The sequence below is a fragment of the Pseudorasbora parva genome, chromosome 20 (assembly GCF_024679245.1).
Source record: "Pseudorasbora parva isolate DD20220531a chromosome 20, ASM2467924v1, whole genome shotgun sequence".
NCBI lineage: Eukaryota > Metazoa > Chordata > Actinopteri > Cypriniformes > Gobionidae > Pseudorasbora > Pseudorasbora parva.
In genome coordinates, this window is record NC_090191.1 from 1,961,910 (window position 1) to 2,033,998 (window position 72,089).

Here is a 72,089-nt window from a genome sequence, read left to right on the forward strand (position 1 = left end):
TAAAACCATGCGTATGCCATAACCTGTGCAAAAATCCCTTTATATATAACAGCCAGCAGCAGATTGTGCGTAGGTGCCTCTCCACCGTCTCCTCCCCCAAATCACCATATATGGAGCTTACAATGGCTAGTTTTACCATGCATGACCTCATCTGCATATCATTTGCATGCATATTCCCATCCACGTGACACCATGTTTAACACTGTCAAAGGTTTCAAAGACATTGAAAAATATTAGATATGGACTGTAGCGATTGTGCTTCATGACTGTATTTGCAGACTTTGGCATTTTATGATATATGTAGGCTACATTAAGGTAAATATTTTGTTTTTACACTGTTCTGCAGTTCTCTAATAAAAGGGTATTTCATGCTATTCTGTCTCACATCGCCCCATCTCCTGCGCTCCCGTTGTGGATGATGTGACTGTAAGCCAGTGCTGATTATATTTTTTTTAATACATTTTGAATTACATTTGGATTTTACTAGATGCATATAACAAAAACAATCAACACAAATAACACTGTTGGATTTAATCTTCATGATAATGTGGATATAACATATGAAATGGAGTGAAAATTAAATGTCATTAATTCTTATAATCGTTCTTCTCACATTTATTTTTTACAATCTAACTTCAGTTCACGACCTCACCATCTGTGTCGCCAATTCCCTTTGTCTCAAAGTTTGCTTAAAGGGGGGGTCTCATGTCAATCTTGAGTACCTATAGAGTAGTATTGCATCCTTCATATCTCCGAAAAGTCTTTAGTTTTATCATATTTATAAAAGAAATATGGGCTGTACCGAGTCTTTCCGGAAAAAAACGAGCGCCTGGAGGCGTATCGAGTGGGCGGAGCTAAAGAATGACGAATGTGCACAAAGCGGTGACGTCCTCAAGCGTGGAGAAACCCATCTATCTCAACTAATACAGATAATGATCCAGAATCAGATCTGAGGCTGAAATAAATTGAACAGGAGAAGCAGCAGCAGCAGGACGTCCGTCTCTGTGGTATGTACTGTATTTAGGGGCCTTTGTGTGTCTTTACGCGCAGTTTATGAGGACATGATTTGGTTTATGGACTATTGTATGTGACTAACGTTAGACCTTAGAGGTAGCAAGCAAAACGGTTTTGCACGTCAGAGTCAGAATAGTGTAACGTTATACAGAACAACAATGGAGTAACCGTTAGCGCATTTGAATGACGAAGCACGCGATCGTATCGTTTACTGATGTTTACTCATGCGACGGTAGCCAATAGCACAGACATTTGAAGTTGATCTACTCACCGGCTGCTTCCAAGGACCGAACCTTTATCGCTGGGATCGCTCTGTCAAAAACACACTTCTTTGGTATGATTTGGTGAAGTCCTGTGACAGCAGTGACCGTGGAAATCCACTTTGGGACGCGACTGAAGCGATGCCTTGAAGCTTCCCGTCATTTCTGCGTTCAAATCGGTTCAAATGCAGCGCTGCCTTCCCGGAGTGCTGTGCTGAAGCGTTGAAGTCGCTCGACGTCACCCATAGGAATAAAGAGAAGTGCGGCGCGTCATAAGTGTTCACAGACGACTGGATCTGCACCTGAGAGACTGTTTACGCCGTGCATTTCCTCTCTCTCCCTCTAGTTACGCGCGCACACACCCTACCGGGAGAAGAGCCCGTACGGCCCATACAAGGACCTTCCGATCTATTTAACGTCAAGTTGACCCATACTCGAAAAAAACTCGCTGAAACTTGTGAGAAACCGGAAGGAGTATTTTTAACACAGAAATACTCCATCAAACGTCCAACATTAGTTTTTGAAACTTTGTCTATGTTTAGGATGGGAATCCAAATCTTTAAAGGTGTAAAAAGCTCAGTATGCATGAAACAGCATTTCACCCCCCCTTTAAAGGTGCGCACATTCTCCCGTCAAGTTTGTTTTTTATAGATCACAACCCTTGCGTGGGAACTGGCGAACGTACGTTTTCAGCCCCGTTTTGTGCATAGACACGCTTTATAAATGAGACCCCAGATGTGTAAACTGCCCATGCCACACACACACTCATGCAACCCCATACCATCAGAGATGCAGGCTTCTGAACTGAGCGCTAATAACAACTTGGGTTGTCCTTGTCCTCTTTTTGTACCCAATAATGTTGCCAATTGACCTAATAAGTTGCAAATTGGTCCTCCAGCTGTTCCTTATATTTACATTTAACTTATTGCTACCTGTGTAGCTCTCATGAAATCTAAAATGAGCCAATATTTGGCATGACATTTCAAAATGTCTCACTTTCAACATTTGATGTTATCTATATTCTATTGTCGATTTGTAAATTATTGCATTCCTTTTTTATTGAAAATTTGTACAGTGTGTCACGTCGCAGACAAGGGAAAATGGTGCGAGGACTCATGTGCAGGAGAATGATAATTTATTTACAAAAACAAAACATAAACTCAAAACATCAACCCGAGAGGGGAAAAAACACATAATAGAATATTAAAAATACAAACTTAAACAAACCAACAGAATCACGGGGAGGACAGAAGACGCAGACATTACACAAGGATCCAACCCAGACTGACAAACACAAGGCGCTTATAAGGGGAAGAAATCAAGAGGGAACAGGTGGGAGAAATCAACACTAATCAGATAACAAGGGGGAGGGATCAGACAATGACAGGAGCACATGCAAGACATGACAAAACCCACATGTGCACACAAGACAGGACAGGCATGTGACATTACCCCCTCCTTAAGGAGCGGCTACCAGACGCTCCACTAGGGACGGGAGGGACAGACCAGGGGGGGACGGGAGGGACAGACCAGGGGGGCACGGGAGGGACAGACCAGGGGGGCACGGGAGGGACAGACCAGGGGGGCACGGGAGGGAAAGGGGAAACAGACAAGGAAGGAACAGACAAGGGAGGGGTAAACAAGGGAGGGACAAGGAAAACAAAAAGTTCAGGAGGCCATGGTGGCCCACAAAGTTCGAATGGCCAGGGCGGCCCACCGAGTTCGGGAGGCCCACCGAGTTCAGGTGGCCGGGGAGGCCCGGGTAGAGCAGGGCGCCAGGGTGGCGCAGTCAGTGCAGGGCGCCAGGGAGGTGCGGTGAGAGCAGGACGCCTCGGCGGCGCAGGGAGAGCAGGGCGCCTCGGCGGCGCGTTGAGAGCTGGACGCCTGGGAGGCGCAGTGAGAGCTGGACGCCTGGGAGGCGCGGTGAGAGCTGGACGCCTGGGAGGCGCGGTGAGAGCTGGACGCCTGGGAGGCGCGGTGAGAGCTGGACGCCTGGGAGGCGCGGTGAGAGCTGGACGCCTGGGAAGCGCGGTGAGAGCTGGACGCCTGGGAGGCATCTCCGGCCCAGCGGTGTCCACCGGAACAGAGTCCACCGGCATAGGGACAACCAGAACTGGGACCACCGGAACACGGTCCACCAGCACAGGGACCACCGGAACACGATCCACCGGCACAGGGACCACCAGAACACGATCCACCGGCACAGGGACCACCGGAACACGATCCACCGGCACAGGGACCACCGGAACACGATCCACCGGCAAAGGGACCACCGGAACACGATCCACCGGCACAGGGACCACCGGAACACGATCCACCGGCACAGGGACCACCGGAATACGATCCACCGGTATCGGGACCACCGGAATAGGCACAGAGGGAGCCTTCCTTCTCCTCCTCCGTTTCCAGACCACCGGAACAGGGTCCACCGGCACACCATCCACCGGCACTGGGACTACCGGAACACGATTCAACGGCACTGGGACCACCGGCATCGGGACCACCGGAATACGATCCACCGGTACTGGGACCACCGGCACAGGGACCACTGGAACACTATCCACCGGCACTGAGACCACCGGTACAGAGTCCACTGGAACAATGACCACCGGAACAGGGATCCTCTCCCTGGCAGCTCGTTCCTGCTCTCGAGCGAGACCCTCCACCATTGACTCAAATGTCCCCCCATCATACATGCTCCTAAAAAGCCAGTCCATGGGCCCATCGAGCGCATAAAAGAAAAGGTCCTTAAGAGGGCCCTCATTCAGCTTCAATCCCTCTGCTGCTTCAAGAAACTCGACCGCAAAACTCCTCAGATCGGTCCCATGTTGGCGGAGGGATGCTAAGGTCTGGAACCTCAGGATGCGCTCATAGTGGGGGCACAAGACAGTAGGAGCAGGTAGATGGGGCGAAATCCTCTTCCGCTGAGTCCTCGACATTGGTTGGATCCTTCTGTCACGTCACAGACAAGGGAAAATGGTGCGAGGACTCATGTGCAGGAGAATGATAATTTATTTACAAAAACAAAACATAAACTCAAAACAACAACCCACGAGGGGAAAAACACATAATAGAATAATAAAAATACAAACTTAAACAAACCAACAGAATCACGGGGAGGACAGAAGACGCAGACATTACACAAGGATCCAACCCAGACTGACAAACACAAGGAGCTTATAAGGGGAAGAAATCAAGAGGGAACAGGTGGGAGAAATCAACACTAATCAGATAACAAGGGGGAGGGATCAGACAATGACAGGAGCACATGCAAGACATGACAAAACCCACATGTGCACACAAGACAGGACAGGCATGTGACACAGTGTCCCAACTTTTTTGGAATTGGGTTTGCATTTTCCTACTATTAAATGAAATGTGAATGTATTATTGCAAGTGTATGACATTCAGGGTTGCCAAGTTTTAAGTTCAGGTTGGAGTGAGTTTTTTTTTTTTCAAACTTAATTTAGTATCAATTAATATGTAGTATATAGCTTATTGTACATAATAAGGAAAAAATTGTTTGCCTCAGCACTATTTTAGCACCATTTTAACGTTTCTTGGGTCAAAATTTCACATTTAAAGAAATCTATGTTGTAGTAGTTCGTGTAAAGGAAGGATGAGGACACAGGGGTCGGCTGGACTGCTGACGGATTTATTTATACTCAAAACTCAAATTATCCACACACAACAACGTGGGACTCTTATTATGAACAACTCGTCGTAAACACGTCCAGGGTACTGGCTTCCGGTTTCCTCTCGCGCTTCTCTCTTGTCAGCAGTCCGTAGGTGTTTCTCAATTTCAAGGATGCTTCCTTAGAAGGACTGATCCTTCCAAGTCACTTCCTTCAGAGGCTAGGCGAGGCTCCTCTTTAGCATTCGGAGAACACGTAAATGGAAATGGCTAGCGTCATTGCGTCATTACATCATTGAAAAGGTCCGTTGGCCATCAATTACGTTATGTGTAACATTATTTGTATTTTTTTATATATCAATACAGTAGAAATTTGTACCGGCATTTAAACGTTAAACTTTACTTATATTTACTATGGTTATAACAAACGTTTGGTAACGTAAATAAAAGCATTGTGGCAAGCAGCGAGGTGTGGGACCGTGAGAGCGCGCCGGTGGAGTGATAATGAGCGGCAGCTGATCGCCACACCAGTCTCGGCTCACGGCAGTGATGGGAGTATAATTGGAGGAGTGTGGAAGACGAGAGAGGACCAGGCCTGGACTTTATGTTATGGTTTGTTTATGTTTCATTATGAACAGTCCTTGGTTGAAATTCCAAGGATTCTCGACATTGGAACATTCCTTCGTCGGATGTCGATGACGTAGCATCTTTGGAATTCTGGCTTCCGAGGATCCTTCCTTGACATTGAGAAACGCCTCGTTTCTCTCGTCAGCAGTCCGTCTCTCTCTCTCTCTCTCTCTCTCTCTCTCTCGCGCGCGCGCTTCCGTCTTCTCCTGGCGTTTTATACTCTCTCCGCGCCAATTACTGAAATGAGAAACAGGTGTTGGTAGTTTGTGTCCAACCCACTCACTTACCGTTCGTCTCCCGCCACTCTCTCCCGCTGCAGACCTCGCTAATCCACGCCCCCCCTGCCACGTATGTGTTTGATCATATCTAAATGTTTATTAAAATGCAAGACTGTTTTTTAACAACGCGATTAGATACATAATAATAATAATAATAATAGATTTTATTTATAATGCACTTTTCATTCCGAAGAATCTCAAAGTGCAACAAAGGGAACAAATAACAACAACAAAAAAGGAATAACAAGTAAATATATAGAATAATGCAAAAAAAAATCAACCAACACAGACAACTGAACAGAAACAGAGCTGATGGTGAACAGAAACAGAGCTGATGGTGAACAGAAAAACAGAGCTGATGGTGAACAGAAACAGAGCTGATGGTGAACAGAAAACAGAGCTGATGGTGAACAGAAACAGAACTGATGGTGAACAGAAACAGAGCTGATGGTGAACAGAAAACAGAGCTGATGGTGAACAGAAACAGAGCTGATGGTGAACAGAAACAGAGCTGATGGTGGACAGAAACAGAGCTGATGGTGAACAGAAACAGAGCTGATGGTGGACAGAAACAGAGCTGATGGTGAACAGAAACAGAGCTGATGGTGAACAGAAACAGAGCTGATGGTGGACAGAAACAGAGCTGATGGTGAACTGAAACAGAGCTGATGGTGAACAGAAAACAGAGCTGATGGTGAACAGAAACAGAGCTGATGGTGAACTGAAACAGAGCTGATGGTAAACAGAAAACAGAGCTGATGGTGGACAGAAACAGAGCTGATGGTGAACTGAAACAGAGCTGATGGTGAACAGAAACAGAGCTGATGGTGAACAGAAACAGAGCTGATGGTGAACAGAAACAGAGCTGATGGAGAACAGAAACAGAGCTGATTGTGAACATAAACAGAGCTGATGGTGAACAGAAAACAGAGCTGATGGTGAACAGAAAACAGAGCTGATGGTGAACAGAAAAACAGAGCTGATGGTGAACAGAAAACAGAGCTGATGGTGAACAGAAAACAGAGGTGATGGTGAACAGAAACAGAGCTGATGGTGAACAGAAACAGAGCTGATGGTGAACAGAAAACAGCTGATGGTGAACAGAAAGCAGAGCTAATGGTGGACAGAAACAGAGCTGATGGTGAACAGAAACAGAACTGATGGTGAACAGAAACAGAGCTGATGGTGAACAGAAACAGAGCTGATGGTGAACAGAAAACAGAGCTGATGGTGAACAGAAACAGAGCTGATGGTGAACAGAAAACAGAGCTGATGGTGAACAGAAACAGAGCTGATGGTGAACAGAAACAGAGCTGATGGTGGACAGAAACAGAGCTGATGGTGAACTGAAACAGAGCTGATGGTGAACAGAAAACAGAGCTGATGGTGAACTGAAACAGAGCTGATGGTGAACAGAAAACAGAGCTGATGGTGAACAGAAACAGAGCTGATGGTGAACTGAAACAGAGCTGATGGTGAACAGAAAACAGAGCTGAAGGTGGACAGAAACAGAGCTGATGGTGAACAGAAACAGAGCTGATGGTGAACAGAAACAGAGCTGATGGTGAACAGAAACAGAGCTGATGGTGAACAGAAACAGAGCTGATGGAGAACAGAAACAGAGCTGATTGTGAACAGAAACAGAGCTGATGGTGAACAGAAAACAGAGCTGATGGTGAACAGAAAACAGAGCTGATGGTGAACAGAAAAACAGAGCTGATGGTGAACAGAAAAACAGAGCTGATGGTGAACAGAAAACAGAGCTGATGGTGAACAGAAACAGAGCTGATGGTGAACAGAAACAGAGCTGATGGTGAACAGAAAACAGCTGATGGTGAACAGAAAGCAGAGCTAATGGTGAACAGAAACAGAGCTGATGGTGAACAGAAACAGAGCTGATGGTGAACAGAAAACAGAGCTGATGGTGAACAGAAAACAGAGCTGATGGTGAACAGAAAACAGAGCTGATGGTGAACAGAAAACAGCTGATGGTGAACAGAAAGCAGAGCTAATGGTGAACAGAAACAGAGCTGATGGTGAACAGAAACAGAGCTGATGGTGAACAGAAGCAGAGCTGATGGTGAACAGAAACAGAGCTGATGGTGAACAGAAACAGAGCTGATGGTGAACAGAAGCAGAGCTGATGGTGGACAGAAACAGAGCTGATGGTGAACAGAAACAGAGCTGATGGTGGACAGAAACAGAGCTGATGGTGAACAGAAACAGAGCTGATGGTGAACAGAAAACAGAGCTGATGGTGGACAGAAACAGAGCTGATGGTGAACAGAAACAGAGCTGATGGTGAACAGAAACAGAGCTGATGGTGAACAGAAACAGAGCTGATGGTGGACAGAAACAGAGCTGATGGTGAACTGAAACAGAGCTGATGGTGAACAGAAAACAGAGCTGATGGTGAACAGAAACAGAGCTGATGGTGAACTGAAACAGAGCTGATGGTGAACAGAAAACAGAGCTGATGGTGGACAGAAACAGAGCTGATGGTGAACAGAAACAGAGCTGATGGTGAACAGAAACAGAGCTGATGGTGAACAGAAACAGAGCTGATGGTGAACAGAAACAGAGCTGATGGAGAACAGAAACAGAGCTGATTGTGAACAGAAACAGAGCTGATGGTGAACAGAAAACAGAGCTGATGGTGAACAGAAAACAGAGCTGATGGTGAACAGAAACAGAGCTGATGGTGAACAGAAAACAGAGCTGATGGTGAACAGAAAACAGAACTGATGGTGAACAGAAACAGAGCTGATGGTGAACAGAAACAGAGCTGATGGTGGACAGAAACAGAGCTGATGGTGAACAGAAACAGAGCTGATGGTGAACAGAAAACAGAGCTGATGGTGAAAAGAAACAGAGCTGATGGTGAACAGAAAACAGAGCTGATGGTGAACAGAAACAGAGCTGATGGTGAACAGAAACAGAGCTGATGGTGAACAGAAACAGAGCTGATGGTGAACAGAAAACAAAGCTGATGGTGGACAGAAACAGAGCTGATGGTGAACAGAAAACAGAGCTGATGGTGGACAGAAACAGAGCTGATGGTGGACAGAAACAGAGCTGATGGTGAACAGAAACAGAGCTGATGGTGAACAGAAACAGAGCTGATGGTGAACAGAAACAGAGCTGATGGTGAACAGAAAACAGAGCTGATGGTGAACAGAAACAGAGCTGATGGTGAACAGAAACAGAGCTGATGGTGAACAGAAACAGAGCTGATGGTGAACAGAAAACAGAGCTGATGGTGAACAGAAACAGAGCTGATGGTGGACAGAAACAGAGCTGATGTTGAACAGAAACAGAGCTGATGGTGAACAGAAACAGAGCAGATGGTGAACAGAAAACAGAGCTGATGGTGAACAGAAACAGAGCTGATGGTGAACAGAAACAGAGCTGATGGTGAACAGAAACAGAGCTGATGGTGAACAGAAAACAGAGCTGATGGTGGAAGTCTCTGTAAGCTCCAGTACACTGTGGTCCACTCCATGTATTACATTTCTCCCAGTGCTAGAGGCTTTATTACATATTCCCAATTCGGCAGTGTCCTGATGACGTCATCGAGGCATGACAGCTGAAGACCAGATGATGGGTCTTCATGATGGTTCAGACGATGGGGATCGCCGCAGCACCATGCAGGAGGCAAACAAAATTTACCGGGCACTTCTGTGGACACACCGGGGTCGGCGCAGAAGTCCAAGCGAGTGGCTGCCAGCAATCAGCAACAGTCCCAATTGTAGCTCTGACTGTTAGACTAGTCACAAAGAAAATAAAATATAAATCTGACTGTACAGTTAACATGATTTGTGGGTGGAGAAGCGGGAAACAGACAACGCCAGCATCCTCTCCCCCACGTTGTCTAGCAACGTCCATAACTATATACATGTATATTTATTAAAGAGCCATAAGGCACCTACTGGGTAATGGCATTACAAATTAACATTTTAATTTTTTTGCCACAAAATGACTCTAATTTAAAAGAGATTAATAGTTTGAAAAGTAGTTATGGTGTATGGTCAAATTTGACCATCAATGAGTATGAGTGTGACCAATTAGTAAGGAATACCTGAGGGCTAAATAAAAGAATAACATTAATGTTACAATGTTGCATCTCTATCACTCTTCATAATAAAACTATCCTGTAAATACGGCTGACTTAATAATGCACACTAAGCTGTACTGTTTATCAAAACTTGCTGCAAACATCTGTATAGAGAAAAACTGTTGTGTATCCGCTTAAGCTAATCAAATGCATTGACATAGCGCTAGAAGTATTGAGCGCTCCGTGAGCCACATGTCCGTGCACCACCAGGAGATGAGAGCATGACACAACTCGCTTTTCAACGCCTCTGGCTTTAACATTAGCGTCAAAACGCTATTTATTGTTTGAATTTCACATTAAGGGCCCTATATTAACGATCTGAAACGCAAGTGTCAAAGCGCAGAGCGCAAGTAAATTTGTGGGCGGGTCTCGGCGCTGTTGCTATTTTCCCGGCGGGATAAATGGCTCTTGCGCCCGGCGCAAATCTAAAATGTGTTGGTCTGAAGTAGCTTCATTATTCATAGGTGTGGTTTGGGCGTGACGTGAATAAACCAATCAGAGCGGCATCCAACATTCCCTTTAAAAGCAGCTGCGCAAGGTCCATTATGGATTGCTATTATTATGGCGGATTTACCAGGCGCACGTTCTTGTAAGAGCAGCCCTTACGAAACAAAAATATATTGCAGTATATTGGAAAATTTCATGCAATACATTAGGAAATATATTAACATATATGGGAATTAATATTTATATCTTTCAATACATTGCAAAATATTGAAAGCGGCAATCATTTGTATATTTTGCAATATATTACATGAATATATAATATATTTTATAATACCATCAATATATTATTCCATATATTTACAATATATTAAAATATATTTCAACTAATATATTGGTAAATATATTTTCCTTTCGTAAGGGAGTGAAAGACAGAGAAGTTGTGTTGTATGGGGATGGGAGAAACCCACCGAAAATAGCGTCGGTTAAACAGTTTTTTATTTTTTCAGTCGATTTTTTTTCCTGGTTCTTGACGGACAAACCAATTTGTCAGATGTCCTTATATATATATATATATATATATATATATATATATATATATATATATATATATATATATATATATATATATATGTCTTGCCACTATTGGGCAAACAGGTCTGCAATAAGCCTGAATAATTTGTAAGCTAGATTTATGCCTATTTTTTCACATCTTCGTGGCACACCACAATGTGTTAATTTTTTTTTTTTAGTGTAACAATTTATGATTTGCAAAAATAACTGTTGCATCTGTGTAGATTTCATGAGCAAAGTGTATGCTCGTTGTGCACGCTGTACATTATGGTCAAGCATGCGCCCTTAAAATAGCATAATGAACAACGCGCAACGCGCCACTGACTTTAGACTAGGTTTTTTCTGGTCAGTGGCGCAACTGTTTAATGGAACAGCAAAATAGCACCAGGGATTGTTTGCGCCGGAACACGCCTACTTCCGAACAGCCTCCCACACCTCCACGCTGAACCGCCCAGGGAGCGCAAGTTCATTCACTAGTTTAGCGACGTGCTTCTGTGGAGGGAAAAGCACGCTTTGCGCGGGTGCAAAATAGGAATGACACATGCGTCGGTGTACAAAGTCAATTGCGCTGGGTGCAAGATAGGGCCCAAAAACTTAATGGTAATTAAAAATAAGCTATAGGCATAGCTTTGTTTAATATCAAAAGCAGGTTTGGCAATTTGGCGTGAGATTAAGTTGGGCAGCGTGTGAGCGTGACACAGAGCCTGAAAGCGCGTCTCACACCAAATGTGTGAGAGTTGGCAACCCTGTGACATTTGATTTACAGCAGACAATCATTTGTTACAATCGTTTTATTACAGACGTCCACATGAGAAACACTCACCGTCAGAATAAGGCTATTGTTGAAGAGACGTACAGCTGCTGATATCTTACACTAAATCTATTTCCTTTATGTCTTGTGTTCATATCTTATGTTTCCCAGGAGCCATACGGTAAGTCCAGCACAGTCTGCTGTAAAGTTACATTTGGTCAATCACTCAAAGCACACAATGCTCATTCCCTCTCTGTGTCTTTTCATGTCTTCAATTATTTCCTCAAAGTCCTTTTCTGGAACTGGAAGACCATTCCGGATATAAACAAAAGTAAAACTATTATATAATCTCAAGAACCCAAATATATTTATATATAAGCATAAAGATAACTTATCTGTTTGTGTTTATAAATTATCACTTTTACTCATGTTTTATTGGAGTATATTTATTGTGATCTGAACACTCTCTTGTAGTATTAGGGTTAAATCTCAATGAAGGAGACATCATGAAGGTAAGTCTGTACATATAAATGGAGGAAAGTCTATATACAGTATATAAGATCAGGAGATGTGATGAATGATCTGCTTTAAAGCCTAGGCAAGGGAGCGTCATTCCAGCGAATCTGTGGGATATTCCCGTCCCCTATGAGCTGAGTGCCAATCTCAGTAAGATTTCTGATTTCTCACTTACACTTCCATCAACTTTTAAACACTTAATGTAACTTTCATATTGTTTTCCACTCAGTTTAGTTTGTGTTTCTAGGTCTGAACAGTAGAGGAGTCATTCTGAGAGCCTTTGAGCAGTTCAGACTGAAATCATGTATTGACTTTAAGCCCAGAGCCGCAGAAGAGTTTTACATCTCCGTGGAGAGTCGTGACGGGTACTGTATGATTATAGTTACTCATCAACAATATTAGTGATATATTATTATAGACTGATCTGATGGAGCCTGTGCTGTACTGAACGTGTAGAGTCAAATATCTGACTTAATTATTGACCAGTCAAAAGATTAAGATATAAGATATTTAAGCACATATTGTTTCTGGAAATTAAATGGAAATTAAATAAAATGCAGTTTTAATTGCTGTTGTTATGAGATGTAGATGATATCATTTGACTGGTAGTTTTATATGAATGTGCTGGTATCTCTGACTGGATTGGCAGGTGTTGGTCATCTATCGGACGCACGTCTTCTGGAGGTCAGACTCTTTCCATTGGAAAGGACTGTGGAATAAAAGGCATTGTTGAGCACGAGTTTCTCCATGCACTGGGATTCTCCCACCAGCACACAAGATATGACAGAGATGATTATGTGACCATACACTATGGAAGCATCATGAAAGGTTGCCATATCACTTTATTATTAATTTGCTTTACATAGCGAGTGTCATTATTACTAAAGAGCGCTTAGAGAAAATAAGCCATTCCTTATGAAGCATCACATTAATAACTGCTATAGTCTTTATTTTCAGGGTATGAGAGTTATCTCAGTAAATCCAGTGGGAACGTGTCCATCACCCAAGGCACCTCATATGATTATTACTCTGTGATGCATTTTGATAAAAACACCTTCAGCAACGGTAACGGACCCACGATCATTACCAAGAGTCCTGAGTTCCAGGATGTGATCGGACAACTAATGGAAATGAGTGAATCTGATGTGACTGAGCTCAACAAACTCTATAAATGCAGTGAGTATTTGACCGCTTTCATTTGAGGCTTTCATGTTTTGTGTCTTTTTCATTTGTGGACTCTTTGTAAGACCGATATGAAGTTGCGGTTGCCGCTGGTGGTTTTTGAATTACGGTGAGCGGGGAGGGGACATGTTCGGTTCGTGGGAACATGATAATATGTCATGAGCTCGAGATCATATGTTGAGGGAACGCTATATTGAATGTATATGTTAGATATCTCCTTTGTCTCAATATATCTCAATATTTGATGCCAGGAAGAGCAAGCACCATTTATGACAACCATTTTGACTTTTAATCATTCACTGGATATTAATTATTGGTAACACTTTACAATAAGGTTGTGTTATGTTTGGGTAAGGATTACACTGACACAGAGAATTGCATCAACTTAGCGTGTCTTTTATTTACTTTCTGACATGTTCTTGACCCGAGTAAACAAACCCCTACATTCCTCAGGCATAACAGAATGCTTCAGCACAATCAAACTTTGTGCATCACTGAACACTAACTCAATGCGTTATCTGACAACACTTGAGAGAACACAACATTTCCCCCTCTCCTACGGGGTTTCAAACATGAAATGTTGACACAAAGTCCTGTAAGTGCCCTGGGCGATAACGAGTGCGAGGTGTCCTGCCAATCTGGGGGTTTGGCTTGAGATTCAACACCTGTTGTATATGCGGGGGTTGGCACTTTGCGGAGGTGGCTTGTGTGCCACCGCGTGCCGTCACTGAGCAGAAAGGTGACTGGGCCCAACGGATGGGTAACTCAGAGAGGGGAAGACCAATTTGATGAAAGTTTGTTGTCTCCGTGGGGCCTGCGGACCCTGACCCAATCTGCGATCTGTATGTCAGGAACCTTAGCTTTTTTTAGATCAAATTTCTGCCTCATCTGCCTCTGCTGGCAGGCAACAGAGGCCATAACTCTCGGTAGTGGTCCCTGAGGCAGCGAGGGACTGAGCCTGTCGAGGGGAAGGTGGGGTAAACTTCAGGTCAAAGTTATACTGGCGGAGATGGTCAGACCAAGTTGCAGGTGTAGCCTCAGTGGTCTGTGGCCTGTGCCAGACATGGAAAGCAGTGCAGTCAGGGCCTGATGAGCTCTCCTTAGGGTAAAGGCACGGCCATAGAGATAAAAGTGCCACCTCTCGCAGGCCCAGATGCAGGCTAATGCTTCATGTTCCCCCACCGAGTAGTGTTGATCCGTCTGATTAAGGGCCTGTGACGCAAAGGCGATGGGCTTCTCCATGCCCCGCTGGGTCTGTGACAGCACTGGTCCTATGGCTGTAGCCGACGCATCACATGTCACTAAGGTGGGGCTAGAGATATTAAAGTGAGCCAACACTGGAGCCGTGGTGAGTGGCACTTTGAGCGCATGCACCGCATCAGAGCATGCGTTTGACCACACCCATAACTCATCTTTATGCAGCAGATGCCATAGTGGGGCAGTGGTAGCAGAATAATGTGTGAGGAACTTCAAATAGTAGCTGGTCATACCCAAGAAGGAGGCAATCTGTGTAGCTGAGCTGGGTTCTGGAATTGCCAGTATGGCATCTACATTTGACTGAAGCGGTGTGACATCATCCGCCGACAGCCGGAAACCCAGAAAACACATTTTTCAGCATTAACTGTTAGCTTGTGTTCAGCTAGGGCTGCAAAAACTCTGCTGAGGCGTTCATCATGGCTCTTGGGAGTGGACCCATCGATAACCACATCATCCAGGTAAATGGCCACCATGATTTTTTGGAAACAGCTGGGGGCGGAGCTAAGTCTGAATGGCATACGCGTATAGCGAAACACCCCTGCATGGGTCAAGAAAGCTGTGAGGTTTCTGCTGCTAGGGTGGAGAGGCACTTGTAAGTAGCCCTGTCTGAGATCCAGTTCAGAGAACACGGTTGACCGATAGAACTGAGCAATAAGCTCTTCCGAAATTGGCAATAGAAACCTGTCCGGGATCATTGCTTTATTCACTGCTCGCAGGTCAACACACACCCGTAGTGCCCCTGATTTCTTCTGAGCTACCACCAAGTTCGAGACCCAGGGCGATGCATCCACTGGTTCGATGATACCAGTGTCCAGTAGCTGCTTAAGCTCAGCTGAGACACCATCACGGAAAGCCAGGGGAATGCGGCGGAGTAGTTGGATGACTGGATTAATGGCGGGGTTTAGGAGAGGTTCATGGGCAAAAGCAGTAAGGCAACCGAAGCCTTTTAACAGGGATGGCCACTTTTGTCCAGACCCATCAGGTTGGCCCCGCGACGGGCAAAATGGAAGGTGAAGCTGGGTACCATCTTGTTGCCATACCCAACAGTCACTTGCAGGGAAACCACTAGGTCGATCTTTGAGTCGCCATAGACACAGAATTCGGCTATAAAGAACAACAGGTAACAAATTAATATAAGGTCTCATTATTTAATGCATTAACTAAGATTGAGCAATAGCTACATTTGTTACAGAAAGTATAATGTTTTGGGTAATGTTAGTTAAGAAATACTGAACATTGTTAGTTTATCTTAGGTCCATTAAAAAAGTTATTTTGATTTTGATTTTAATGTTATTAAACAGTAACTAAGAAATTAACATTACTTAGAATAATTAATTATTTATAAGTATTTTTCATTGTCAGTTTGGTAATAATGAATTAACATGTTAATGAAGTCTTATAATAATAAGGACAAATAATCCAAAAGTTCTAATTATTAGGGCATGTTGTAGTCCAGATTAAAACATAATGTTTAAGTTTGAAAATAAATAGCCTATTAAGTCCTTAAATATTAAGTGCTGAGCCTGTGATGAACAACATTGAGATTACAAAAAACGAATGGCTGTTTTAAAAACTTCTTCACTAGCGCGGTTGCTTTTGTTTGCAGGGTTTTTGGGGTAACCGCAGCATTCTGCAGTTCCATCAGCGCCCTCTGCTGTCACTGAGCGGCACTTCATTCAGCCCGTCTCCTTCGCCCGTTCAGAGATGTGCAAAGGCACGTTGGGCTTGTTTACATCTGAGCGCGTGTCCCTTTTACGGAGAGTGACACAGAATAGGGGTTTTGAGCATTTATACGGTTGATGGGCAAAGTATTCTTGAGTGCATTATAAAAAAAATTAATAATTGTTATGTTACGTCCCTCAGCTCTGGTGTTTGTTGCTACACGTGTTTGAGTGAGTCCATGCAGTGTGTGTGTCTCTTGATTGCAGATGAGCCACACCTGAGCGGAGCCTGTATTAGCGCTATAAAAGATTTCCTGGAGCATTTCAGGGTGCGCACACGGATCCTTGAGAGTCTGCACAATCGTGCTCACCTACTGGCTTTGGTTGCCGTTCAGCCGTCCACCCAGTAGAAAACTTTCCGTATTGATTGTTTTTTTTTTTTTTTTTTTTTTTGTAAACTACCTTTAAGGTCCATTTTGTTGGGGGCTCGTCCGGGATATAGTTTTGATATTATCGGACTTTAGTGTTTAATTGCGGAACTTCTGAAAGCAGCAACATTTTGGGTGAGTATTCTGGTGGGCAATTATGTTTGTCTGTTCATTTGTTTAGTCAAGGTTTATTTTATTTTTGGTGGATATCTCAGGAGGGGGCACTCGGATGTCTCGAGCTGAGTAAGCCACTGAAGATACGAAGGTATTTAGGATTTTGTTTAGGTTTTGTGTATAGGTAGTAAGAGTAGTTGGACAACATTTTGCCTATCAGAATACCTTTTGTTTAGTTGTATAGCCTGTGATATATTGTGGCATGTCGCCTATTTAGTGAGCGCCCGTCTTCGGATTATACGAGCGTATTGAATACAATTTGTGGGTGGACATTAAAGTTTGTGTTCGTTTGTAGCCTATATTGTGCTTTTTGTTTGACCACCTTAGATATTCGCTACCTTGTACTGTAGCTTTGTAGCAGTTAAACTGCTTTGGTAAGTGTTCTCTTATTATATAAAAAAAAAATACTCCTTGACTTTGGTGCGCTCTTAAGCGTCCTTTTGCGGTTTAATTTGGTACTTTAATTCGGTGCGCGTTTTAACCATCGTTTCGTGTTAAAATGGCAACAGAGGAAGCTTTTATTAAAGAACCCTCTAATGAGTTACTTTTTAAATTGTCGAAAGAGCAGTTGCTGAATTTGGCAGTAACTTATAAAGTTGAGCTCACTTCTGCTGAAAAGTGCACCAAAGACACAATCAAAGCCGTCTTACAAGCTGCTTTGGTTAGTCAGGGCATTTTGCCTATAGAGAAACAATCTCCCGTGTCTACAGAGGCATTAGAGCTGCAGATTCGATTGAGAGAATTAAATATCAAAGAGAAGCAAATTGAGTTCGAGCGGGAGCGTATGCAAGCACATGCCCGTGAGACTGAACTTGAAAACCGACTGGCTTTAAGGAAGTTAGAAATCGAGGCCCAGAGGGAAGGCGTCGTTCCTTCTGACCCTAATTCCTTTGACGTCACTCGCCACATTCGACTTGTGCCACCTTTTGTGGAAAGAGAGGTGGAAAAATATTTTCCACACTTTGAGCGTGTCGCAACCAATTTAAATTGGCCAAAAACTGCATGGGCATTCCTCCTGCAATGCGTTTTAGTGGGAAGAGCGCAGGAGGTTTACTCATCGCTAACAGTGGAGCAGAGCGGTGACTACGATGTGGTGAAAGCGTCAGTTCTGAGGTGCTATCAGCTGATCCCTGAAGCATATCGACAGAAGTTTAGGAACTTTTGTTGAATTCGGTCGAGATAAAGCTGCTCTATTTGATCGCTGGTGTTCATCACAGCAGGTTGATAGTCAGGAGAAATTGCGTGAGCTAATTCTCTTAGAAGAATTTAAGAACTGTCTTCCGACCGCTGTGGCAACCTATTTAGCTGAGCAGAGGGCCGAATCTATTTCTGAAGCTGCTATACTTGCGGACAAATATGTTTTAACGCATAACATTGCCAAAGAACGTTTTCGCTTAAGAGTTAATCCCTCCACGACCTCTGATGTAGACGTGAAAAAGAATGCAGTAAAACAAGAAGACAGACACTGTTTTTATTGTAAAAAACCTGGGCATGTTGTGGCAGACTGCTTAATATTGAAGAAAAAACTGTCCTCGAAACCAATGGGTCTTGTTAGTTCTTCGAAGAAAATGTCGCCTGTCCTTCATGCGGAGATAAAGTCAGAGAAAACCGAGTCCATGTATGAGCCCTTTCTGACGAATGGGACCATATCTGTGCTTGGTGAAGATGCCGTTGCTGTGCGCATCTTGCGAGATACGGGCGCTGCGCAGTCTTTCCTCCCCTGTGGCTTGTTGCCCTTGTCTGAAAAGACTGCAACCGGTAGCAGTGTCCTTGTTCGAGGAATCGAGATGGGTTTTCTCGATGTTCCCTTACATAAGGTACAACTTGAGTCAGACTTAGTGTCTGGTAATGTAGTTGTTGGCGTTCAAGACTCTTTACCAATCCCTAGTGTGACGTTTCTCCTTGGTAATGACCTAGCCGGTGGAAACGTGTGGAGCCGTGGCGACGTTCCACCTGAGGTTGTTTCTGTGCCGCTCACCCAAGAGTGCCCTGATGAGTGAGCACAAAAATTCCCTGAGGTATTTCCTACTAGTGTTGTCACTAGGTCGCAGACTCAGAGGTTGAGGGATGCAGTACCTCCCAATAACGTGGACCTGAGTGACAGTTTCATTGCTCATCCTACAGAATGTGAGAGGCTCTTTGAACCTCCTTTCACTCAATGCCACAGTAGTCCTAGGCCTGCAGTGAATGAGGAAAAAGAAAAACACTAAGATGTCACATTGTCATTAGAGAAACTTATTGATGCTCAACAAAAAGACCCCACTCTTGTTTCATGTTTTAATGCAGTTCAATCTGTTTCAGACCGTGCAAGCGAGAGTCCGACCTACTTCATCAGAGATGGCCTACTTATGCGAAGGTGGAGACCTCAGAAAAGTAATGAGTGGAATGACATTGACCAAATTGTTTTGCCGTCTGAAAGTAGATGAGTCATTCTGAGTGTTGCACATGATGGCGTTTCTGGTCATTTAGGTGTGACTAAAACATTCAACCGTATTCTTCGTCACTTTTTCTGGCCTGGGCTGAAGCGTGATGTGCGACGGTATTGTAAAACGTGCCATGTCTGCCAGGTTAGTGGGAAACCAAACCAGACAATTCCATCTGCACCGTTGTACCCCATACCTGCCATGGGTGAGCCTTTTGAAAAGGTATTGATCATTGACTGCGTTGGTCCTCTTCCACGGTCCAAAAGTGGATATCAGTATCTGTTAACCATTATGTGTAGTGCTACTCGCTTCCCAGAGGCGGTGGCTCTGAGGAAGATCACTGCTAAAATTGTGTGCAGGGCTTTGGTAAAGTTCTTTTCTTTTGTTGGGTTACCAAGAATTGTTCAAAGTGACCAAGGAACAAACTTTACGTCGCGGGTCTTTTCTCAAGTCCTTAAGTCTCTACAAGTTAAGCACCGCATTTCAAGTACATTTCATCCGGAAAGTCAAGGCGCTCTTGAACGTTACCATCAGATGCTAAAATCTATGCTGCGTGCATATTGTTTGGAGGTGGGTACAGACTGGGAAGATGCGATTCCTTGGATGCTTATGGCCTCTAGAGAAGTCGTGCAAGAGTCAATCGGTTTCAGCCCTGCAGAGCTAGTGTTTGCTCACAACGTTCGTACGCCATTGAGCGTTATTAAAGATCAGTGGCTGAGCAAACCTACTTCTCGTTAGAGGTCTTCACGGGTCCAAAAATTCGCACCCGAACCCGAAGAGACCCGCAATGTTCAACACAGACCCGACCCGGACCCGTCTATTATTTCAAAAACTGGACCCGGACCCGTGCAGATCCGAAAAATGCCAAAAATATATTACCCGGAACCGACATGGACCCGTCTATTATTTGATAGCTGGAACCGAACCCGCCGGGAAGACACAGACGCGACTGAACCCGATTGTCTCATATTACACAATATAACGTTACTGCTGTTAACAAGTTAATGAACAAGCTGCGAAAAATAACTTTGTCTCAGTCAGCCTACCTAACGATATAGCCGTTGTCTCCCTTGTACCTTGATTGTGATGTATTACAATATTCCTCATTAATTGTTCCAACTCCAAGCATGCTTAATTCACTCATTTCAGCTGTAAAAGTCAATTTTATTTCACAGTGACGGATTTATGAGTTAATTCGCATAATAACTTTGACTGTTTGCCCTTTTGAACTAATAACTATTGCTCGTTTAGTCCCATGGCCACTTGCGTTACCATTATTTATTTGCCATAATCTCTCTGAGTCTGACTAGCAGAACTTTAAGATTAAACAAGACGGTTCATTCATATTATTTTTAAAGTCATTACAGTCACTGCGGTCTGCGGAAGCTCGGGTTGCCATAGAAACATGACACGCGCGCGTCAGCTGGAGCAACCTGAAATATGAGCCTTTTTTTACGCAATTTGTGTCACGTCACAGACAAGGGAAAATGGTGCGAGGACTCAAGTGCAGAAAATAATATATTTATTTATAACAAATAAAACAAACTCAAAACAAAACCCACGAGGGGGAAAAACACATAATAGAATAATAACATATAAACTTAAACAAACCAACAGAATCACGGGGAGGACGGAGGACGGGAGACGCAGACATTACACAAGGATCCAACACAGACTGACAAACACAAGGAGCTTATAAAGGGAAGAAATCAAGAGGGAACAGGTGGGAGAAATCAACACTAATCAGATAACAAGGGGGAGGGATCAGACAATGACAGGAGCACATGCAAGACATGACAAAACCCACATGTGCTCACAAGACAGGACAGGCATGTGACATTACCCCCTCCTTAAGGAGCGGCTACCAGACGCTCCACTAGGGACGGGCGGGACAGACCAGGGCGGGATGGAAGGGACACACCAGGGCTTGACGGGAGGGACAGACCAGGGCGGGACGGGAGGGACAGACCAGGGCGGGACGGGAGGGACAGACCAGGGCGGGACGGGAGGGACAGACCAGGGCGGGACGGGAGGGACAGACCAGGGGGGCACGGGAGGGACAGACCAGGGAGGGGTAAACAAGGGAGGGACAAACAAGGGAGGGGTAAACAAGGGAGGGACAAACAAGGGAGGGACAAGGAAAACAAAAAGTTCAGGAGGCCATGGTGGCCCACAAAGTTCGAATGGCCAGGACGGCCCGCCGAGGTCGGGAGGCCCACCGAGTTCAGGCGGCCGGGGCGGCCCGCAGAGTTCAGGCGGCCCGCAGAGTTCAGGTGGCCGGGGCGGCCCGCAGAGTTCAGGCGGCCGGGGCGGCATGGGTAGAGCAGGGAGCCAGGGAGGCGCGGTGAGAGCAGAACTCCTGGGTGGTGCGGTCAGTGCAGGGGGCACCAGGGAGGTGCGGCGAGAGCAGGACGCCTCAGCGGCGCACGGAGAGCAGGACGCCTCAGCGGCGCACGGAGAGCAGGACGCCTCAGCGGCGCACGGAGAGCAGGACGCCTCAGCGGCGCACGGAGAGCAGGACGCCTCAGCGGCGCACGGAGAGCAGGACGCCTCAGCGGCGCACGGAGAGCAGGACGCCTCAGCGGCGCACGGAGATTATTACCGCGCGCATGCATTAAATCTGCCCGCTTTCTAAAAGGCTGAGAGAGCGCGCGCGCGAGAGAGAGAGAGAGAGAGAGAGAGAGCGCACGCGCGAGAGAGAGAGAGAGTGCTTGTGTTTTTGTTGTTGTTGTGTATTTCTAAACCTCATTTCCCGGCTCACACTTTTCTTATCCTAATTTAACAATTTGTAAGTTACACAAAACACACAAGCCGCGCTGACTCTCACGGCCAGGTGTTCTCCGAGTCCGATTGACGTATTACATAGGCTACAACATTAACAGACCCGGGAACCGAAGTAATAGATTAGGACCCGACCCGGACCCGGCTGACCATTTAAAAAATAGACCCGAACCCGTACGGGTCCCGGGTCGGATCCCGGGTCCACGGGTCTCGGGTGCCCCGTGAAGACCTCTACTTCTCGTAGCGCATTACAGTTTATATGTCATGTTCGTAGCAGACTTCACAGAGCGCGTGAACTTGCGAGAGCGAACTTGGAAAAGACCCAGTTTAACATGAAAACGTGGTATGATCGTAAAGCTAAAGCCTGTTCGTTTAAACCAGGAGACCAAGTGTTGGTTCTCTTTCCTGTGCCCATATACTGTGGAAAAGAAAATATCTGATCTGGGTTATGTAATTTTCACTCCAGATAAGCGTCGGCATTCTCGTGTCTGTCATGTAAACATGCTCAAGCCATATCACAAGCGTGAATGTGTTCAAAATGACTTGAGTAATCTTAACTTACCCGGTCCGGTTGAGTCGTCCGTGTTGCTCTCTTCACTGGTGGAGGACTATGACGCGGTGACTCCTCCGTCGCGGTGCGTGATTGAAGGTCGACTCAATAACTCTGCTATGCTATCGGTCATTGCAAAACATTTGCCTCATTTAACTTCCGCTCAAACAGCTGACATATTGTCTGTGATAGATGACTTCCCTGAGTTATTCAGAGATGTTCCAACCATAACTACAGTCCTGGAACATGATATAGATGTGGGTGATAAGGGACCGATTAAAAAGCACCCATATAGGGTAAATCCAGAGAAGCAAGAAGCGTTCCAGCATTTAGTGAACATTGTTTTAACTGGAATGTCAAACTGCGAGGCGTATTTGGATGACATAGTCCTATATAGTACACACTGGTCCGAACACATCACACAACTTCGAGAGCTTTTCCGTAGGCTGTCTAGTGCCAATCTCACAATTAACCTTGCAAAATGTGAGTTCGGAAAAGCCACTGTCACTTACTTGGGGCGAATAGTTGGCAGAGGACATGTTTTGCCAGTAATGGCTAAAGTAGCAGCTATTCAAGAGTTTCCAGGGCCTTGTCATCGCCGTGCGTTACGCCGATTATTAGTAATGGTAGGCTACTATCGGAGTTTTTGTAAGAACTTTTCGACTGTGGTTTGTCCCCTCACTAATCTTCTGAGCACCAAAACTAAATTTCACTGGACTGAGTCCTGTAGTAGAGCGTTTGAAAATGTCAAAGCTCTCTTGTTGACTGCTCCCGTGCTCGCTGCGCCAGACTTCAACAAACCGTTTCAGCTTGCTGTAGACGCCAGCGATGTAGGGGCCGGTGCTGTACTTTTACAATCAGGTGCAGACAACATAAACCATCCAGTGAGTTTCTTCTCCAGGAAGTTTAATTCTGCCCAGAGAAGGTATTCCACTATTGAACAAGAGACTTTGGCCTTAGTCTTAGCCATTCATCACTTCGAAGTGTATTTAGGCTCTACAGTACATCCAGTTAAGGTCTATACTGATCATGACCTACTCAAATTCCTCAGTCGCATGTACAATTCAAATTGTAGGTTAATGCGCTGGAGTCTATTGCTTCAACCGTTTAACCAACAGATTATGCATGTCCGGGGATAGACAATGTTATTGCCGACGCGTTGTCTAGGGTGGTTGCTAGGTTGGTTGCTTAATATTAAGATGTAGATAGAGTTTTGCCGTTTGTAAAGATAAAAATAAAAAAAGTTTTGTAAAGAATTGCATTTGCCCTTTGTAATTGGAAAGTCCTAAAATGTTCTGGCCTGTGTGGCCTAAAACTAGCTTGTAATTAATTTAATTGTTATTAAATTTAATTGGTGTAATTATAGTTATCTTCATAAGCAGGTACGTCTACCATCGGTGGTAATGATTTTCTTTTGTATCTGGAACTCTATTGTCTGGGTTGGTTCGAACAGTGAGCTGAACACAGGAAAAAAGTGTTTACAATGTATGGCGACAGGTCACCATTTTGGGGTGAGGGTGTTACGTCCCTCAGCTCTGGTGTTTGTTGCTACACGTGTTTGAGTGAGTCCATGCAGTGTGTGTGTCTCTTGATTGCAGATGAGCCACACCTGAGCGGAGCCTGTATTAGCGCTATAAAAGATTTCCTGGAGCATTTCAGGGTGCGCACACGGATCCTTGAGAGTCTGCACAATCGTGCTCACCTACTGGCTTTGGTTGCCGTTCAGCCGTCCACCCAGTAGAAAACGTTCCGTATTGATTGTTGTTTTTTTTTTTTTTTTTTTTTTTTTGTTAAACTACCTTTAAGGTCCATTTTGTTAAATAAAATACCCCTACATTATTTTTGATATGAGCTGGTTTGTGTGCGTCTCTCCTTCATGTTAAGGGTGGTGTCCGACCGCCCATAACATGTTAATAAATTATTATTTATGATATTTTTAAGTGCCCACGATAACAATATCGTGCATATTCATTATCGTGATATATCGCATTACCGAAAATCGGCACATGCCTAGTACTGGCCAACTCCCGTAAATTGGCTACGTACTGTTGCACCGACTCACCGGGCAGCTGGTGTCTTTGGCGGAAGTGCAAAAGAGCGTTCTGTGGGGCCGCAAAGCTTGCGGTTAATAGTTCCACAGCTGTGTCATAATTGCTTATGGTGCCTGACTCAAGCGTTCCCATCAGTCAGCCCCACTGCTAATATGAAAGTCTCGAAGGAATGTAACCAGCCCAGGGAATTGGAGGAAAGGAGCAGGAGGTGGTAATACGATATCAGCCATCTTCGTCGCCAAATGTAATGTTTGGGTAAGGATTACACTGACACAGAGAATGGCATCAACTTAGCGTTGCTTTTATTTACTTTCTGACATGTTCCAGACCCGCAAAAGGCAGATTCGAACCTCTGATCGATTTGCGTCAAAACTTGATGACATGCGCCTTACCCCTACACTATTACAGATTTGTTACAGATTTGACCCATTTCTCTGTCTTTATCCCTGTCAAATGTTACAATCGATATAGCCTCTGATTTCTCACGGTCCAACTCGTCTGACACCAGTCTGATACATTCTTCCTCTTCTTCATCTTCGCTCAGTTGTAGATTAGGGTATTATCCAGTCTTATTATCCCGCTTTCATCGTCGCTTAGATCATCTCTACAGCCGGCCAGAGCGCTGCATAAATAATTAGCCACGCGTCCCTTGGAGGGCGGGGCAATAACAAAAGCCAGTATGGAAATACACACAAACAAAACCTCACAAAACAAAAGATTTCAACCTCAAAATGTACACTTTTAAATATACCATTAATGCCATCTCAAACATGGAGAGGCTTCTTCGTGATTTCAACTAACAGATTCTGCAAAAAAACGAAAATCACATAATTTGAAAAAAACCCTTCTTTCTCCTTTTGCTCGAAAGTAGAGCTGCCGACTTGTGTCCCTGGTTTCCGTGACGGGTCACAAATGGTAAAATTAACAGTAACAAAGATAAATAAATGCTTTATAAGTTTAGTTAACTACAATAGTTAACATGAACTAATGATGAACTGAATATTTTTTATCTGTACCTGTACGTGTACTTTGTTACTTTTACTTAAGTAAATAAGGTAAATCATTACTTCTACTTTTACCAAAGTTAAAGTATCTGTACTTGTACTTGAGTACGGGAACTTGTGTTAAAAATACTCTGGTAAAAGTAGAAGTAATGATTTAACTTTTTTACTTAAGTAAAAGTAGCAAAGTACAGGCTTGGAAATTTACTTAAAGTATAAAGTAAAAGTAGCCTTGCGAATAACAACCATTTTTTAAGTAAAGCTACCTAGACCACACAAAGGTTACAAGTGTGCAAGCTGAGAAACTTAAGTAGATATGGAAAAAATATGCCATTGCCTACCTTTTAAATGGATGTTGGCCAATAGGCCTAACACTTTGAACATGAGTGCTAATAATAACAAAAATTACAGGATGGTAAAACAGTCATATTGAACTTCGAAACAAACTTATTTTTGGGCATTGCACAGTGCAATATTCTCCACTGCAAATCTCCCGAACGTTTTGGGAGGGGACCTTTGTAGATGAGCCTCCAAGAAGGAGCAAGATCATCAGAAACCATAAGATATTCTTTCCATTTTGTATCACACCTGTGATTAATATCTTCAAAATAATCATTCTTAACACATATCAGAGAAAACTCTTTTTCCCTTAAATTTCAACAACTTCCCTTCTTGGTCATCTTCTTTACAGACCCTTGGAGACACAATTAACTTAGGAAAAGAACGTTGCGTCAAGTCAACAGTCAGGAAACAATTTACAAAATTTAGGAAATGAGAAAGAAAAGAAGCTTGCAGGTGGTTTATTAAATGTTCCACCATTCTTACTGATCTAAATCCCACCTGTTCACAAATTTCAACAGCTGGTCTCCATTTTCTGGTAACATGATCAATCAAATGCGCAACTTTGGTTGAACCCCTCTCTACAAATGTTTTCAAAACAATATTAGATGTACAAACATTGCCACCAAGAAAAGAATTATTATTAAGTGGTTCATTCAGGCCATTCTCACTGAAAGAGAGAGAGAGAGAGAGAGAGAGAGAGAGAGAGAGAGAGAGAGAGAGAGAGAGAGAGAGAGAGATATGTAACAAAGTTTAATGTTTTATGTAAACTGTTTGAAAGAGAGAGAGAAGGAGGTATTTAGAGAGAAGTATGTTGGATATTAAGCTGTTATTTGTTTAATGGACTCAGTGCTGAAAATTTAAAATGTTTCAAACCGTTGGCAGAAGTGAAAAATAAATAATTTTATGAAGTTACAATTTTGTTTGATTCCATAATGTATTTTACTGAACATGAGCATTTACAATGCAAATCCAAATTATTGTAATTTACTGACAGTTACTTATATATTGTCTTTTCACTTTATTAAGATCAGATTCTGCAGGTAAAATTATAAAAATAAGGTGACTTGACTTGGACTTGACTTAACCTACTACAGGACTTTACTTGACTTGACATACACTGTGACTTGACTTGCCTAGGAAAAAAATACTTGGGACTTACTTAAGACTTGAAGGTTAAGACTTGAGACTTACTTGAGACTTGCACATGTGTGACTTGGTCCCATCTCTGTTGGGTGGAGGCCATGTGATGTAAACAATTGTCTCTGACTCCAGAAGAGATGAAATTCACTCCCTTCATCATGCAGGTTTTTTGCAGTCATGTATTAAGCCCAAGCAACCGTGAGAATCTATTTGTTCCTCTTGCTGGCAGTGGTCCATGGATGAAAGGTTGAACTTTCAGTTTGCTAAGTGTTTCAAAAAGTTCATTGAAATCCCTTTTAATGAGTTCTGTCGATTTGCAGTCTTATGTTTTATCAGGATGTTCTGAATTTCCCTGTTTACATCAGAAATGGTTGCTTGTGGAAGGCAGCATGTAGTTGTATCTCTGCTGCTAATGTTTCTGACTGTAGAGTCACCCACTATCAGAGTCCTTGGCTCGGCTGCTCTCTGAGCTGAGCGCCACTGTCTGCTCGACCTTGAGTGCCTGTTAGCATTAGTGTTAGCTGCGGGCTGATTTAATCTGTGTTCGATCACATTCATCACGTTTGGGGATTCATCACCCTCATTCATTAGAGCATGCTACTGCAGCAACATATGAAGCTCGTGACAATCTGATGTCTCGAGTGCGTTTGGGCCCTGTTTGTGCCATCGATTAGTGTGTTGATCAGTTACTTGTTTCTCTATTGTTAAGTAGCACTAAATTTATGGGACTCACCGGCTGTATGCAGAGGACGTTCGTGATGAAGCTCTGCTGTGTGATTCGTTCGGTTTGGTGGCTCCGCAAATAACTTTGTTTCAAGAACTGCAATCCGTTGTGAAAGTCTGTGGCAGTTTGTGCAGCAAGTAGATTCTTGAACTAAAAGAGGCATTTTCTTATCCTTTTGATAGTAGGCAGCTGTGTTTTCCCCTTCCGGAATGTATATGGTGGTTAACTGTGTCAAAAGCAGCAGACAGATCCAGCAGAATGAGCACTGAGGATTTGGAAGCTGCTTTTGCCAGTGTCAGTGCCTCAATTACCGAAAGCAAGGCAGTCTCAGTCGAGTGGCAGCTTTTAAAGCCGGATTGGTTGTTGTCCAGGAGGTTGTTCTGTTCAAGAAACATAGAGAGTTGATTGAACACAACTCGCTCAAGTGCCTTTGCCATGAAAGGCAGAAGGGATACCGGTCTGTAGTTTTCTAAAAGTGCTGGATTCAGAGAGGGTTTCTTAAGCAGTGGGGTTACCCGAGCCTGCTTAAATGCTGTGGGAAAGGTCCCCATATGAAGAGAAGTGTTGACAATGTGAGTGAGTGCAGGAGTGATTGAAGAAGAAATAGCCTGAAGGAGGTGAGTGGGTATAGGACCAAGTGGACAGGTAGTAGGGTGATTGGAAAGGATGAGTTTAGAAATATCGGCCTCGGAGAGCGGAGAGAAGGATGGAAGCGTGTTCATGTTAGTTGTTGAGATGTGCGTGTCAGTTTGTGGTGAGGAGAACTGGTTGCTGATGAGAGATGTTTTGTTTGTGAAAAATGATGCAAAGTCATCAGCTGTAAGAGTTGATGAAGGAGGGGGAGGAGGAGGACAAAGGAGAGAGGAGAATGTTTTGAAGAGTGTGCGAGAGTCAGAGCAATTGTTGATTTTGTTGTGGTAGTATGTTGTTTTAGCAGTGGAGACATTTGTAGAGAAAGAAGAGAGAAGAGACTGATACAAGGTAAGGTCAGTATAGTTTTTAGATTTTCCGCCATTTCCTCTCTGCCGCCCTGAGTCCAGAGCGATGTTCACGGAGAACACCAGACAGCCAGGGGGCAGATGGGTGGGGTGGGCTGGTCTGGATGAAAGGGGGCAAAAACTGTCTAAGGAGGATGTTAGAGTGGAGCAAAGAGTGTCGGTAGCACTGTTAGTGTCCAGTGCTGAGAACTGAGCAGGTGGAGGGAGTGAAGATGAAACCATAGTGGATAGGCGAGAGGGAGAGAGTGAGCGTAGATTACGCCGAAAGGTAATCTGTGTAGGAGTACGTGTTGTATCAGGAGTCAGTATGAGGTTAAGAGTGATGAGAAAGTGATCTGAGGTGTGTAATGGAGTAACTAAAGTGTTGTCCGTGGAGCAGTAGCGTGTGTAGACGAGGTCTAATTGGTTACCTGATCTGTGAGAAGCCGTAGTAGATACTAACTTAAGGTCAAATGAAGTCAGTAGAGTGCTGAAGTCTGTGGCTAGGTGTTTATCAAGATGGATGTTGAAGTCACCAAGCGGAATGAAAGGAGTGCCATCCTCAGGGAAGCTAGAAAGTAACACATCCAACTCCTCCAAGAAGTTACCGAGGTGACATGGAGGACGATAGACCACTACAACATGGATTTTAACAGGGTGAGTAATAGTGATTGAGTGCGATTCAAATGAACTGACCGATAAAGATGGTAAGGGATCAAATTTCCAATCATTTGAGATAAGCAAACCAGTGCCCCCACCCCTCCCAATTTGTCAAGGGCTGTGTGAATAAATAAAATTAGCTGAGAGGACTGCAGGAGTGGCAGTGTCCTCTGGTTTGATCCAGGTCTCAGTTAGGGCCATGAGGCTGAGCTGAGAATGAGTCCCAATAGATGAAATAAAGTCTGCTTTGTTTACAGCAGACTGGCAATTCCAGAGACCAATTGGAATAGAGAATAAAGTAGCAGAGGATTTCTGTAGACTGCACAAATTATTAGTATTGCGGCGGCTCAAACGTACAGAGCATGATTTGCGTGAGCTAGTAGCAATAGTAGAGATTTGAAAGCACATGGTGAATACAGATCAGAGAAAAGGCCGGATAGAAATAAGAAAACTAAACACAAAAAATTAAAAGGAAAATTATACTCAAGTGCCTTGCTCCTTGCTCGGCAGGAGTTGCACAGGGAAGAGTTGATGTCTTTACACTCGTTGGTCAGTGTTTCCCAACCTTTTTTCAGTCATGGCACCCTTTTAAAATGTTCTACATTTTGTGGCACCCCCTTACATACAGTCTTGTTCAAAATAATAGCAGTACAATGTGACTAACCAGAATAATCAAGGTTTTTAGTATATTTTTTATTGCTACGTGGCAAACAAGTTACCAGTAGGTTCAGTAGATTGTCAGAAAACAAACAAGACCCAGCATTCATGATATGCACGCTCTTAAGGCTGTGCAATTGGGCAATTAGTTGAAAGGGGTGTGTTCAAAAAAATAGCAGTGTCTACCTTTGACTGTACAAACTCAAAACTATTTTGTACAAACATTTTTTTTTCTGGGATTTAGCAATCCTGTGAATCACTAAACTAATATTTAGTTGTATGACCACAGTTTTTTAAAACTGCTTGACATCTGTGTGGCATGGAGTCAACCAACTTGTGGCACCTCTCAGCTGTTATTCCACTCCATGATTCTTTAACAACATTCCACAATTCATTCACATTTCTTGGTTTTGCTTCAGAAACAGCATTTTTGATATCACCCCACAAGTTCTCAATTGGATTAAGGTCTGGAGATTGGGCTGGCCACTCCATAACATTAATTTTGTTGGTTTGGAACCAAGACTTTGCCCGTTTACTAGTGTGTTTTGGGTCATTGTCTTGTTGAAACAACCATTTCAAGGGCATGTCCTCTTCAGCATAGGGCAACATGACCTCTTCAAGTATTTTAACATATGCAAACTGATCCATGATCCCTGGTATGCGATAAATAGGCCCAACACCATAGTAGGAGAAACATGCCCATATCATGATGCTTGCACCTCCATGCTTCACTGTCTTCACTGTGTACTGTGGCTTGAATTCAGAGTTTGGGGGTCGTCTCACAAACTGCCTGTGGCCCTTGGACCCAAAAAGAACAATTTTACTCTCATCAGTCCACAAAATGTTCCTCCATTTCTCTTTTGGCCAGTTGATGTGTTCTTTGGCAAATTGTAACCTCTTCTGCACATGCCTTTTTTTTAACAGAGGGACTTTGCGGGGGATTCTTGAAAATAGATTAGCTTCACACAGACGTCTTCTAACTGTCACAGTACTTACAGGTAACTCCAGACTGTCTTTGATCATCCTGGAGGTGATCATTGGCTGAGCCTTTGCCATTCTGGTTATTCTTCTATCCATTTTGATGGTTGTCTTCCGTTTTCTTCCACGTCTCTCTGGTTTTGCTCTCCATTTTAAGGCATTGGAGATCATTTTAGCTGAACAGCCTATCATTTTTTGCACCTCTTTATAGGTTTTCCCCTCTCTAATCAACTTTTTAATCAAAGTACGCTGTTCTTCTGAACAATGTCTTGAACGACCCATTTTCCTCAGCTTTCAAATGCATGTTCAACAAGTGTTGGCTTCATCCTTAAATAGGGGCCACCTGATTCACACCTGTTTCTTCACAAAATTGATGACCTCAGTGATTGAATGCCACACTGCTATTTTTTTGAACACACCCCTTTCAACTAATTCAACTAATTGCCCAATTGCACAGCCTTAAGAGCGTGCATATCATGAATGCTGGGTCTTGTTTGTTTTCTGAGAATCTACTGAACCTACTGGTAACTTGTTTGCCACGTAGCAATAAAAAAATATACGAAAAACCTTGATTATTCTGGTTAGTCACATTGTACTGCTATTATTTTGAACAAGACTGTATGTTACGCTAGAGGTGTAACGGTACAGATTGTTCACGGTTCGGTTTGTATCACGGTTTTAGGTTCACGGTTTCAGTACGGTTCTGTATTTACTATGTTCAGGGAAAAAAGGACTAATAAAAATAAAGAAAATGAGAACAAATAACTTAAATACAAGCAGCAGCACAAATAAATACTATTGAGCAAAGATACTAATAAAAAAATGCTTTTCAGGTTTTTCAGGTAGGTCTAACATTACTTTTTAGGTAGAGAAATTGACTTGTAATCAAATGTAAAATAACTGCATATTTAACTGTTTAAATGAAAGATGAATCCTTATTAAACTTACAAAAGCTATTCATTCAAGAGCAGTGAGTGATGTCCTTATCTTACGTAATTTTCCGGTATCTGTGAGAAAACGGGGTTTTCGGGGTTTCCGTGTTTTCACTGTGTAACGCTAGGGGACGCTATTACACATCTTCTGAATGAGGACTGAATCTCCTGATCAAAACTCAGGCGAGAAACAGAGACCGTTTTGCCCACATTTTTCTTTTATTATGGTTGTTGTTGTAGCCTATCACTGAGGAGCCAGCATGTATATCCATCGACAGAAACATACATAAATCATTATTTTCAAGTTACAACCCATAGTAAAGATGCGTCGTCATCAGATGTGAGATGAACCGCGGTGCAAGTGCACCTTTTACACAGCACCCTGCTCATGTCAGGTGACACCCCCGGTTGGGAAACACTGTTTTAGATTACGCAAGATGCAAACAAACGCACCAGGGTTCGATAGAATCAAGTTGAGTGTGAAACCAGTACAGACCAACGCTGCTGAAGCCATCAAGGCGCAATGATTTCCCGAGAATGAATGCCGCCGAAATCTGTTGAGTCTTGTAATGGTAGGCTACGTCAAGTGCATTGTATATTCCCATTCAATTAGATTGAATTCAGTATTGATGACATGAAATAATAATAATAACAACGTTAATAATAACGTTAACTCCACTAAAATTATTTGAAACTAAAGTACTGAGACAATTTTTTCAAATGTAAGGAGTAGAAAGTACCGATATTTGTATTAAAATGTATGGAGTGAAAGTAAATAAATAAAGCAAAATTTGAAAGCAAAAATAAATAGTACTTAAGTACAGTAACAAAGTATTTGTACTTTGTTAATTCCCATCTCTGCTTATTAATATGAAACTTAATTTGAATGCTATTTATAGGAAACATCACACACAATATAATAGACTTTATTATAGATTAATATAATAATTTTTCACTAATAATTAAAATAAGTGATATTATACGCCTGCCCATTTCTGATAATTCCAGGTTGCTGTAGTTTTTTAAATGACTTTACATCACATGACCTCGACATAAGGCTGACTTTACCTCGACAAAATTATGTTGTGGCCACAATTTTTTTATCATTTGGGTGCAGACAAGTTCATATGTTTTGGCCACGGCAAAACTAAGTAAACCAAACATGTCGCCTCCCGTCGCCACCGTACCGAATACCTCACTCGGACCAATATTTGATGCCAGGGAGAGCAAGGGCCATTGTGATGAACTGAAATGGAAATGAGTTGATGTTGTCTCCGTGTGTTTGTGTGCACCGCAGATTCCTCCGTCTCTTTCCTTGACCACTGTAGTTTTGATGATGAATCTCTGTGTCAGATGAGCGTCTGTTCTGCTGCTGATTATGGCTGGAAGAGAGTGAACTCAGTGAAGGGCATCAATGTGACCGACCACACGTACTTGGGCAGCAAGCAGAACGGTCAGATCTATTACAGTCAGTCAGTAGAAATGCTCCACTTCCATCCACAGCTGCTACACACCTGTTTTCATGCCCGTTTCAGGCTCGTCTTTGTTCATGCACTTCAGCACTGAGGGCAGAAACCAGGGGGACACAGCCAGATTGGAGAGCAAGACACTGACCCCTACAAGAGACTGCAAAGTCCAGTGCCTGCAGTTCTACTACTATCACAGCGGGCATCAGTCTGACCAGCTCAACATCTGGATCCGAGAGTACCAGAATGAAGCAGACAGCACAGGAACTCTCAGACTTATGGATCAGATCACAGGTCTGTCTGTTCTTCACTCACTCATATAGGCCTGTATCTCAGTGTTACTGACTGCTTCATTTCTTGCAGAAACCCCTGGGAATTACTGGAAGCTGCATCATGTGCCACTGAACGCCAATCAATCTTTCCAAGTTGTGTTTGAAGGCCGTAAAAGAGCAGGAGACTCCACTGGAGGCTTCTCACTGGATGATATCAATGTTTCAGAGACCGAGTGTCCCATCACATGGCAGATAAGAGATGTTGAGAAGGCACTAAACATTGTGAGAGCCTCTTTCGAGAGTCCACTGTATTACTCCAGTGATGGTTATCGCTTTAGGGCTGAGTTATCAATGACAGGAAATGAACTTAACATGGCTATTTCTTTGGTATCTGGTGCAAATGATGGCCAGCTGAAGTGGCCTTGTCCATGGAGACAAATAACCGTCCAGATCCTTGACCAGAATCCACACATACAGAAGCGCATGTCCTTTGAGCAAAGCGTCACCACCGACCCTAATGTGCCTCGTTATGGTTAGATCTTTTATGCAATCTGATATTATTATCACCATTATTCATGTGTTTATATGCAACATTTCACTTAGATGAGAATCAAAGTTATTATCTGTAGCTTTCAGGGTTATTTTAAAAGCCTTGTTTTGTTTTAACAGGTGGTGGCTATTACTGGGACAATCCTCGAAAGACTGGAGTTCCAGTCTTCGTTGATGGCGAGTCTGTATTTTTTGGTAAAAATGCCTATATAAAGCTCCTCGCAACAGCTGATGTCACTAGAAGAGAGTTTATCAAGGGCGGTGACATCATCCTTCTCTTCACCATGCAAGGTAGGATTTGAGCTCAGAGAACAGGTTTATCTACTGTATTAAGAGCAAACTGGGCCTTATTAGAATGATATGGAGCCGGATCAGCCTCAGAAATATTACATTTACAAAACACAATTCCTAATTGCACAATAAAAGCATAAATATTTCCCCACATGCTCACAAAAATGCATCTTACCTAAATAAATGTAAAATCTTTACACAAATGTCAAGTTCTTGAGTTAATGTCCATCACATATTTATGAATAGTATTTTTAAAACCTACCTGACAGGTTAAGATTCAAAAATATCTTCTATATACTTTTCTACATGATATATACATATTTGTGTAAAGATCATAAATGATGATTGGTCAGGAATGATATTCCCCTTGTGTCTGATCTTTATGAATGTTGAACCGAACCAGATATCTCAGCGCTGTACCAGAATGACTCTCTACCCTGCCCTAAAGCAACGGTGAAGAACTTCAACATTTCTACTGACCCAAGCGCCCAGCAGAGACCATGTGCTGCGAGGTGAATGTCCTTTTAGAAATAAGTCTCTCTCATGCAGGTGTTCTTCTGGCGGCGCGTGTGAAATGTCTTCATCCCAGGTACAGTCAGTGGCATATGTTTCAGCATGTCATATGAATATAATTTCATTGGTTTTATTTTTTTCAAACGCCAAATAATCACGATGCTCACGTTTACAAGCCAGCGTCATTATAGTAGTCTATTGGTTAGCGTTTTCCAGAATCTATATGATCCTTCAGTTCAGTGTTTGAGTGGTAGGTAATCACCGTAACAAGCAGGACAGTATCGGTCGGGCACGCCTCCTTCAGCTCACGCCGACGAGCAAACGCTGGTCACATGTTGATCCTCGTCCTGCCTTTAATCCCATCACTTTTTCATTTCCTCTTATTGCTTTCCTCCAACAAAACCTTTTCTTTCTTATTTGTCTCTGCTGCTTCGGACATGACTATATTATTCGACGAACAAAGTTGGGCTCGCACGTCCGAATGTAAGGAAGTGTGTGTGTTGGTGGAAGTGACGTATATGCCGTAAAGCAGTCGAATTTTGTAGTTCTTTTTGTTCTCGGGTTACTACCCGAAACTCGAAGTTTAAAAGTATGAATAAAAACGATACAGACCCCATCAGGCTATGGCAGACGTGTGAATCAACCTATTGTAAGTCGATGTATCATCACAAGAGTCTTGAAAATATATTATGAAGGTTGAAAAGTTACCTAGTGCTGCTTAAATTTTTTTGTGTTGTAAATATTATTTATTCTGAAGCTATATTCTCAACAGTTTTCAATCAGCTTTGGCATATTGATATGTTTACCTTTTTTAAAGGGCATTTTTAAAGGGATAGTTCACCCAAAAATTCAAAAGGTCTTCATTCCAAGCTGACAAAATTAAAAGCTCTGTCTACCTTGCGATCATTACAGAAAGTGTCCAGCAAAGCATACTTATTATTATTATTATTATTATTATTATTATTATGAATTATATTAATACAAGTTTAATTTCTTAAGTGTTTGGTTTATGAACTGATTTGATCAAATGAGTTTGTATTTGTCTTACAGTGTTTTTATATGAATTTTTGTCTAACAAAGTAAATATATATATCGAAATTAGATTATGCCATCAAGCAATGGACAGAAGGCGTTCAGAGAGAAACTGGTGCATCTGAAGCCCTGCGGATTGCGAAATGAGACTACAAACCATCAGTCCTCGTCAATCTCTCTGCTGCCTTTGAGACTGTGAATCATCAGATTCTTCTGTCCACCCACTCATCTCTGGGCATCACAGGGACTCCACTCCACTGGTTTGAGTCCTATCTAACAGGTAGGTCTTTCAAGGTTACTTGGAGAGGAGAGGTATCCAAAGCACATCAGCTGGCCACTGGGGTTCCTCAGGGCTCAGTGCTTGGACCTCTCCTCTTCTCCATTTACACTACATCATTGGGACTCATCATTCAGGAACATGGCCTCTCATATCATTGCTATGCTGATGACACAGAGCTCTACCTCTCATTTCAACCAGATGATCCCACAGTAGCTGCACGAATCTCAAGCTGTCTGGCGGACATCTTGGCATGGATTACCTGCAGCTCAACCTGGCAAAGACTGAGCTTCTCGTCTTCCCTGCTATTCCGACTCTACAACACGACTTCACCATCCAGCTATAGTAGATCATCAATTACCCCATCAAGGTAGGACAGAAATCATGGAGTAACCTTCGATGACGTGCTGTCCTTCAAAGACCACATTTCAAAGACAGCTCGGCAATGCAGGTTTGCGCTGCTCAACATCAGGAAGATCAGACCGTTCCTAACAGAGCAACACAGTTTCTCATCCAGGCCCTGGTCATTTCTAGGCTAGACTTCTGCAATGCGCTTCTGGCTTGTCTCACATCATATGTGATCAAGATGCTTCAAGTGATGTTTTATTAACAAATTTCAGGAGCAGCACGTTCAGATAATTAAACCTAATCAAACAGGAGTGGAGCACATTAAGTGAATGAATTCAATCAATAAGAGGTGTATATGTACAGCAGATTTACCTCCTTTTAGTTGACAGTTTTTTAGCTTAGCATCTCTCCACCAGCCCATCTCCTCACTTTGATTTAATAAACTGTTATTAGACTTCAACACAAGTGTGTGTGAATGTGTGGGGTGGGGGGAAAAATAATTTGGGTTCGGGCAAAAATTTTGATCCTGAAGCCCTCTCCCGGACAGCTTGTCAAATACGCAAGTTCAGAGAGACTAAAAGAGGAGTGACATGGGCCCTTTTGGGCAAGACGTACGGCTCCGTTCTGAATTATTTCACAAGTTCACACTTACATGTACATCAAACTAAATAAAGTAAAGATTACACTCACCGCTCGCATAAAGTTCAAGGCGTTGACGCTTGCTTACAGATCCACCACAAGCTCAGAATCCACATACTTCAACTCGCTCCTACGAGTCTACACCCCCACCAGAAGCCTTCGCTCAGCTAATGAGTCTACACCCCCACCAGAAGCCTTCGCTCAGCTAATGAGTCTACACCCCCACCAGAAGCCTTCGCTCAGCTGAGGAGTCTACACCCCCACCAGAAGCCTTCGCTCATCTAATGAGTCTACACCCCCACCAGAAGCCTTCGCTCAGCTAATGAGTCTACACCCCCACCAGAAGCCTTCGCTCATCTAATGAGTCTACACCCCCACCAGAAGCCTTCGCTCATCTAATGAGTCTACACCCCCACCAGAAGCCTTCACTCATCTAATGAGTCTACACCCCCACCAGAAGCCTTCGCTCAGCTAATGAGTCTACACCCCCACCAGAAGCCTTCGCTCATCTAATGAGTCTACACCCCCACCAGAAGCCTTTGCTTAGCTGAGGAGTCTACACCCCCACCAGAAGCCTTTTCTCAGCTGAGGAGTCTACACCCCCACCAGAAGCCTTCGCTCATCTAATGAGTCTACACCCCCACCAGAAGCCTTTTCTCAGCTGAGAAGTCTACACCCACACCAGAAGCCTTCGCTCAGCTAATGAGTCTACACCCCCACCAGAAGCCTTCGCTCAGCTGAGGAGTCTACACCTCCACCAGAAGCCTTCACTTAGCTAATGAGTCTACACCCCCACCAGAAGCCTTTGCTCAGCTAATGAGTCTACACCCCCACCAGAAGCCTTCGCTCAGCTAATGAGCCTACACCCCCACCAGAAGCCTTTGCTCAGCTGAGGAGTCTACACCCCCACCAGAAGCCTTCACTCAGCTAATGAGCGACGGCTCTTGGGACAATAACAGAAAGTCATATTTTCATTCACTGTTCCTTGTTGGTGGAACGATCTCCTCACCTCCATCCGGATGGCAGAATCACTGACAACATTCAAAAGACTGCTGAAAACTCATCTCTTCCATGAGCACTTAACAACACCTAAGCAATGTACAAATCATAATATTTCAAGCACTTTTTGTGATTTTTCGCCTCCTCAGGACGGATCGCTTCATGCATTCCTCAGTTATAAGTTGCTTTGGATAAAAGCGTTTGCTAAATGAATAAATGTAAATCTGATGATAAAAACCTGACAGTATTTTTGTGAATTTCTAAGAGCTCTACCCACACCTCCGCTGAACTCAACAACTACAGCAACAAATACAACACTGACTAGCGATGCAGCTACACCAGGACCCACTGAGGGGTGAGACTACAACATTATATTAAAAGGTGTTTAGAGAAACCGATGATAAAAACCTGACAATATTTTGTCTGTTTGTTAGAGCTCTACCCACACCTCCGCCAAACTCAACAACTACAGCAGCAACAACTACAGCAGCAACAACTACAATACTGACTATCACTGCAGCTACACCAGGACCCACTGAGGGGTGAGACTACAACATTATTTTAAAGGTGTTTAGAGAAACTGATTGTTAAATAGCTTTCTGGACTGTATTGACTGGTTCTGACTTAATTGGGATCATCACAGCGCATCGGTAAAAATGCACAAAGTCCAAGAGTCCAATCACTGTTGTTTAATAAAAGGTTCAAGCCATCTGACATACTCAGTAACTAAGCGTGTGTGTGTAACTAAGCGTGTGTGTGGCGTGTGGTTTCTATAATAAAAAAACAGAAATATAAAGAATCAGTTTACAGTAATAAAAGATAAACATTTAAATCAAAAGAATAAACTGAAACGTGACTATATGAAATGTAAACAATCGACTATTAATATACACATGACCATCGTCTTATAACTAATCAATCCAATATAATCTTTACAATCCACATAAATATGGCTTACTGGCATTTGTAGAGTGTAAACTACGGTGGCCGAGACAGCTCAACACGCTGCAAATGAAGAAAGCACCAGCAAATAAAGAAAACATCTTCATCAGTTTGACAACACGCGTGCTGCAAAAGTTCACAACACGTACAAATACAAAAACGCGCTGCAAATCCTCACAACACATGCAAATACAAAAACGCGCTGCAAATCCTCACAACACATGCACATTTAAAAACGCGCTACAAAAGTGTACAACACATGCAAATTTAAAAACTGACCTGAAAGGTGCGTTTTTTTTGTTTACTTTTATATCATGATGGTATAATTGCTTAGTCGTTTGGATATTGTTGGCCTAAATATATTGTTATACTGTATAAAAAAGACCATGCAATCATACGTTCAGAATGTTTAAATAAACAAAACAAAAAAACTCACCTTTCAGCTGGTCAGTGACAACAACAGTGGTGACAGGCGAGTAAACAATAAGCAGGTCCCAGTGGGGGTTCATCACTCAAAGGAGTCCCCTTAAAACATTTCCGTTGTGGTCTGTGTTATTTGCAGCGCGTTTTTGTATTTGCATGTGTTGTGAGGATTTGCAGCGCGTTTTTGTATTTGCATGTGTTGTGAACATTTGCAGCGCGTGTGTTGTCAAACTGATGAAGATGTTTTCTTTATTTGCTGGTGCTTTCTTCATTTGCTGCGTGTTGAGCTGTCTCGGCCACTGTAGTAAACACTAAAGTAAACATATGGAAAATACGAGTCATTGTCAGTATTTCAATTATACAGCGTGCGTCGGACCACATGTGCAAAGATAGTGAACACTGTCATATCGCTAACATTAGCTTCACAGAAATATGGATATTTTCATCATCAGAACGTTTAAACCTATAATACAAAAAATAGCCATATAAACACAACCCGAATATCAATAATTACTTATTATGTGAAAATTAAACTTACTTTTAAAATTAGGCACACTCTTCTATTGGATACACGCGAGCCCTCCGCAGCTTTCAAGCGGAACATAACAATGTGCGTCAAACTCTGGAGGCGGGACTAAGCTACAGCCGTCAGTAATTCCCAACCCACCTATCACGATTAACTTACTGAGCCTTTTCAACACTGATGATAAAAACCTGACAATATTTTTGTGTGTTTCTTAGAGTTCTACCCACACCTCTGCCAAACACAACAACTACAGCAACACCAACTACAGCAGCAACAACTACAGTAAAAACAACTACAGCAACAACTACAGCAACCAAAACTACAGCAAAGACTAGCACTAGAGCTACACCAGGAGCCACTGAGGGGTGAGACTACAACATTACTTTAAACAGTGACGTCCCAGCATAACAGAGCATTCATTGCTCTATGACAAGAACAGAATCTGCTATGACAGTGATACGATGAACAGGGCTGGGTATTCATACTCGTTTCCCAATACACTTTGAGTAACTAGGGTTGCCACCCGTCCCTTGAAATACGGAATCGTCCCGTATTTTCAGGAAAAATGACGCGTCCCGTATCAAAGCAATACGGGACGCGATTTGTCCCGTATTTTACATAGGTCCACCCGCATTGTGTGAAGACACGTCCTATTCTGCCCCTAATTGGGTCGCTGCCGTCGTTGGTTTGTTTGATTGGTTTGTTTCAGGTTCACGGGCCGTGAATCACGGCCAATCAGAGTCAGAAGAGAAGGGGACCCGCCTCGCCGGTTCTTTTCTATATGGGCAGAATCCATTTGAAACGATGGCGGAGGCAGGTCCAAATACCTCCGCGTCCAGCTGTAAAAGTTTCAGAGCAGAAACGCAAGTGGATGCAGAGGTACAGACGAGAGTGGGAAGAAATACATATTTGGCTGGAAAGTGTCCGCGGCAATGAATACCAAGCCAATTGCACAATAATTATTTGTCGGCGAGTGTTTTCAGTGGCGCACGGTGGCCTGTCAGATGTGAGACAGCACGCATCGGGAGAGCAACATTCACTAAATGCAAGAGCTCACCGAAATCAAAGCACTGTCGCACAGTTCTTCATACCTCAAGCATCTCCTAAGGCAGATAGTTATGTTTTTTTTTTTTATCACCTCAATTTTTTGATTGATAACGTTAGATTTCATAAATGCTGCCTATTAAGAAATAATGTTAATAATGTAGGCTACATTAATGATGTTATGGTATGATTTGTTTATTAAGGTTAAGTTGTATAGTCAGACACAAGCATTACTTTAATAAGAGATAATATATATATACATATACATATATTTAATCAAAATAGGACCTTTTAGGAATAAAATAAACAACTATTTGTTATGCTTAACAAATTTAAATAATTGCATCATCCAATACTATAGAATTAATAATAGACTATAAAAACGGAATAATACATAAATATATTTACTTAACTTACCAAAAATAAAAATGTTGTTTAGTGTTTTATTAAAATAAGAAATGATTGTAGATATTATATCATTTACAGTTATTTAGGTGTGGTTTCACTGTTTGGATGGTGTTACTGCAAACAATGACAAATATTTTAGTCAAAATCTTTGTTCACAACACTATAAAATTACTCGAGTTAATTTGCAATTTCTTATCCTACTCCCCTCTAGGTTACAGCAGTTGAGTTTGTTTTTCATTGTCATAGCTGTGTATTATACTGAGTGCATCTGTTTACACTGATTTCAATAGCAGATATCCTATTATAATGTCCATTGGTATCAATCTTAATATATATATATATATATATATATATATATATATATATATATATATATATATATATATATATACAAATTAGGTTTTAAGTTATGATATACGACCACTGCACTGGCACACCATCGGGACTGTGGTCATCGTGGCCCCGAGGGGTGTGGCCGCCGCTGCGGCAGGCGTCCCTTATTTTTCTGTATTGAAGGTGGCAACCCTATGAGTAACTGTGATTTGATTATGATGCATTTGGATGTGTTTCAGTGACAATCTCTATTTGCTTTAATTATGAATTCTATTCTGTTCTGACCAATCTTGTAATTTGAGGAAAGGCTTAACAGATAGCGCAGACTTTCAGAAAAGAACCCCAGAAAGCAGTTTTCATAACTTTAGTGACTTTACTGATGATCGTTCTTCTCAATTCTTTTATGTAAAACTACAAACAAGAAGAGAAAATAAATAAAAATAAATATGTGACAAATATGAACATTATGTACACGTACAGCTTAACATAACAGTATGATTCTGTACATAGTTCCTTTTCAACATTATTTTTAAGTCAAGAAATTATATTCTAAAGAGAATAATGTACAAACAGAAGAGAAATAAGCATGCTAGTACACGTCGTGTCTGAATTATTAACTAACAGAACTGCCTCAAAACAGTAATTTGAGTCTGAATCAGACTACACTGGTTGCACTCTATGTTTTTGATTCAGTGTTTTTTTGTGAAGTGAAATATAGCATGATCGTTATAATTGTACATTTGTGAATTGGTCTTTTTCTATTGCATTAATGCCGTTTATCTTCCCATCTCTCCTCTTTTAGCGAGTATGTGTGCTTATTTTGCAGCTCCAGTGGCAGGACGGCTTCCTCTCTGATCATCCTGATGCTTTGCTTTCTTTTGCTGGAGATTTAATCATGACGAATCACCATTATCACTGCTCTCTACATCTGAATACACAAGATTTCAATCTGTCTGTGTTATTAATTATAGGAGGTGCTTGCATATAATCTACAATCAATGTCAATAATAGCTTTAATCAGAGTAGTTACCAATATATTATAATTTGTGAGATCTTATTGTAATCAATGTACGATTCAAACATTCCCTGTAGAGGTTCAGGGTAAATATTCAATGTCTTTTCAATGTAATAAATCACTGGATGAATAATATTGTTCACAGATGTTGGTTTGATTTTGATATTAGTGGGGACATTATTAATTCTTGTGTCATGTATTTGATGAACTACACACATGGAGAGGTTTATCTCAGAAACACTTATTAGTGAACACACACTAGCAGCTCATGTTGCTTACCAGCTCATGTACAGGTCCTTCTCAAAACAAATTGCATATTGTGATAAAGTTCATTATTTTCCAAAATGTAATGATAAAAATTTAATTTTCATTTATTTTAGATTCATTGCACACCAACTGAAATATTTCAGGTCTTTTATTGTTTTAATACTGATGATTTTGGCATACAGCTCATGAAAACCCCAAATTCTCAAAAAATTTGCATATTTCATCCGACCAATAAAAGAAAAGTGTTTTTAATACAAAAAAAGTCAACCTTCAACTAATTATGTTCAGTTCTGCACTCAATACTTGGTGGGGAATCCTTTAGCAGAAATGACTGCTTCAGTGCGGCGTGGCATGGAGGCGATCAGCCTGTGGCACTGCTGAGGTGTTCTGGAGGCCCAGGATGCTTCGATAGCGGCCTTAAGCTCATCCAGAGTGTTGGGTCTTGCGTCTCTCAACTTTCTCTTCACAATATCCCACAGATTCTCTATGGGGTTCAGGTCAGGAGAGTTGAGCACAGTAATACCATGGTCAGTAAACCATTTACCAGTGGTTTTGGCACTGTGAGCAGGTGCCAGGTCGTGCTGAAAAACCAAATCTTCATCTCCATAAAGCTTTTCAGCAGATGGAAGCATGAAGTGCTCCAAAATCTCCTGATAGCGAGCTGCATTGACCCTACCCTTGATAAAACACAGTGGACCAACACCAGCAGCTGACATGGCACCCCAGACCATCACTGACTGTGGGTACTTGACACTGGACTTCAGGCATTTGGGCATTTCCTTCTCGCCAGTCTTCCTCCAGACTCTGGCACCTTGATTTCCGAATGACATGCAAAATTTGCTTTCATCCGAAAAAAGTACTTTGGACCGCTGAGCAACAGTCCAGTGCTGCTTCTCTGTAGCCCAAAAGTGTCTTGACCTGGGGAATGCGGCACCTGTAGCCCATTTCCTGCTCACGCCTGTGCACGGTGGCTCTGGATGTTTCTACTCCAGACTCAGTCCACTGCTTCCGCAGGTCCCCCAAGGTCTGGAATCGGTCTTTCTCCACAATCTTCCTCAGGGTCCGCTCACCTCTTCTCGTTGTGCAGTGTTTTTTGTTTTTTGCCTTGATACAGCACTCTGGGAACAGCCTATTCGTTCAGAAATGTCTTTCTGTGTCTTCCCCTCTCGCTTGAGGGTGTCAATGATGGCCTTCTGGACAGCAGTCAGGTCGGCAGTCTGACCCATGATTGCGGTTTTGAGTAATGAACCAGGCTGGGAGTTTTTAAAAGCCTCAGGAATCTTTTGCAGGTGTTTAGAGTTAATTAGTTGATTCAGATGATTAGGTTAATAGCTCGTTTAGAGAACCTTTTCATGATATGCTCATTTTTTGAGATATTAATTTGGGGTTTTCATGAGCTGTATGCCAAAATCATCTGTAATAAAACAATAAAAGACCTGAAATATTTCAGTTTGACTGCAATGAATCTAAAATATATGAAAGTTTAATTTTTATCATTACATTATGGAAAATAATTAACTTTATCACAATATGCTAATTTTTTGAGAAGGACCTGTATGTGAATCACTTGCTCTTTACTTACCGTAACCACAGAAATAAAACCAAGGTTGGCAAACATGGGTGCCGCTCTGACGTGAGCGGGGGTGCCGTGTAAAAGGTGCCGGTACGCACATGCACCGCAGTTCATCTCACATCTTATGATGACGCATCTTTAATATTGGTTGCAACATGACAATAATGCTTTTATGTATGTTTCTGTCAATGGATACACGTGCTGGCTCTTCAGTGATAGGCTACACTACAACAGCGATAATAAAAGAAAAGGGGCAAAACGGTCTCTCTTTGTAAACTGTTTTCAATAAATGCGAGTGCTGCCGTATGACCAGTCATTTCGCCGTCATCACCCAAGTATATTCGCCAGAAGTAGCGAATCAGAGTGTGCGTGTGCTGTGTGAAGAAATGTCTCTGCACTCATCCGAGAGTGTGCGCACGTCTCACTGCGCACAAATATTGAGTTCTCTTTCAAGTCTTGCGCTTGAACGGACAAACTCACACAAAAAGTCTGTCAACATGTCCATCTTGTTGAGTATCCAAGCAGACATAGTCTGAATATGCCTTAAGTGAACTTTATACAGTCGAGAAAGACGACGCATTAGGCCCTGTATTAGGTCTTAAAGGGGCAGCAACCTTTAATGTCAAAGAAAGTATAAGGACATCACTCACTGCTCCTGATTGAATAGCTTTTGTAAGTTTAATAAGGATTAATCTTTAATTTAAACAGTTAAATATGCAGTTATTTTACATTTGATTATTTATTCAATTTCTCTGCCTAAAAACTAATGTTAGACCTACCTGAAAAACATGAAAAGCATTGTTCATTTTATCATTATCTTTGCTTAATAGTATTTATTTGGGCTGATGCTTGTATTTAAGTTAGTTGTTCTTATTTTCTTTATTTTTATTAGTCCTTTATTCTCTGAACATAGCAAATACCGAACCGTACTAAAAACCGTGAACCTAAAACGTGATACAAACCGAACCGTGAGCAATCTGTACCGTTACACCTCTAGCGTAACGTATGCGAGGGGGTGCCACAAAATTTAAAATTGTTTCGAAGGGTGCCATGACTGAAAAAAGGTTGGGAAACACTGGATTATAATATGCAATTATATAAATGCATATAGGCTAACACTACACCCCTTTTTCTCAGGAAACAGTACTTGCTGTTAATAGGATATGTGTAGAATAAATAAAGATCTTTAAGTGCACAAAACAAGAACATTTTCTTTCTCATTTATAGCAAACATCTTGTGATTCCAGACCACCACTGGTAAGCAGTTGAAAACATAACGTCTCGGTTACGTATGTAACCCTAGTTCCCTGAGGGAACGAGACGCTGCGTCGAAACGCTGTGAGAACGCCTCTGCGTTAATGCGTCGTGAAGCGCGTGCAGAACCAATCCATCGGGAGATCGATCGTCGCCGACGACGTCATCGACCAGAGACTATAAAACGTCCGCGAACACAAACAGGAACTAGCTTCTGATAAAGCCTGAAGTAAGTGATCACGGGCACGCCGGGAGTATGGCAGGGCGACGCAGCGTCTCGTTCCCTCAGGTTCAGCCTCAACCCCAATTTCGACATGTGTGCGAGAACAGCATCTCGATGCTGAACCGCCATCTGTTCTGTATTCGCTAGAATCAGCCAGTCGTCGATATAATTCAGTATGCGGATGCCCTGCAGACGCAACGGCGCCAGCTGCATCCACACACTTGGTGAATGTGCGGGGTGACAGAGCTAGACCGAAAGGAAGTACTCGATATTGGTATGCCTCTCCCCCGAAGGCAAACCTCAGGAACTTCCTGTGATGTGGAAGGATGGAGACATGAAAATACGCATCTTTGAGGTCTATGGTGACAAACCAATCCTCCGATTTGATCTGCGACACAATCTGTCTGAGTGTGAGCATCTTGAACTTGAGCTTGGCCACTGAGCGATTTAAGAGATGCAGATCTAATATTGCGGCGTAAGCCCCCATCCTTCTTTGGCACGATGAAGTAACGGGTGTAAAACCCAGACTCCCTGCCGGGAGGAGGAACCCTTTCTATAGCCCCCTTTCACAGGAGTGTCTCTACTTCCTGTGCCATCACCAGAGCCTGCTCCGGGCCCACCTCTGTAGGTAGGACACCGCTGAAAGGAGGTGGCCGCCTTTTAAATTGAATGGCATACCCCCTTTCGATTATCTGCAGGACCCAACGAGATATATTTGATAGACGTTTCCATTCGTCTAGAAAATCTACTAAGGCAACCAGCCTCTCGAGGCTGGCCTCTGGTGTACTTTGAACAGCAAGCACAGTGCCCTGAAGCGGCGGACCGGCAGGGAACGACTGACTTGACTGCTCGGGAGCCCCCCGAAGGGGGAGCGGACCACCCTCGAGTGGCCCGCGGGGACCGTCTGCGCCCCGGCATTGCGGCGGGGTTGACAGCGCGGCCCCCAGAGGGCGCTGCAGGACAACGGGTAACGTAGGCAGAGGTAAACACCGTTTCCCTTCGGAGGGGACTACCCTCAGCGTCCTGACGCTCCTAGCCAGTCAGGATTTCCTTTTGTTTTTCCTGCCCTCCGAGGAGGGGGCGGACCACCCTCAGGTGGCCTGCGGAGACCCTCTGCGCCCCGACATTGCGGCGGGGTTGGCAGCGCGGCCCCTTGAGGGTACCGAAGGAAGACGGGTACCGTATGCTGAGGTAAGCACCGTCTTCCCACGGAGGGGAAACTAAGGGAACCAGCCTCTCGAGGCTGGCCTCTGGTGTAATTTGAGCAGCGAGTGCAGTGCCCTGAAACGGCGAACCGGCAGGGAACACCTGACCTGACTGCTCGCATGCCCTCTGAGGAGGGGGCGGACCACCCTCAGGTGGCCCGCGGAGACTCTCTGCGCCACGACATTGCGGCGGGGTTAGCAGCGCGGCCCCCTGTGGGCACCGAAGGAAGACGGGTACCGTGTGCTGAGGTAAGCACCGATTTCCTTCGGAGGGGAAATGCCAGGGACGATGCAGCTGAAGGCGAGAGATAGCTCGCAAGCGTCTCTTCGATCTTCGGCATCGCCCCATAACCATAGTGTCTCAGCCCAAATATATTACTATATGCAGATGTATGTGGGCTGAACACTCTATATGATACCGGTTTCCTCCATGACCTAGACACCTCGGTGTGCAGGTCGGGGAAGAACGGCAGGACGTTGATGCTTTGCACGAGAGGGCAGGAATCGCTCATCTAATTTCGTTTTCTCTGATTTCGATGGGATTCAGATATTTCCGCCAGCCAGTCGTTTTTTATTTTTAGATTTAACCTGGCCACAGCTCTCGTGAGAACCTCAACTCACTAGCAGGTGATTGAAGTGGCGAGTCTTCAGTTGCGATGCTGTCAACGTCCACCTCCTCAGAGCTGGATAGTTGGAGCACCGGTGCCCCGCCCGGGGAGGAAGAGACCGCAGAGCGGGCTTCCAAACCCCGAGACGAGGCACTGGACGATACAGGTGAGGGCTGAGATAAGGCTGGGCCCGTCTCAAACCCCTCTGTAAAGTCCATGTGTGAACCCCACGACTGAAGCCACCGCTCTGCCTCGGCAGCAGCGGGACCGAGCCGCAGGGAACACGAGCCGAAGCACCCTCCTCGAAGAGTGCCCGGCGGGAGCGCAGCGTTCTTAACGAAAGCCGCTCAAAAAATGCTCGCAAGCGGCCCCCTCAAGGGCTGCCTGAGCGTGCTGCGCTCCCAAACAGCCATACACAATGAGTGTGTTTCCCACACGCAATATATATTTTTTTTGAGGGCAGGGATGAACACACTGTGAAATGCTGTTCACTCGCCATAATCTCCTTTTTCTCTTTATGTTATAAAATATATATCAGATATATTTAACAAAGGTGGAAAATTCTCTCTAATGGACAGACAAAAACACCAAATAGACAGACAGGTTCACACAGATCGCTTACTGAAGGCACAGAAGCTAGTTCCTGTTTGTGTTCGCGGACGTTTTATAGTCTCCGGTCGATGACGTCATCACGTCGGCGACAATCGATCTCCCGATGGATTGGTTCTACACGCGCTTCACGACGCATTAACGCAGAGGCGTTCTCACAGCGTTTCGACGCAGCTCGAGTTACCCGAAAGGGAACTGTATTTTACCTTTATTACTTGCCAAATATAAAGTCAGTTAATACAGTTGAAACCTCACAGGAACTTTTACAAGCCGGCCACTGCTGGTGGTTCTGGTACTGCTTTTATGTATGTGGATGCCATCTTGTCTTTGATATTCATAACCTTTGGAAACTTATAATCAACAATCTGAAGAAATCCTGCAAAGACTTCAGATGACCATCACCTGTGAAGAGTTGACTCCAACTCCTGAGAGGACTTCAGAAGACCATCACGTGTGAAGAGATGACTCAACTCCTGCAAAGACTTCAGAAGACCATCACCTGTGAAGAGATGACTCCAACTCCTGCAAAGACTTCAGATGACCATCACCTGTGAAGAGATGACTCAACTCCTGCGAGGACTTCAGATGACCATCACCTGTGAAGAGATGACTCAACTCCTGCGAGGACTTCAGATGACCAGCACCTGCAAGGAGACGACTCAACTCCTGCGAGGACTTCAGATGACCATCACCTGTGAAGAGACAACTCAACTCCTGTGAGGACTTCAGATGACCAACACCTGTGAGGAGACGACTCAACTCCTGCGAGGACTTCAGATAACCATCACCAGTGAAGAGATGACTCCAACTCCTGCAAGGACTTCAGATGACCATCACCTGTGAAGAGACGACTCAACTCCTAAGAGGATTTTACATGACCAACACCTTTGAAGAGCCAACTCAACTCCTGCGAGGACATCAGATGACCATCACCTGTGAAGAGACAACTCAACACCTGCAAGGACTTCAGATGACCATCACCTGTGAAGAGATGACTCAACTCCTGCGAGGACTTCAGATGACCATCACCTGTCAAGAGATAACTTAACTCCTGTGAGGACTTCAGATGACCAACACCTGTGAGGAGACGACTCAACTTCTGCGAGGACATCAGATAACCATCACCAGTGAAGAGATGACTCCAACTCCTGCAAGGACTTCAGACGACCATCACCTGTGAAGAGACGACTCAACTCCTAAGAGGATTTTACATGACCAACACCTTTGAAGAGCCAACTCAACTCCTAAGAGGACTTCAGATGACCATCACCTGTGAAGAGACGACTGAACTCCTGTAAGGACTTCAGATGACCATCACTTTCTTCCATCAAAGAGCCAGTCACAGTCCAGTGTTGCCGAACTCGCCAACCCATTCCACCAAGCAACACCTGTCTCTGAATATCCTCCAAGTTAAATGACATACCCAGGCTGACCTGAGATCAGCTGAGCCACAAAGCACATACAGCCCCTATTGTTTATTTCCGTGAGACCATATTATCTGATTAGAGAATTTCCTCAAGTGTTCCTGACTGATGTGGTATGCAGTTACATTTATTTTTGTGTCAAGAATGTGATTACCTGCCATTCAAACAATAAGCCCTGGTTTAATGCAGAATTGAACAATATTTTAAAGGAAAAAAGGGTTGCTTTCAAAAACGATGACTTCATACAATTGCTTATTCTGTTTTTAGGAAGGAAGTAAGAGCAGCTACTGCGAAGGCAAAACATAACTATAAAGAAAAATTTGCAAATACATTTTTAAGCTCGGCTCCAAGGGCGGTGTGGGATGGAATGAAATTAATGACAGGTCTGCAGGAAACCAATAATTATGGTCTATTTAAATGGATATTTGTCTAATGTAATACAGCTAATGAACTAAACAATTTTTATTTAAGATTTAATGAGGATGAAGATAATATAAAGACTGACTATATTCACAAAGTAATACAGTGTTTAATATTGATGCGCCTACAGTGGCTAGCTTTTAAAAAAATATAAAAGTAAAGCATTAGACAATATTGGTATATCGGATATCGGTACAAAATCAATGTCAAGCATCCCTACAAATAACCCCACGATGCCTGTCACAATGGTCTATTTAGTCAAATAAAACTCCAGGATCCTATTCAAAGTTTTACGGTACTTCATTTTGAAGATGAGGCCAAATAGCTCACAGACAGCTAGTCCCTTTATGGACATGAATATGAACCATTTATTATTACCTCTTAGGAAAGTGTAATTCAATATTTGTTATAAAAGGACTTGCAGGAGGCCTTATCGTCAATCTGTCTTCCACTTCTGTGTTGTTAGATGTCCTTGGACCAAGGAGTAGCATGTGTTTCTATAAAGGTGTAGCTCATACACCTACAATGACTGATGTGTTGGCTGTAAAAGGTACAGTAGAACTTATACAGAACAAAAACTATTTACATTTTTCCCCCCAAAAAAGTCCAGGCGTTTTTGGGATATTAACTGGGCCAAGCCTCAAAACAGTTCCTATCAGGAATCACACAGAGGGCCAAATCACAGGCTTTGCATTTCCTGGGGGGGGGGCCTGTTTGACCTGCCTTGTCTGTTTGCAATTCACACATTGCCTTCTACCATAGGAGGCCTTTTTGCTGGTATCAGTTTGGTCAGATGTTGGCACAGGTACATGGTCACTTTGTTGCTGGGTGGGGGGAACAGCAACGGTAACACCACAGAGTTGGGCTGTCAGCTCCTCCAGAAAATCCCTGTGGGTCATGGGCTGTTGCTGCTTCTTTGCACAAACTTCCTACCTACTTCGTAAGTAGCTGTTGGTCGCAGCAATGTCCAAAAAATGGTAAAACAATGTCCTGTACCATCTCATGGTTTTATGGTGAACGGAGTAGTATTGGATGAGTTGATCAGAAAGATCAACACCTCCCATATGCTTGTTGTACTCAGTGACAGGGGTTGGGCATGGAATGAATTTGGTGTCCCAACCTCCATCCTGGGTTCTTACCCTTCTCTGAACTGTGTTGCCAGAGAAGGCCGGGGGAATTGTGTAGCAGACAGAGACTTCCCGAGTGTCCATCCACTTTACAAAAACCAGAGGGCCGTCACGGATCCACCTGATGGTGCCCCTAGGATCCTTTTTGGTCATGGCATTTGTGGTTGTGCGGGGGCATCCTAGTCTGTTGTCCCTGTAGGTGCCACATGCTCCAAAGTTCATGCTGTAGAGATCCATGAATAGCTTTGGACTTGTGTAGAAGTTGTCTACATACACACTGTAGCCACTCCCTAGGGATGATTTGTTCATGAGGGACATAACCGAGTCATATGCCAGTCCTACACCAGAAGCAAACACATACTTCCCCGTGTATACAGCAATGTCTTAAGTGTACCCAATGCTGCTGTCTGCCAGCACAAAAAGTTTGAAGCCCCAATTAGTTGGCTTCGCCTTCATATATTGCGTTATGCCAGTGTGGGCTTTTTTTTGCTGCCGTGGGTGATAAAACGCTCTGCACGCATGTTTGATGTCATCTAAAAGGGGCTTCAGACAAGCTGGTGTCCCTCTCTTCCGGTCGTTGTGGACATCTTCATAAGGGTCGCTCATGTGGATGTTCCAGGAAATGACCTGATACCTGTCACGTGCTGTCACTGAGTGGGGAAACTGTTGGCTGAAAATTGTATTTGTCCTCCAGTAGTCCCGGATATTTGTCAGTCTCACCAGTGAAAAAAAGAAAGTCAGTCTTAAATATTTGAAAAATTCTTCAACAGTGAAGTTTTTCCAGGAATATTTTTTGCCACTGGCAATGTTTTTTGCAGTTTTGTGTTTGTGTTATTACACAAAGTGGTTGCTGCACTGTCACTGACAAAAAGATTGAAAAGGTCCAATGGTGTGTATGTGGGGCTGAGCTGATGTCCTGGCTTTCTCGTGGGGGCGAACCTTTTGGGCACTGGAGGGATGTCTGGCTGACTCTCACTGTTCCATGATGGAGTTGGGGCTGCTGGCTGTGGTGATCTAGTGGTGATCATCCCATGTGATGTGGTGATCATCCCACCTAGTGGATTCAGGACTCTGTCGACCCCTCCATAACGAAAGGAAAATATATTTACCAATTTATTACTTGTAAATATATTATAATATATTGTAAATACATGGAATAATATATTGATGGTATTGTACAATATATTATATATTCCTGTAATATATTGCAAATTATACAAATGATTGCCGCTTTCATATGATGCAATATATTGGAGAATATAAATATTAAATCCCATATATGTGAATATATTGCCTAATGTATTATACTGTATTATATTTTCCAATATACTGCAATATATTTTTGTTTCGTAAGGGCTCAAGCTGCCGGAAATGGATCTTGACCGCGCTCTCCCTCGTGACCGTGACTGCAGCCGTCCATGACCTATTCCTGACAGCTGCTGCAGCAGAAGTGGAAGGGCCCTCCACAGCGGAAGAAGGGTAGCTTTCCTGTCTGGCTTAGGTGGGTGTCTTCTTCATTATCACGACTGTAAAACAAATAAATAAAGCTAAATATTAAATCATACATATCAGATCAATGAGTGTTTTTGTATTTTATTTCTCACATAACAATGGCTGAGATTGCTACTGTACCCCCAACCCACTACAGCTAAAAGGTGAGCAGTGTTGAAAGCCCTACCCCCACTATAACATCCTTGAGACATTCTCTCCACAGCTAAAAGGTGTGACCTACCCCGCACTACAACATCCTTGAGACATTCTCTCCACAGCTAAAAGGTGTGACCTACCCCGCACTACAACATCCTTGAGACATTCTCTCCACAGCTAAAAGGTGTGACCTACCCCGCACTACAACATCCTTGAGACATTCTCTCCACAGCTAAAAGGTGTGACCTACCCCGCACTACAACATCCTTGAGACATTCTCTCCACAGCTAAAAGGTGTGACCTACCCCGCACTATAACATCCTTTGTCTGCATCTCTAGGTAAACTCATTAAACCTCAGACAAAAAATGGCATGACATAAAGTGTAATCCACAACTCTTACTACTCTGTAACAAACATAGAAAAAACTAAATATAACTTTTACTGAACTTATTTTTACATATTTAGAAAACGGCAATATAATTATTATTATATTTAGAAAATGCTACTGTGCGCATTTCTATTTTATCATATTACTTTTTATTTATTTATACTTTTACAGTAAATAAATAAATATCACTTACTCTTCAGCTGGGTCTATACCATCCTGGTAATCGAGTTCCTCATCAGTCAAAAAGCTATTTTCTCCTGAAAATTCATCATCCTGCATGACTTCAAAAAAGGCCAGTGCTTGATTTGCGTCCATATATCTCCGACGATCCATTGTTCTCCGTGTATCCTCAAACTTTCTCCTTAAACTTTCTCCACAAAACTACTCAAAACTGCCGCGTGTCTCTCTCTCTCTCCTCAACACTTCTTGCCGTGCGTCTCTCTCTGGTTCATGCGTAATGACGCACACCAACGTGGATGACGGATCAGCCTGTCATTGGTCAAACCCTCACGCAAAGTGTCATGTGATATCCAAAATGGCAGCTAGCATCGAGCTAGCGGCAAAAATTACGGAAAATGTATAAATGATGGACATCAAGTGGATAAATCTTGGATGTAAGCGTTTAGATTTATTGCTGAACAACTCCGAAAAGATGCACATGTTCCAGACTGGATAGAAAACCTTCTCTAAAGGCTACAAAGACACCAAAGGCACCCCCGTGATGGCTAGCTCGTTAGCTTTCTGCTGGAAAAAACAAAGTAAATCGATAAAACTTTCATTAAATAATATAAATATTTATCGGAGGTGCCCTGTGACGTCGCAGACGATGCCATCGGACTCTGAGGGTTAATAGATTGTTGCCGTTTTGACTTTTAGTAAAGGAAAACACACATCCAGCCCTTGTCTGGAGAAAAGACAGTGACATCAGTGGAATAGTTTTTATTTTTTTTAATTTTTTTTACAAATTGTACTTTTACTTGAGTATTTGTCTTACACCATTACTTTTACTTGTAATAGAGTAATATTTTTAGCAATATAACAGTACTTGAGTTCAGATTTTCAGTACTCTTTTCATCACAGCTCTTATGCACACAACACCTAATTAGGCTCAACAAAGCAGTTAACGTTTGTTAATTCTCTCACATGTCCTTTAATTTCCGAATTTTACTGTATTTAATTGTTATTTGGTCAGGCAGTTCTTAGGACATCTATAAGGGGCCTGTATGCAAAGGCCTTGTTTCGCGCTCAAAACGTTAACAGTCCATTCGGAAAGCACTGCTGCTGTGACTTTGAGGAAAACTTAATATCAGACATTAACAAATTGAGGTAAGTTGAAATATTATGTTGCCAGAAAAATAACACTGCGATTGTACAGTCTGTATTTTTGGTTTGTGCTGTTTAATCTGATGTAGAATCTAACCAAAAGGAAAAACAGTGGGAGAGGTTGGACAATAATTAATATATCATGATAGACTTTTATTCAATAACTTTAAAATTTCTGTGGTTCATAGGACCACCAAAAGAGGAGAAGGACATGATGCTGTGCATGCTCAGAATGACGAGAGAGCTGTTTAGAGCTTCATCAAGCCTGTTCTTACTCGCAGCCACCATTAGGAAGCATTTGAGACAGTTTGAGCTAGAACACCCACAAGTTGAAGAAGTCCTCCGCTCCTCACTCAATGTCGATAATTTTATTTCAAGTCCAAGTGAGGTGACAGAGGCACATACAGTGACAACAACAGTCAGTAACGTTATGTCTGCTCCAGGCACGGAACTTTGTAAACGGATGACAAACTCTCCTGAGCTCAAAGAAAAATGGCAAAAGAACTTGATGGATTGCGCTGTGCGACGTGCTGAAGGTGCTGGGTTTGGTGTGGAGACCAGACACTGATGATTTTGTTTTCAACCACAGGGGGCTGCTTGATATTCTGAAAGACAGAGAAAGCAAAAAATGAAGTGTTCTGCAGTCTTCTGCTCGCATTTTTGACCCTCTAGGATTTCTGATTCCCTTCACCATCAGGATTAAGTGCTTGTTCCAAGAGATGTGGGAGAGAGGGCTCAAGTGGGATGAGGAACTGCCACCTGATCTGACAAAGAAATGGCAACAGGGGTGTCCAGAGCTCCCTCAGCTGCATCAGGTCTCAATCCCACAATGGTACCAAACACACATGCCACATCAGGAGGGTCAAGAGTTAAACGTGCAGTATGCAACTTTTGGCCACTAGGGGTCCCTCATTCAAAATAATAACAACAGACGTACTTTGATGACGCCGGGAAAGTGCGTGGGCTCATGGGAGTTGTTGTCATTGTCACTGTCAACCAGCGAATCTGGCATCTCCAGCAGAAAACATGTTCACTGACAAGGTAATTGTTATATTACATCTCTATTATTGTTAAGTTTAGTTACGGCTTTTCACGTTATGTAATGTCAATCTAATGAAATAGCAGCGAGTTACCGTTACTTAACAAACTTATCAGTAACGTTAGCTAATGTGTGAGACAGAATGTTGTGCGGGCGGTCGCTATGTCAACACACCTATAAGTTGGCAGGCTATGTTGACATATTAACCGTGCATCATAATTTGAGTTACTCAAATTATAGATATGTTGACATGGCATCCGCGATTGTCGAACATTCTGTATATCAACTCTTCAATAAGGAAATAAATTTCAATTTAGTTTATCATTACCAACATAAAACATAGTAAATGAGAGAACCAGCACCAGCAATACGTTGTTCATTGGAACACGCGCTGTGTCGCTCCCCACGTTCATCAATCATTCTAATAAACATTTATTTTGGAACTCAGAGATATATGAATAAGTAGATCATTATTAAATCGATATTATATGTAGCTAGTATTAACATATGATAAAAGTTACGGTCACCTTATATTAATTGACCAAGATAGTGGCATATTACCTTATGAAGCTAACGTTACCTTCTCCAGCTACATATAAAACCAATAATAGCTAGTCCATCTGCGTTTTACACATGACATCATCGTGTCACCAAATATACAGATATAAATATACTTTTGAATCAGTTTTAAAAAGTCTCAGTTTCAGTCTCCAAAAACACAGAATCCGCCTGTTTGAAAAGCCGATGCAATACAAAATGTATACGTATTCAGCTAAACGCGTCTCAATGTGGTCAAGATCGCTATGCAATATGCAAACATACAGCATGTTATGATTATATGATTATTATGTTAGCTGAATGGTTACTTAAATTACCTGTTTATTAAAACGAAAGCGAGATCAGCATCTCTCTGCAGTCCGAGCTTGTCACGAAGATTTCGCCATCTTTCAAAGGCTTCTCCAAGGTTTACACGTCTCTTGCTTCTTCTACTGTCCCAAAATCTTCCCGGGTCATTTTTTTCACCCGTACGTTTGCACTTTGTTGAGCTGGCAAAACGTACAGGCAAAGAGTAGTCATGATCCATTATCATACAGACTTTTTTATACGGGTGTTCCCCTTATACTGTCAGTGTTCCTCTTTGAGTTTGGCGGTTCCGCCGAGTTCCGCAGGAAGCAAGACGCAAACGTGGATATGACGTGAAAGACGGGCGACATAACGGAAATAAAGACACGGTCCGTGTCTTCGAATTAAAATATTAATTTCTCTGGATTTAGAAGTTAATTGGAACTGTCGGGATAATGTAAACACACAACTTTAAAAAATATATAACATAGATATAGTGATCTTTTATATTTTTAATGCTTATCTTCAAAGAGAAACAAAGGAAGGAAAAGTGACCATAAGCCTGGTTACATCCAAGTCCAGAGTGGCTCCACTGAAAAGGATGACAATGCTATGCTTGGAGCTAATGGGTGCTGGAATAGCAGCCAGGCTGGGGAACACCCTCATGAAAGCACTGCAGCTAGACAAGACACAACTCAGAAAATGGACAGACTCAACTATAGTGCTGCATTGGATTTGTGGTTCTGCTCATAATTGGAAACAGTTTGTAGCAAATAGAGTCACAGAAATCCAGTCTCTAACTGACCCACAGTCATGGTCTCATTGCAAAGGGAAAATAAATCCAGCTGACCTCCCCACCAGAGGCCTAACTGTACAGGACCTGAAGCAGAGCACAATGTGGTGGAATGGTCCTTGTGGTCTGATGTCACCTGATCCGTCAGAGAACAATTTGGAAGATGCTCAGGAAGATGAGGTAAGGTCTGAACTCAGATCCAAATACCAGATTGCCGTACAGCTTGTTACGCAAGACCCAGACTTCTTAAGCCCTGTTTTATGTTTGGAGGAGTTCAGCAAACTAAAAACAGTGCTCCGGGTGACCGCTTGGGTGAAGAGGTTTATCACCCACACTCGCTCAAGCACAAAAATCAGTGGTAAACTGATGGCAGAAGAGCTGAATGAAGCATGAAATCACTGGCTAAAGGTGATTCAGAACCAGAGTTTCAGCTCTGAAATTGATTTGCTGAAAGCAGGGAAATGTCCCAACACTAACTCCAGAATCCGAGAGCTAAAACCATTTCTGGATGAAGATGAGCTGCCCAGTGTGGGAGGAAGGTTCCAGCATTCTGATCTCTCTTACAGAGAAAAGCACCCATGGATTTTCCCCAACAACCCCCGATACACAGAAATGTTAGTGTAGTGTGAACATGAGAAGATAATGCATGCGGGTGTACGAGACTCTTTAGTGCAGACGAGAGAAATATTCGATTTTGCGGGCATGAGAGGTAGTGAAGAAGGTTGTGTCCAGATGTGTACTCTACAAGAAATTCAAGGCAAATGCTGGACAGCAGACTACCACGCCACTGCCAAGAGACAGAATAACAGAGTCACCGCCATTTTACACACTGGTGTGGACTTTGCAGGGCCACTCTATGTGAAGACACAAAGCGTTAAGACAAAAGCGTATATAGCACTTTTCACTTGTGCTGTATCCAGAGCAGTGCACTTAGAGCTGGTCTCAGATATGTCTACAGAGAACTTCCTGCTAGCGTTGAAAGAGGATTATGTAAGGTGATCTATTCCGATAATGCCAAGACGTTCAAGAGAGCTGATCAAGATTTAAAGGAGCTCTGGAAAGGCATTAAAGATCCACAGCTTCTTCTCAGAGAAGGGCATGACCTGGCAGTTTATCGTTAAATGTAAGATCAGTCAAAATTATTTTCAGAAAACTGCTTGGCAAAGCTAAACTTAACTTTGAAGAAATGTGCACCATTCTGACTGAAGCTGAAGCCATAATAAACTTGAGGCCGCTCACTTATGTGCACAATTATGTGGATGAGCCAGAGCCACTAACACCTGCTCACTTCTTGGTGGGTCAGAGACTGACCTGCTTGCCTCCTACGCCATGTCCAGCTGAGGCTAACCATCAAAAACAGCAAGCAATCAATCAATCAATCACTCAACTTTATTTATATAGCGCTTTTACAATCACGATTGTGTCAAAGCAGCTTCACAGTGTCAAATGACAAACGGGACAATATTGCAACAAAATTAGATTTGGCTGTACAGTCGTACTGGAGAAAACAGTGATGTTATCAGCTTAGGAGCAAGGAAGAGATTGAGAAGCAAGGAGGAGATGAACTGGAGGTGGCTTATGACCAACATCTGGAACTGATGACGGAGAGAATATTTGCTGGTTTTGAAGTCAGCCCATCACTGTGTCACCCCACAGCCTTCTCTGCTGAATGTCGGAGATGTTGCACTCATCATAGAAGACAACACCCGAAGGCAGAGCTGGAGGCTAGGAAGAATTGAGGAACTATTACCAAGTCGTGATGTCCTAGTGAGGTCATGTGCAGTTCGCACAAGTTCAGAGACTGTTCTGCGGAGATCCATCTAGCTTTTGTATCCTTTGGAAATTATATAAACTGTTGTTTATGGGAGGAATATGTTAAGAATTTATTTGTTGGAAAACTATTTATAAGAATAGTTAATAAGTTAAAATGAATAAGTAACCATTAATACTAACAGTTAATACACAACGCTAAGATTAACCGCTCATGTGTCAGATTCATATGTGGTTAAAAACAAACTGTGTCATTATGATTGGTGAATAGCATTGAAATGATCTTCATTTCCCAAGATGCATTGAGCCATGGTGAAAGGTAACGTGACAGTTTGTTTTGGGAGATTTTGCAAGGAGCCATCTTGTTAATGATTTGTTGAGCAAGCACATGCTGTATTCACTCTTGTTTTTTTCTTTCATTAAAAGTCTAAATCGAAGCAACATCTTGCTTCGTTTTTCTTTGTCACTAAGACAATTAATGTACAACACCCTGAGAGGGAACGAGATGCTGCGTCGCTTTGCAATACTCCTGGCATGCCTGTGACTGACTTGTTCAACTTTTTCAGAAGCTAACGCTCTTTGGTCCGGGGGTGCTTTATAGTTTCCTGGTCAATGACGTCACCTGCCTATGACGTACCGTTACACTATTGGACGGATTTCATGAGTGGGACTACAATTGCAATTTGAGTGGGATTTTGCACAATTGAGATTCCACAATTTCTTAAGGATTTGACTTTTTTTCAATATTTTTCAATATTACATTAATATATTCTCCCCAGAAGAGCGGCACCCCTTTAGTAAGGCTGCATGTAATTACAAAAATAATTTTGTAGGTATCCATCATCCAACATCTTATATTTCATCTTATGGGTTATCATCACCCCCACACCCGAGATTTCCTGGACCTTGCATATCTCATAGACTCCTCAATCTTCAATTCACATTTACACTCGCCTAAAGGATTATTAGTAACACCTGTTCCAATTTATCATTAAGGCAATAATGAACCAATCACAGGGCAGTTGCTTCAATGCATTTAGGGGTGTGGTCCTGGTCAAGACAATCTCCTGAACGCTAAACTGAATGTCAGAACTGGGAAAGAAAGGTGATTTAAGCAATTTAGAGCATGACATGGTTGATGTTGCCAGACAGGCCGGTCTGAGTATTTCACAATCTGCTCAGTTACTGGGAATTTCAGGCACAACCATTTCTAGGGTTTACAAAGAATGGTGTGAAAAGGGAAAAACATCCAGTATGCGGCAGTCCTGTGGGCGAAAATGCCTTGTTGATGATGCTAGAGGTCAGAAGAGAATGGGCCAACTGATTCAAGCTGATAGAAGAGCAACTTTGACTGAAACAACCACTTATTACAACCGAGGTATGAGGCCAAGGATTTGTGAAGCCACAACACGCACAACCTTGAGGCGGATGGGCTACAACAGTAGAAGACCCCACCGGGTACCACTCATCTCCACTACAAATAGGAAAAAGAGGCGTCAATTTGCACAAACTGACAGTTGAAGACTGGAAAACTGTTGCCTGGTCCGTTGAATCTCGATATCTGTTGAGACATTCGGATGGTCATAGAGTCAGAATTTGGCGTAAACAGAATGAGAACATGGATCCATCATGCCTTGTTACCACTGTGCAAGCTGGTGGTGGTGGTGGTGTAATGGTGTGGGGGATGTTTTCTTGGCCCACTTTAGGCCCCTTAGTGTCAATTGGTAAACGTTTAAATGCCACGGCCTACCTGAGCATTGTTTCTGATCATGTCTATCCCTTTATGTCCCCCATGTGCCCATCCTCTGATGGCTACTTCCAGCAGGATAATGCACCATATCACAAAGCTTGAATCATTTCAAATTGGTTTCTTGAACATGACAATGAGTTCACTGTACTAAAATCACCCCCACAGTCACCAGATCTCAACCCAATAGAGCATCTTTAGGATGTGGTGGAACGAGACCTTCATGCCCTGGATGTGCATCCCACAAATCTCCATCAACTGCAAGATGCTATCCTGTCAATATGGGCCAACATTTTTTAAGAATGCTTTCATCACCTTGTTGAATCAATGCCACGTAGAATTAAGGTAGTTCTGGAGGCGAAAGGGGGTCCAACACAGTATTAGTATGGTGTTCTTAATAATCCTTTAGGTGAGTGTATATTCCAATGTGTAAATTTTATATTATGAATCAGTTATTAATCAGTATATACAACAGAGTTATTGGCAATATTATTGGCCCTGCAGGGGATAGAAGAGAAGAAAGTAAATAACACTGACATGGCATCTGATCTTTTCAGCACTTATAAAGTATAAAAGTATAAAATCTGGCAGGTCATCAGTTAGGATGGATATTGTCAATAAAATATTCTGTAAGAAGTATATTATGAAAGTTAAGGGCATGTGTACACAATTAATTTGGGTCCCAGCTCTGCTGTGGAGGGAAATGAGAAGGTGGACATTCTGGCTATCAGCTTCGAGATGTAGAGAACGGGCCAGTGACTAATGGCGTGCATGTTTTGCATATCGCACCCCGACCCGCAGCGCGGGCATAAAGCAGAAGCGATCACCACGCACTATTGTTTTTCACTGAGGAGCCAAACTAGTGACTCGGCCTGCAGTGATGGTACAGCAACTATGGCGACAGGACGTACGTCTCCGTTCCCTCCTTCAGGGAACGAGGGTTACCATACGTAACCGAGATATTCCCTTTCAGTCGGTCACGTTTGACATACGTCGGACTGACCGACAAATTGGTCTCCCTTTGGAAACGCCACGGTTACTACCACTTCCAGCGCCCTGCTAGAGCCCCTCAGACCCCGTCTGTACCGGGCGGGGAAATTCATGCAGGGAGAGTCACGCTGCTGTTCTGCAAGACCCATTCACCAGACTATTGGATAACGCTGGGAAAGCATGCCTGAGGGTCCGCTACGGAGCACATCATGCCTAGAGGGAGCAACCATGTGGGGAATACACGTATGGACTGGCCGTGGGCAGGACGAGGAGGACGAGGCAAATTTAGTCTCCTCGCCCTCTCAGGAACCTGACGATCAGGTTGTGCTTCCCTAAGGACTTTCCACCTACCAAATCATGATTAGCGGCTATCGCGGCAACATAAACATTGAGGGTGGAGGGAGACAGCCTTCTCTCCAACCCATCTTGTAGGAAGGAAGCACGGCACCGACCAAACATCTTCGGGGGTCTTCTCGGTGAGAAGAGCACCAGTCGAGGAATAGGTTCCACTTTAACGCATAGAGGTGCCTTGTAGAGGGCGCACTAGCGGAAGTGATGGTGTCTACCACAGCCTGTGGCAGACCGCCTAGAACCTCCGCGTCCCATCCTGGGACCAGACATGGAGTTTCAAGAGGTCCGGACGCGGGTGCCAGAGGGTGCCCCATCTCCTCATGGGCCAAGGAGGTGCTGTCGCGAGGAGCACTACTTCTGGGAACCAAGTCCTGTTGGGCCAATAAGGAGCTACCAACAGGACCTGCTCCTCGTCCTCGTTGCACAGTGTCTGTGCGAGAAGGCTCACTGGGGGAAACGCATATTTGCTTAGGACCAGGGGCCAGCTGTGTGCCAGGGCATCTGTGCTGAGGGTCCCCTCGGTCAGGAAATAAAATAACTGGCAATGGGCCGTGTCCAGGGCGGCAAACAAGTCTACCTGTGCAGTCCCGTAGTGGCTCCATATCAGCTGGACCACCTGGGGATGGAGTTTCCACTACCGGGAGCACTGGCTGTCATGAGATCTCGTCGGCCGCACGATTGAGCAGGCCCGGAATGTGAATTGCACGAAGCGACCTCAGATGCTTCTGACTCCATAACAGGAGGTTGCAGGCAAGTTGTGACATGCGATGGAAGCGTAGACCACCCTGTTTGTTGATGTACGCAATGGCCGCAATGCTGTCCGTACGGACCAGAACTTGCTTGCCATGTAGCGGCGTTTTTAAGCGGCCCACCGCTAGACGAACAGCAAACAACTCCAGGCAGTTGATGTGCCATTGCAGTTGAGGCCCCATCCACAGACCCGAAACTGCAAGCCCGTTGTACGAGGCACCCCAGACGGTGGATGAGGCATCCGTGGAGACAATCGCATGCCTGGACACTTGTTCTAGCGGCACTCCTGCCCGTAGAAATGCATTAAGACAGTTGCTAAGAAAAGACTCGGAGTGGATATGGATGCCTGAACATGATGCAGCTTTCATCAGCTTAAAAGAAGCACTCACTGAGGCCCCCAGTAAAGTTTTCGGACCCAAAACAGCAAATTGTGCTTCAAGCAGATGCATCAAAGGACAGCCACGGTGCATGTTTGCTACAACAAGGACAGCCTGTTGCATATGCGTCAAGAGAAATGCTTGAAAAGCTGAAATCAGAGACAAATGCAGATGAAACATCTACAAAGCTAAGAGAGGTACATCAGCGGGGATGGCCTGTTCACAAGAAACCGCTTGACAAGGATTTGAGCAGTTATTGGCCTATCAAAGACACAATATGATTCAGTGACGGGTTGATAATGACAAATGACAAGTTCATCATTCCAGGTATGAGACCAGCAATACTAGAAAGATTGCATGCAGCTCATCAAGAAGTGCAACGCACCAAAGAACATGCTCATAGATATTTGTACTGGCCAGGTATGTCCAGGTATCAGATTCAGAACATGGTCGAAAGATGTACAGTGTGCCAGCAGGTAATGCCAAAGAATCAGAAAGAGCCATTGAAACCCCATGAGCTGCCAGAGCTGCCGTGGTACAAGCTGGGTGTGGATATATTCGAGCTCAAAGGTCGGTCATTACTCCTTACTGTAGATTTCTTCTCAAAATATTCAGAAGTACAACTGATTCCTGACAAAGCTGCACACACAGAAGTTGGAAAATTGAAAGCAATATTCACTAGGCATGGCATACCCAAGGAGATTATAAGGGACCATGTGCCATTTGCTAGTGCAGAGGTGTGTCAGTTTGCAAAAGACTGGGGCATGGAAATACTCAAGCCCAGGATACCCACAGTCTAATGGGATGGCAGAGAGGTCCATAAAAACAATCAAGCTGTTGCTAAAAAAGGCTGAGCAAACTCAGACAGACCCACATCTTGCACTTTTATCTCTGAGAAACACCCCTGTGACTGGTCTTGGATACTCACCAGCTGAAATGCTCATGGGCCGGGTGTTACGAAGCACTCTCCCAATAGCTAGTGTGGCTCTGAAACCCAAGCACCCTAAGGATGTAAATAAAAGGTTGGCATGCCAACAGCAGAGGCAAGCACATTACTACAACCAACATGCCAAACCTTTGTCTATATTCAGACAGAATCAGTTGTTAGGATGGAAACATCACAGGGCTGGGAAGCCGGCAGTGGTGACAGAACAAAGGCTGGAGCCACGTTCATACAACATTGTGACCGATTCTGGTGAGACATGCAGGAGGAACAGGAGACACTTGTGTACTAGCAAAGACAATGCTCTACCAGAGGCTGTGGAGGAAGTTGAAGGCGATGACACAGAGCTGTCAGTCCAGAATGATGATGTGCAAGATCAAACTGTGGTGGCTGAAAACACTGAGCAAAGGCACTATACTAGGAGTGGGAGACTGATAAAAGTGCCAATCAGATTCAGTGATTTTGAAATAGGTTAGGAAGAAGAAAAGAAATGGGGAGGATGATGAAAGAAGTTAAGAAATATGTTTGGTCTAAATGTGATGGATCTGGTCTCTCTCTTCTACTCTGCTTTGACACTACCGAGATCTGACTATTTGCATTGCAAGTTTAATCTCTGCCCAAATCCCTCCATCAATAAATGCACAGACACAAATGTTGGGTTGGTGTCAATCTTCTTCTTTTTTTTTCCTTTTTATTTCTGTAGAATGAAATAAATCACCCTCTTAGTGGCCAATAACGCTGCAGGCTTAAAGGTCCCATTCTTCGCGTGTTTTCAAAGCTTTGATTATGTTTACAGTGTGCAATATAACATTAGTTCATGTTTCGCGTGTAAAAAAACAGTATTTTTCACACAATTCACTTATCTGTACAGCGCTGTTTCCTCTGTCCTAAAAACGGCCTGATGATTTCCTTGTTCTATGAAGTCCCTCCTTCAGAAATACATAATGAGTTCTGATTGGGCCAGCACTTCCCGTGTTGTGATTGGACAGCAGCTTAGCGATAATTTATGCTCTAACAGCAGCATTACACACTAACTAAAGTTTGTAAGATGGAATCGCGAAGAATGGGACCTTTAACTGACCCACAGCGTGCAGTACACATTGCAACTCAGTGTTGCATCATAACAGCATTAACACCATTTTGCTTCACAACACACAACAACTCTTTACATATAAAATTATTAACAATGAACAAAACCATACAAAAAGACCAACCTGTAGAATGAAATAAATCCCCCTCTTAGTGGTCAATAACGCTGCAGGCTTAACTGACCTAAATCAAATGTAAAATAAAATCAGATGACAACAGTTCACAAAAGGCCAAATAACTTATAAAATATTTGTAAAGAGTCAAATGAAATGGTCAAAACATTACCCTAAGTAAATCACAAACATAAAATGCTTGAAAACACAACTTATTTAGCATTATTATCGAATATATATTATTAAATTGAGACGGAGCTTAAGTATACCCACCCATAGTGCAGTACACATTGCAACTGCTGTGTTGCATAATTTCCCGCCTTACCGAACATGCCTGCAGTCCTCACACAAACCACATGAGGGCACTAATACAACACAAAATCATTAGATACTGCCAAATTCAGAAGGATTCACAATAAAAAAAATAATTCTAACTCTGTTACATAAATGTGTTTATATTTTTCTGACATATGCAGGTACTATAAGGATTCTCAGTTGTTTGGAAAAGAAAGCAATTGAGGGGTAGTTTTGTTTATTTAGGTTTTGTTAATTAGCATTATGTGATGAATAGTATTTTCTGCATTTCATCTTACATGTTTTAAAAAGGGGGATGTAGTATATGCATATATACTGTGGTAGTAATTGCATGTTTGCTTAATGCTATTACAGCAGTGTCCCGCTAGAGGGCAGTGGCGTTACAGCATATGATGTTTACAAGCTGTTGTGTATGTGTTCGGTGTGACATTGAAACATGTCTCAAACAGTCACGGTGCTCTCATCTCGTGTTTCATAAACCGACCCAGGTTAAGAGAACATGACAATAAGACATAATTGTGTTTTATTAGTTACTCTGGTAGATTATACTTTTACATTTTATATTGAATTACTACTAGTACTGTTACTACTAATAAAACCGATCTCTGTGGGCCCTTAGAATCGTCCTAACTTTTACATTTACATTTATGCATTTAGCAGACGCTTTTATCCAAAGCGACTTACAAATCAGGAGAACAGGAAGCGATCCGTCAAGAAGAGGCAACGAAACACAAAAAGTGCCCAAAATACTAAGATTTGTACACTGCTCAGAGTAGCAAAGACCAGAAAAGGAAAGAAGAAAGGAGAAATAGAGGGGGAAAGAATTTTTTTTTTTTTTTGGGGCCCTTAGAATCGTCCTAACTTTTTTCCCCTTAGCTACGCCCCTGCATTGAGGCCTTCTCTTCCAGTTGAATTTGGTGGTGGAATCATCTTGACCTTTTAAGTACTGTGTTCTCAAATCAATGGAACAAAGGCTGAGCAAAGCGTATGGTTCTAACTGGTCCTAAGTGAAAGACTGTAATTTGGGGTGCTGGACTGTTTGTTTATCTCTGTTTCCCAGCAAGGATTTGTATCATGTTAAATTTGTGTGTTCTATGTCATTATTCTTAATACATCTGACTCATGAGCAAAATTGGTCAGTGTGGTCCCTCAGTATATGTAACACATACAATACATTTAAAGGGATAGGTGTTAAAATATAGCAATTAAAACATTAAGATATCACTGCGCTCCTTGTGGACAAGTTTTTTTTTAAACGCTGGTGGGGAAAGAGTTAAAGGCAAAAGGTGAGAATCTACAGGTCCTTCTCCAAAAATTTGCATATGTGATAAAAGTTCATTATTTTCCATAATGTAATAATACAAATTAAACTTTCATATATTTTAGATTCATTGCACATCAACTGAAATATTTCAGGTCTTTTATTGTTTTAATACTGATGATTTTGGCATACAGCTCATGAAAACCCCAAATTCCAAAAAATTAGCATATCATGAAGCGGTTCTCTAAACGAGCGAATAACCTAATCATCTGAATCAACTCATGAACTCTAAACACCTGCAAAAGATTCCTGAGGCTTTTAAAAACTCCCAGCCTGGTTCATTACTCAAAACCGCAATCATGGGTAAGACTGCCGACCTGACTGCTGTCCAGAAGGCCATCAGTGACACCCTCAAGCGAGAGCTTAAGACACAGAAAGACATTTCTGAACGAATAGGCTGTTCCCAGAGTGCTGTATCAAGGCACCTCAGTGGGAAGTCTGTGGGAAGGAAAAAGTGTGGCAAAAAACGCTGCACAATGAGAAGAGGTGAGCGGACCCTGAGGAAGATTGTGGAGAAGGACCGATTCCAGACCTTGGGGGACCTGCGGAAGCAGTGGACTGAGTCTGGAGTAGAAACATCCAGAGCCGCCGTGCACAGGCGTGTGCAGGAAATGGGCTACAGGTGCCGCATTCCCCAGGGCAAGACACTTTTGGGCTACAGAGAAGCAGCACTGGACTGTTGCTCAGTGGTCCAAAGTACTTTTTTCGGATGAAAGCAAATTTTGCATGTCATTCGGAAATCAAGGTGCCAGAGTCTGGAGGAAGACTGGGGAGAAGGAAATGCCCAAATGCCTGAAGTCCAGTGTCAAGTCCCCACAGTCAGTGATGGTCTGGGGTGCCATGTCAGCTGCTGGTGTTGGTCCACTGTGTTTTATCAAGGGCAGGGTCAATGCAGCTCACTATCAGGAGATTTTGGAGCACTTCATGCTTCCATCTGCTGAAAAGCTTTATGGAGATGAAGATTTGTTTTTTCAGCATGACCTGGCACCTGCTCACAGTGCCAAAACCACTGGTAAATGGTTTTCTGACCATGGTATTACTGTGCTCAATTGGCCTGCCAATTCTCCTGACCTGAACCCCATAGAGAATCTGTGGGATATTGTGAAGAGAAAGTTGAGAGACGCAAGACCCAACACTCTGGATGAGCTTAAGGCCGCTATCAAAGCATCCTGGGCCTCCAGAACACCTCAGCAGTGCCACAGGCTGATCGCCTCCATGCCACGCCGCATTGAAGCAGTCATTTCTGCTAAAGGATTCCCCACCAAGTATTGAGTGCATAACTGAACATAATTAGTTGAAGGTTGACTTTTCTTTTATTGTGCAATGAATCTAAAATATATGAAAGTTTAATTTTTATCATTACATTATGGAAAATAATGAACTTTATCACATATGCTAATTTCTTGAGAAGGACCTGTATATGTTGGGATGTTGTTTATTACTGATTAAGTTTGTATAAATGCTTGAAAATGTGAACTGGGTGAGTTTATACACGGTACTTACCGGTTATTGGAATGTCCCAAAAAAGGGGTGGAGTCTGGCCTATTAAAGAGGAGGCCAGACTCAAACTAGTTTCTTGTTAACCAAGTCAAAGCAAGAGTGCTGCTGTGGTGTCTCGAAGCGAACCCTAAACTGCAGCATATTGTGGAAACTAAACTATAACAAACTCAACATTACTGTGACACATGCCAGCTTTGTGATTTCATTGTTTTATAGATTCAGTAAATATAACTTGGTCGACCCAGAAATGTGGTCCTAGGACTGTGGTCGGCAGATAGACCCTTTTCCAATAAAGGTTCACTTGTAACTCCCGAGGAAATGCAAGAAGGTGAGGTATGTCACCTGTTGCTCAATAACTGCAGCATGCTTTAAATGTTACTCATTCATACCTCATGTCAATCACCACCTTGTGTTAGAAACAGGTTAAAAGTTTATTCAAAGTTGACACATTTGGTCTCGTATCAATGCTCTATGCATCATATATGGAGTATTTCAGTGGTTTACATACAGTATATATGCATTGATGTCAAGAGAAAAACTTGAAAAAGCTCTTGTACTTGAGCCTTACATAGAAAGGTTGAGATTACTTCCGTCTACTATTTCTCTGTCAGTTCAGACTGTTTCCTCATGTAGAATAACACAAGGATAAAACATGGAAACTTCTTTCTAGACAATAAAAAATATATAGTAAATGCCATCAGCGAAGCTTGTCTTATTGGTCATGATTTGGCTCAAATGTTTAATCTGCTCTCGGGTACTGAAGGTCTGTGAACTCTATAAATCTGAACACAATCTTTATTATAGCTAATAGTGTAAACACTCTAAAGGTGTGTGTGTGTGTGTGTGTGTGTGTGTGTGTGTGTGTGTGTGTGTGTGTGTGTGTGTGTGTGTGTGTGTGTGTGTTTCTCATTAGATGTTTTTAGAGACTCAAAGGCCTTCGGCATAACCACATATGATGTTGCTCAACAGGTCTGAATTCTTTCCACTATCTTTTCTTTCATCTGTACTGATAAGGTAATGAAAAACATTTGAAAACTGCATTGTAAAGGTTTTCCCACAGAGAGTTTGGCAAACTGATGACAAAGAGCCCACCTCTAACTTCCTTAGGCTATTACACCTTCAGGGTATTGGGTTTATCACAGCACTCAACTTGCTAAATGAGTTCAGTTGTGATACAGGAACATGATTTAGAGACTGTACGGCCACTTCTGCTGTTAGCCACCGCTTAGCATCTTGATCAGAGATACTGCAGACGCCATAAATGATGAGGACACCACCTCCGTACATAAAGACATGTTTCTATTTGACAACATCGCTTCTAAAAGTTATGCAAATTAATACACACCCTTGATTTAAAGTCAACACACAGATAACAATAACTTTACCAGAACTGCTCCGAGGCTTCTTGGCCTTGAATGAACACAATATGCAAATCTCCAGCAGGAACGCAAGGAATGAGGAAAGGGTTCATAGGGTTCATTAGAGGAACATACCGTTCTATCATTTAAAAATGTTATGAAAACATTATTTCTGAATGGTTTTCTCATACCTAAGAATGTAGGATCGAAAGACCTAAGGATGTTTTATTAAAATTGTTCTCTAAACGCAAATATTAATAAACCAAAGACGTTTGGTGAATGTTGTTTGGAGAATATGCATGAGGTTTGATCTTAAAACTTGTGTATTGTTGATCATTTCAGAATTAAAAGGCATACCATGCAGTAATGCAGTGAAAAGAGTGAAATAGTCTAGAATATAAAAGGATAACATCTGCCAAATGCACTTTACAGTGATATAACAGGGGCTAAAATATAAAAATAGTACATATCAATGCGGAAACCTTTACGTAAAGACCAAATGAGCAATCAATCAGGCACTTCTGTTGTGTTCATTTTCCAATCTAGCGGGTTTTTCCAGTCAGTTTCAGGGCGGGTTTAAGGCAGTGCTGCAGGGCGAATGAAACTAATAAAGGACTATCACTCCACATGTGAACTCACAAAGCCTCTTCAGTGACTGGAAACTGGTGTGTATCGCTCCTTTAGCTCCTGAGTTAATGGTCTTCTAATATATATATTCAAACGCTTGCAGGTTAATAAAAGATGAGATTTATTAATCAAATGTGGTCATTATGATTTGCAGTGAGGATGTATTTATGTGCTTTTCTTCTGCTGAGCGTGGCTTTGGCTCTTGGTCATGCATTACCTGAGGTAAGTTATATAGTGTTCAGTCATTGTACATGTTGTCATTAGCCCTGTTCAGACGGTAACTGTTTCTCATGGGGTCGTAAGGTATTCTCATCATTTACAGGGGTTAATCTGGGATTTTATTGCTGTCTGAACCCAGAATGTCAGTGTTTTTCTCCAGCCCCCTGCGTAAATATCCCTGGCCAAATGACCTGCTGTTTTTTACAACATAATTGTTTTATGGCAGCAGCTATTTGCACCAAGTGAAAAATAGCATATTTTCTAAGCGATAATTTCTGTTTACAATAAGTGTTTTAGATGCTATTTACGAAGTAAAAATAGTGATATATTTGATTTAAACCACGTAAAAGCAGCAGTTCAAGAAGTGCATTAACTTATTTCCACAGTTTTAAAATGAAATCCGTCATTTTGAGGTAAAATGCAAGACAGACCGTTTCAACTCTAGCATGTCTTACTTCCTATTAAACAGGACATACAGATTACCATATAATAATTAGGATATTATTTTCCTACTATTAAATGATATAGTATATTGATATTCAGATTTATTTCACAGTTAAACCCAGCTCAGCTTATCCTCTGTTAACTCCTGCCTTCAGGAACTTAAAACCTGGATGACTGATAACTTCTTACAGCTTAATACTGATAAAACTGAAATCCTGCTGATTG

General features: G+C 42.9%; 1 protein-coding gene across 1 annotated transcript; it reads left to right on the forward strand.

The window, feature by feature from the left end:
• Positions 1 to 9,392: 9,392 nt before the first annotated feature.
• On the forward strand, positions 9,393 to 40,741 carry LOC137049952 (meprin A subunit beta-like). Its single transcript, XM_067428701.1, has 13 exons — positions 9,393 to 9,467; positions 11,867 to 12,026; positions 12,170 to 12,207; positions 12,289 to 12,361; positions 12,459 to 12,576; positions 12,861 to 13,039; positions 13,169 to 13,387; positions 33,427 to 33,582; positions 33,665 to 33,889; positions 33,959 to 34,393; positions 34,537 to 34,707; positions 36,497 to 36,780; positions 40,622 to 40,741. Exons 1-13 carry the CDS (start codon positions 9,393 to 9,395, stop codon positions 40,739 to 40,741), a joined length of 2,253 nt encoding a protein of 750 aa, XP_067284802.1.
• Positions 40,742 to 72,089: the final 31,348 nt, after the last annotated feature.

Excerpts from the sequence above, each read along its gene's own strand:
- LOC137049952 (XM_067428701.1), top strand. The coding sequence starts at position 9,393 with ATGACAGCTGAAGACCAGATGATGGGTCTTCATGATGGTTCAGACGAT. Across the intron at positions 9,468-11,866 it reads GCCGCAGCACCATGCAGGAG|GAGCCATACGGTAAGTCCAG; the intron begins GCAAACAAAATT and ends TATGTTTCCCAG. Across the intron at positions 13,040-13,168 it reads CTATGGAAGCATCATGAAAG|GGTATGAGAGTTATCTCAGT; the intron begins GTTGCCATATCA and ends CTTTATTTTCAG.